Source organism: Arachis hypogaea, chromosome 20 (assembly GCF_003086295.3).
Source record: "Arachis hypogaea cultivar Tifrunner chromosome 20, arahy.Tifrunner.gnm2.J5K5, whole genome shotgun sequence".
NCBI lineage: Eukaryota > Viridiplantae > Streptophyta > Magnoliopsida > Fabales > Fabaceae > Arachis > Arachis hypogaea.
Genome location: NC_092055.1, coordinates 41,183,689 through 41,254,891, shown reverse-complemented (window position 1 = coordinate 41,254,891; position 71,203 = coordinate 41,183,689). Strand labels below are relative to the sequence as shown.

The window sequence follows — 71,203 nt, the reverse complement described above, 5'->3', positions numbered from 1 at the left end:
TTGGCCCAACTCAGGCCTAACTCTCTGGAGAATGGCCTGGGAGTCGCGCCACTAGATTTGCGCGCACACGGCAAGTACGCGTCCGCGTGCATTGAAGGGAATGGAGAACCACGCGTGAGCGTACAGTGCGCGCTAACGTGGGGTGGCATATTAGGCAGGGGCGCGTGCGCATACCTTATGCGCACGCGTACATGAGATTGGGCCTGAGGCTTAGAATGGGCTTGAGGCACGCCCAACTCTCTGGTCCATGGCCTAGTTTGGTGGCACCACGCAAGGATGCGCGCGCGGCAAGTGCGCGTCCGCGTACATTGACGAGTTGTGAAATGGCGCGCTGGCGCGATGCATACGCTCGCGCAGATCGGGTTGGGCCTGGGGCCTAGAGCTAGCCCAGAAATGGCTTAACTCTCTGGGGTTTGGCTCAATCAATTGCAGCAAAAAAAATCGGCGCGGACGCGGCAGGTGCGCGTCCGCGTGGGTCAATGTTGGGCTCAAGGCACAATGTTTGCCCAAGGGAGGCCCAACTCTCTGGAGTGTGGCTCGTGGTGGTCAATGTTGTGTTTTTTTTTTTTTTTTTTTCAGAAGAAAAAAACTTGCTGGGTGCTCCCCTTAGTGTTCACAACTCTTATTCACTCAACCATCATACAATTCACAAAAATGCAATTTTTGACATTATTCATCTACTACTAAACGCAACATGCATGTGACTAAGCTAACAAATTATGTGAAATATCTACCTACAATGGTAACTCAAATCACTTATTAGGCAAATTCAAAAGAGAATGGAAAGAGTTTACCATGGTGGGGTGTCTCCCACCTAGCACTTTTAGTTTAAGTCCTTAAGTTGGACATTTTGAGATGCTTATTGTCATGGTGGCTTATGTTTGTACTCATCCTTGAATCTCCAAGGATCTTTGCTCCTCAATTGGTTGACAGAATTTCCAACCCTTTTCATCAAGCTTGGGCAAAGTTCTACCCAGGATATGAGTCCCCATAGTTGGTCTTCACGTAGCGAACCGGGATCCCATATCTTGTCTTCACACCCATCCGTTAGTTGAATTTCATGGTTTTGTCGGATGAGCGGTTGACATAAAGGTGATTGACACAGAGAATTCTCTTTACTCCACCAATGCTTCCTCCTAGATCCATATAAAGCAATCCTTGTCCCAACATCATCCCTATACCTTGAGGCCTTGGCCTTGATAAGCTTAACACCTATTTTCCAACCACTACACAACTCGTTTTTACGTTTAATTCCACAAAGAGTTCTAAGTTGACCATTATTTTCAAGCAAACCATATTCAAGCGAGAAAGTAAAGCCTATGGATAAGAATTTTACCCACTTGAAAGTTGTATTGGATGGTAATTTGGGGAGAGAGGCTTCCCCACACTTAGACCATGCAAGGTCTACTTCCTTGTGCTCTTCTTTGTGTATTTCCACCTCTTTGCGAGCTTCCTTGATTCCAACCTTTTCCCTTTTATCACATAGCTTGGTGTTGTCTTCAAGAACTTTGATTTCTTGCCTAATGGGAGGTGATTCAATTTTGGATAGGAACTCATTGATGAATAAATCCATTTCTTGGTCAACCTCTTCATATTCTTCAATTTCGATATACACCATGCTAATGGTATCCTCTTGGTAGCTCTCTTTCTCATTGCTCACCAAGGGTATGGGAGGTTGTGCACACTCTTTTATACTTTCAACTCCATGTCCAATGGGAGAGGATTCCATTGTAGAGATCAATTCATCTATGATTGAATCCATTTCTTGATAAACCCCTTCCAAGTCTCCAACGATGATATGTCTTGGAGATTGTGCACCTTCTTCAACTTCAATATCAAGCTCCTTGGAAGAGTGCTCCATGAGACTACATTCCCTTGGACTTTCAACATCTCCTAAATCTTCAACCACCTCTTCCTTTTCTTCAATGATCATAGGCTCTTCCAATTGTTCCAACACAAAATTTGACTTCTCCTTTTTCACCAAATTTTCCAATCTCTCCTTCATGCTTTGCTCTTCTTTTGACTTTTCCCATGTGGTCGCGGAAGTACCTTGAATATTCAAGCATTGGTGGGCTAAAGTGTGCACCACCTTGGTCAAATTGGTCACGAATTCAAGTGTATCCCGTTTCATGGCCTCTTGTTCTTGAAGTAACAAAGTGAGAGAATCGTCTATTGGGGCTTGTGGTGGGTAGGAAGGTTCGTTGTTTTGGAGAGAGAGTTCATAATAGGAAGGTGGTTCTTTTTGGTAAGGTTGTGGAGATTGTGTGTATTGAGGTGGTTCTTGGTAGTGATCTTGATATGGTTGTGGTGATTTTAGAGGTTCTTGCTCATAATGGCCATAAAAATATGGTATGGATGATTGGTTATATGATGGATATGGATCATAGGGTGGTGCTTGGTGATGAGAGGCTTGTGAGAATGGTTGAGGGTCATGTTGAGGATGAGATTCATAGGCATATGGTGGCGGTGCTTGGAAGTCGCAAGATGATTCACCATAGCCATTGGATTGGTATGCATCATAGAATGGCTCTTCTTCATAGTGCATTGGTGGAGGTTGTTGCCAAGAGGATTGATCATAAGCATATGGCTCCTCCCACCTTTGGTTATCCCATCCTTGACACACATCTTCATTGTAGCTCCCCTCACCTACAACATAGTTGTAATCACACTCATAGCCAAAATGAGAATTCATGGTGAAAAGATAAAATAAAAACAAAAGCTAATAGAAAACAAAAGAAACAAAATTCTACAACTAGCAAATAAAGCAAAAAGCAAGATATTCACACTATTCACATATGTACAATAACCAATAACATAACACCATTGCACTCCCCGGCAACGGCGCCATTTTGATGATCGGATTTTTGACGGTTTAAAATTTCACAAATGAATTCTCGTTGTAAAGTATAGTTTCTAAACCAAGCACTAATCCTTTCATACAAAAAGTTGTTTGTCACTAGTACAAACCCCTAAAATTTATAAACCGAAGTATTGGACCTCGGATCGTTCTCCCTAGGAATTACAATAAAGTGTCTTGTTATTGGTTATGAGTTATTTTGGGGTTTTGGATAAGAAGCATGAAAAGTAAATGGCAATGAAAATAAACTAACAACTATAAAAGGCTTTTGGCAAGATGTGAGAACTAGAAGTCCTATCCTAGTTATCCTTCTCAATTGTGATGAGAATTGTTCATTGCTACCACTTAGTTAACCCTTACTAATTAAAGGAAAGTCAAGTGGATGAATTGACTTGAGCCACAAGTCATAGCCAACTCCCAAGGAAAGACTAGCTTTAGTGCACTCCAAACCAATTAGCAATCTCTCCAATTATCAATCAACAAAGGAATTAGATAACTCAAGTGTCACTAATTACTCTACCTAGGCCAAGAGGAACAAAATCTACACTAAAACTAAAAGAGGCATTTCAACAAATACATAGAGTGCAATAGAAGTAAACATTATTAACTGTAAGGATTAAAGGAATCTACAACTACAAAGGTAAGAGATCAACAATAGAAAAGCAAAGAAGAACAATTATTATGAATTACCTCTTATTGAATTGAAAGAAAATGGAATGAACAATACTAGATCTACAACAAAGTATAAGAACAACATAAAGGAAATTACAATCAAAGGAATAGAAGAAGATTGAAGGTAACTACAAGGAATTGAGATGTAGAAGTGGAAGAAAGCAAAGATTAAAAACCTAGATTCAAGAACTAAACCTAATCCTAATCCCAATTCTAGAGAGAAGTGAGAGCTTCTCTCTCTAAAACTCTAAACTAAAAGTGATTAGTTAGTTGGGAATGATGATGATTATTCTCCTTATGCCTTCCCCTTAATCCTTCATCCTTTTATTCCTTTCCCTTAGCAATTTGGCGCCAAAAATGGGTTCAGAAAACCTCTCAAATCGCCAGGCACGTGTTGCATTAATGAGGTCATGTGCCATCATCGGCGCGTGCGCGCATAGTACGCGTGCGCGTCCCTGGTCGCTTCTGCCATGTGCGCGCGAGCGCCTTGTGCGCGTGCGCGTGCATGGCTGACTTTGCTTCTTTGACTTTTTATGCTTCTCTCCACTTGTATGCTTCCTTCCTTGCTTCCTTTGATCCATGCCTAGCCTATTTCAATCCTGGAATTACTAGCAAACACCTCAAGGCATCTTATGGAATCAAAGAAGAACTAGAATTCATCAAAATAAGGCTTAAAAAGCATGTTTTTACACTTAAGCACAAATATGGGAGAGATAACAAAATCATGCTAATTCCTAGGCTAAATGTGACAAAAGTTATCAAAATACTCTAAATTCAATGCAAAACAAACCGTCAAGGAAGAGTACAAGTTAATGGATCTTGAAATTGAAGAAGCTTGCAAAGAGGTAGAAGTTATCAAGGAAGAGTACAAGTTAATGGATCTTGAAATCACCTTGCCAAAGTTGTTGGAGACCTCTCCCCAAAGCCATTACTATCCAATACAACATTCAAGTGGGTAAAATTCTTATCCTTGACCTTTACATTCCCATTTGAATATGGTTTACTTGAGACAGATGGTCAACTTAGAGCTCTTTGTGGTATTAAGAGTAAAAGGGAGATGGGTAGTGGTTGGCAACACCATCCTAGGTTCGTTATGGTTGGAAGCTCAAGGCTTGATTGCAAGGGTTGGCATAATTCTCAATTAATTGGGTCTAGGAGGATGCTTGGGTGCCTAAATGAGAATTCTAAGGCTGAACCACCCAGATGGAATCATCATGATCCACTTGAAGACGGGTGTAGAAACAAGATTTGGGATCCGGGAATATATGAGGATCAAATTTGGGAGCACAAAGCTTGTGAAGAACTCCATCAAAGCTTGAGAAATTTACTTGGTATTGATAGAGCTTATTGGAAGTCCAAGCATTGGTGGAAGTTTCAAGACGAGTTCAAGCACAAGCCACCATGACAAGGAGCTCACCAAATGTCCAACTTATGGACTTTAACTAAAAGTGCTAGGTGGGAGACAACCCACCATGATATGATCGTTCTTTCTTTTCTCTCCTTAGTTTTATTTTAGTGACTCTTCTCATTAGTATTGCATATAGTCTGCATTTTCATCTGCATAAAAAAAATGAACAGAAAGTTGCGTGGGAACAGTGTAGAAAGTGTGCCAATCGCACAAGTATCACCACACGTACGCGTCCCTCACGCGTACGCGTCATCTGAGAATTTGGCACTTCACGTGTACGCGTCAATGATGCACACACGTGACCTTGCGAATTTGACGTAAAAGGTGTATTGGCCGAAAGTTATGCTGGCTTGGTGCTGGAATTGTGCTAGAAGCACAAACCCACCCACGCGTATGCATCGTTAACGTGTGCGCGTCATTTTCCACTTTTGCACTTCCACGCGTGCGCGTGCTTGACGCGCACGCGTCATATGACATTTTGGGACATATCCCAAAATGAACAGAGGGTTGTGCAAGTGCCACAATGCCCTCGCACGAATAGCACAAACATGGTCACGCGTACGCGTGAACCTTCCAATGTTAGATTTGATTTTATATTTAATGCAACTTGAGGTATTTCAGATTTATGATTTTAATTTAGCTTTTTACATTCTTAGCTTGAATTGATTAATTGGTGACGCTTGAGTTATCAAACTCTTTTGTTGATTGACAATTGGAATTTGCTGGTTGATTTGGATCCCTCTAAAGCTAGTCTTTCCTTAGGAGTTGACTAGGACTTGAGGAATCAAATTAATTAGTCCACTTGACTTTCCTTTATTTAGTAAGGGTTAACTAAGTGAGAGTAATGAACAATTCTAATCACAATTGATAAGGGTAACTAGGATAGGATTTCCAGTTTTCATACCCTGCTAAGAATTTTATTAGTTATTATTTAAATTTCTTGCAATTTACTTTTCTTGTTAATTATTCAAAAATCCCAAAAAAGATAATCTTCCATAACCAATAATAAATCACACCTCCCTGCAATTTCTTGAGAGACGACCCGAGGTTTGAATACTTCGGTTATCAATTTTATTAGGGGTTTGTTACTTGTGACAACCAAATTTTTGTACGAAAGGATTCTTTGCTGGTTTAGAAACTATACTTGCAACGAGATCTTATTTGTGAATTTCTTTACTAGAAGAAAATCCGTTCGTCAGTATGCGTAAGGCACGCGTACACGTCGCCGCTCAAGCTCCAAAGCTCCATTTTTTCCATGCTCCTTCAATTTATGCATGCTTCCTTCCTCTCTTCTAAGCCATCCTTGCCCTATAACTCCGAAATCACTTAGCAAATAGATCACGGCATCGAATGGTAATAGAAGAGGATTAAAATGTGGCATATTTAGTGTAAAAGAAGCATGTTTTCAACTATGAAGTAAAATTGGGAAAGAAACACAAAACCATGAATTATGCATGAATAAGTGTGAAAGAATATTGATAAAACCCCCCAAAATCCATACAAGATAAACCCTAAAAATGGGGTTTATCTCTCATTTTAAATTGAATAGAACAAACTAAGTGCTTTTTATGATACATGAAAATAAGACAAATTTACTGCATCACATAACAAGTTAATAAAAAGGTCACTAATTTAATACAATGGCAAAAGTCTTATACTTGAGACACAAACACCAAATGCTTCTTCACAATTTCAGCTATTTCATCACCATTGACTATTTTAAAATGTAGCATATCAGTATCATCAATAACCCAAAGAATGTCATCATCTTCAGCCCAAGCTCCCACACTAAATGTACCAATGCAACGACCTAACAACCCAAATCCATATCTGAAGAAAGTTTTTAAAGACAACAGACAAGTAATCAGGTATAAGTTAATTTCTACCATTATTTATCCAGAGGAATTTATTTATTAAAAAATAAATAAACATATCTAGAAATGCTATCAAAACTCTATAAGACAATCATGGCATTACAAAAGGTACAAATATCAAATTTTGGGTGTTAATTACTATAGAAGCCTCAACATTCCAATGCAAAACTTAATCATTGTTAATTACTATATAAGCCTCAATATTCTATCACTTATTAGTTTTTTTTAAATACATAAAGCTCACATACATCTACAACAAAAGTCTTATACTTGAGAGACACACACCACAAAACTGCCCCTAAACACAAGCTAAAATAAAGGTTCAATATACCCACACAATAACTAATTCAAGTCAACTTAATTAAAGATTCCTTCATAGTACATATATATACCAAATTTTCAGAGAAAGGCATTATTAAGTAACTAAAGAAAGACATTGTTACATGGTCACACCTAATGGTGAATTACCTCTGGGAATTGAGCTTTAAGCAATCGAACCTACATCAAAGTAGTCGTCACTTTCTTCTTCTACAACCATATTTTCATAAGCAGGAACTACCTTAGAATCCTCCATGTTCTCCTCCAATTGTAATTTAGGACACTTTCGTGCATTATGCACAGCCTTTTCGCACTTCTGGCACCTCTTAACATAGCGGAACTTACCCCTTGTCGTGACAACTCTACGGCTGCATCCTTTGTATCTTGCTCGTAATGGATCTCGAACAAAAAGCCTACTTCTTTCTTCAACATTGCCTAACCTTTGGCGATATTTCTCCCTCAGGGATAGCCGCTCCTTGGCTAATATTTTTTTCATGTCGAAGTAATCCTCAAAGAACCGGCAAGACAAGTTCACCAATTCCCTGCAATCATCCAACATTGTCGCATGCATACTCATGTATGCTGCGTCAGGAATCTCCCCAACACGGATGTCATCGTTGCTCACACCTGCTTATTTTTCCCTCTTTGTCTAGCGATCAAGAATGAGACTTCTGGGGATAATAGTCATGTTCAAATATACCAACACCCCTACGTTGTGTACACAAGGAAGCCCAAACGGCTACATACGCTGACAAGAGAAACTGAATTCTTCGTCTTCCTCAGCCCATGCCACAACCCATGCTCTCTGCTTGTAGTACATCGCAACCTCAAACAATGTACAAGCACCAATCTTCTTGCTGGACACAAATCTGACATTGCTAGCTAGCATTAGTATTTCCAAAAACAATTTAAAAACCTCTTTCATATAAACTACCCTTGTGAACTGCTTAATGGCTTCAGTTTTTGTTTTTACTACAGGATCCCCATATGTAGACTTATAATCTGCCACCATTTGTCTTCTTATTATGAACTCAAGATAGTGTTGAAAGTGCTCCACAAATTCTCTCAAATTGTAACGCCTCGCACCTCGACATTGTCTTCAGTCTTGCAAAGAATTCCCCTGATATGCATATTAGACTACGAATGTTTTCTTGCATGCATGTCAGCTACCCATGGATGGTGCTCTAACCCAAACTTTGCCACACTATCCTTCCATATTCTCTCAAATTCATCAACCTCAAGATCTCCCATCAAGCATAAATAGAATTTTCAAATAAAATCAGACCGTCCAACCTTAGCAGTGTCATTCCTTAACGAATGCCAGCTGCATAACCTATGATGTACGCCAGGAAAAGTTGTACTAATTGCACTCTTCATTGCAAGATCCCCGTCCTTCATAACAGACTTCAGTGCTTTTCTTTTCAGTGCCTCAAGAAATGACCATAATAACCACACATAGCTATCTTCGCTTTCATTGTTCAAAATCGTGTAACCGAACACCATGGTCCTCGTATGATGATCCACCCCTGAGAATATTACCAACGGGCATCTAAATTTATGTTGCATCAAACCCCAGACATCCCCGAAGACACTGTAGTCATAATGACTTGCGCCGTCGCACCAAAAAAGATTTTGAAGCCTTTTCTCACTATCGAGCGAGTACTTCTAAAACATTCCATAATTATTACTCCTTAAACCAAACAAAACCTTCAATGTGTCCTTAGCATTTATCGCACCAGCCCGCTTTTGCTTCTCTATTGCATTATAGATATCTTTTATTTCAATCCCAACCGTCTCAAAACCGCCTGACTGATTGGCAAAAGCGCGGAATATTGTTGGCACTCACAACCCAACTTTCCTTATCGAGTTGATTTGGCTCAAATCACCTTTCTTGACTGATCCGTTTGACCACATCAGTCCCCAAAACCTCGCATCCATCATGGTATGATTGTGGTTATCACAAAATTTTTCAACATACCATTACCAACTAGTATCATTGATGAAACCATATTTGATGATGATTTTTGGTTGAAATTGAATGAATTTCATCATATAAACTTGCACTTATTCTATTAAATAGCATGCTTTTGAGCTTTCTTCCTAATTTGTGCTTGATTATGAAAACATGCTCTTTTGTGCCTAATTTGATTAATTTTATACGATTTTCCTTCCATGATGCCTTGATGTTGTTTGTGAGTGATTTCAGATGTATAAGGTACGAATGGCTAGGAGGAAATGGAATAGGAGCATGCAAAGAGGAGGAAGCATGAAGAATCAAAGGAGAAGAGCACAACGATGTGTGTGTACGCACAGACCTACGTGCGTACGCACAGACCTACATGCGTATGCACAGGAATCAAAGTAGAGCGAGGCGTGCGCGTGAGCTGCATCGTACGCGTCGCGCGACCATTCAGAGCATCGCCTAGTGTGCGTGCGCACAGCTACTTGTGCATACGCACAGATAGAGATTTTGGCAGAGTGTGCATGCACACATGTCTGTGCGTACGCATAGGTACCCGCACATGCCTTCATTAAAATTGCACGTGACTCGCGATTTTGGTGGATTGGAGGCCCATTTCTGAAGCCAATAGCTCATAATGAAGGGAAAAATAAAGACCATACCATAGCATAACATGAGGGTAGCTTAGGAGTAGTAGTAGGAAGCTTTAGAGTAGTTTTTCTCTAAGTTTTTCATCATCTCCATTAGGGTTTATATTAGAGTTTTACATTCAAGTGCCATTTTCATTTTTGATCTTGGATTTTGCTAGCTTCCATTGTAAGTATCTCTTTGTTACTACTCTTTATAGCTACATTGTTCACACTCTTTCTTGTAATTGAAGTCATAGTTCATATATACATTTACTTTTTGCAATTTCAATTTCTTGTTGATGAATTTGATGATTGATGATTGCTATATGCTTAATTGAGTTATTATTGTTGATTGAGCTCATTTATTGCATTTAGTCTCAAGCATTTTCTCATTTTTCCTATGTCTAGTGTTTTTGCCCACCAAGTATTTGACAAAATGTCAATTATGGTTATGGGCTAATTTTCTACATCTTGGCTTGGGAAAAATGAGCAATTGGGTTTCTAGAGTTGGAATGTCCAACATTTAGTGGCAATTCTTGGATTGTTAATTGTTCTTGTTTCCACTAACGTTAATTTGTTGCTAAGGTAATTAGCAAACAATTTAGGATTTATGGGTTAAGAACACTTATGCTCATTTGACTTACTCTCCAATGTGAGGGTTAATCAAGTGAGATTAATCCATTCTAATTGTCATAGTTGTGGTTTCAACAAGGAAAGGACCCTTAGCTCATTCCAAGCTAAGATCCCATTTATGCTTTGAATCTTTCACACACATTTACATTAATCTGTTTCATACCTTACTTGTCTATATTACATAGTTAGTTTCTTTAATTCCTTCATTAGTTCATTTATTATAATTTTGAATGTTCTTTTATTTCTTTATATGTTCATCTCTTCATTGAAAACCCCTTGAGCATCACAACCGGAATTGTACACTCATTGGTCTCAAGTGTCCTTGGGAGACGACCCAGGAACTAAACACTCTCGGAATTGAATTGGTTTTGAATAGTGATATCTTTGAATTCAAACTTTGATGTTGGTTGATTATGGGTTTGGGACTATCCTTGAAACGCCAATTCTATTTTGAGGAAAATTTCTAACCCATTTTCGGTCATCGTCAAGTTTTTGGCGCCGTTGCCGGGGAATCACTTTAAGTGCAATGAGTGCTATAATTTTGGTTGTTGTAAATATGTGAATAATGTGAATACTTGATTTTCGTTTGTTACTTGGCACTAATTGTAGATAGCGCTTCTATCTAGCTAGTCTTAGTAGTTATTAATTATTAAGTTGGTTTTCGTTTATTTGCCTATTCTTGTTTTTCTTTTCTGTAATTGCATGCTTTCATTGCTTCTTCAGTTGAATGACACGGTTGCTTCCAGACCCGAGCTTGTTCCCTTTTGATCTAGAAATAGAAAGAACTTTAACTCATATTAGGCAAGCTTGGCGCCAGCTAGCATTTGTGAATAGTGAATCGGGCTCTCTTGAAGAGCACACCAATTCACTATCACTATCAACCCGTGACCATCATTCTTCAAATAATGAGGAAACCTTATATTCATCTGTGGGGAGTGCTGAAATCTCTTTGAGTGAATCAGGTGACAGCATCATGGCGGAGCCACCACATAGAATCATCTTAAGGGAAGCCGGAGCTCCTGATATCAACTTAAAACCGATACAAATTTGGTATCCGGATTTGGATCCAAACTTTGAGCTCAAGACTGGCATGATAAACTTACTCACCAAGTACAATGGACTACCTGGAGAAGACCCTCTTAAGCATCTAAAGGACTTTCAAGTTGTATGCTTCACTGCCAGGAGACATGGGTCGGATGAAGTAGCGGTAATGGTTTTCACTTTTTCTTTCTCTTTGGAGGGAAAAGCGAAAGAATGGTTTTATACTCAACCAGAAGATGTGATTTTCAATTGGGACTTGATGCGTAAGGAATTTCTGGAAAAGTTCTATCCACCTCAGAAAACAGATCGGATGCGAAAGGAAATCTCTTGCATTATGCAAAGAGATGGGGAGACTCTTTATGAGTACTGGGAGAGATTCAAAAAGTTGTTGGAAGCTTGCCCCCACCACCATATTGACAAGTTGGTGTTTATCAGTTACTTTTGTCAAGGGATGAACCCCCAAGACAAGCTTCTTTTAGATGCCTCAAGTGGAGGATCCCTCACCAAAAACAAGACCGCTGAGGAAGCTTGGAAAGTCATAGCGGACTTGGCAGAATCAACTCAATACTCAAGGGAAAGAAATCCACAACCAAAAGCTATAAGCGAAGTTTCTCCTTCCGGAGATGCCATTTTGACCAAGACCCTCGGTGAGATGACAATTTTGTTGAGACAAATCACCCAAGGACAGCAAATTCTCCAAGCTTTGCTATCTCCTCCACCTCAACCTCCAAGAATCGAAGGACCACCAAGATCATGTGGTATTTGTGCGTGTAACGGCCATTACACTGATGAGTGCCCTCAACTTCAAGAGGACACAACATTGTCAGTAGCCAATCCATACCCACAAAGGTCCAACTACAATCAAGGGGCTCCTCAACATGGAGGAAATCAAAACCAAGGATGGAGGGATAATTCTAATCAAAGGTAGAACCAAGCCTCTCAAGCTCAACCATACCCAAACGCGCAAGCCTACTATCATCAACATCCCCAAGGTCAACCACAATACCAACAACTCTACCAACAACCACCACACTCTCAACCTCAAGGGAGGTATCAACACCCGAATAGTAGATCTAACCCTCCTCAAGGCAATCAAGCCCCTTCTCCAAATCAACCTTACATGAATGACACACTTCAAGCCTTTATGCAAGAGCAACGGGAGTTTCACAAGAAGCAAGAAACATATATGGCTACTATTGCCGAAACTCTCTCCCGTTTGACTCTTTCTCCTCTGACTATACGAAATGCCCAGCAAGCCTCAACTTCTAGTGGTCTAACTTTTCAACCCTAACTAAATCCAAAGGGGAGCATCAATGCTATCACCCTTAGGAGTGGCACCAAGTTGGATGAAATTGGTGTTGTGCCTACAAATTTGAGCGAGGAAACCCAGAATGAAGAGATAGAGGATGATGTGGAAGTGATGAAAGATGAGGAGAAAAATATTGCAAGAGGTGAAGAGGAACCACTCAAGGTCAAGGAGCTAAAAAGGAAGAATCCTCTTGAAGAGCCTATGCCAATTCCCTTTCCAACTTTAGCTAAGAAGGCTAATAAGCAAGAAGAACTTGACCCCAACATGGTGAAAATTTTTAAGAATGTGGAAGTCACCGTCCCTCTCTTTCAAGCTATTCAACAAGTACCCAAGTATGCCAAGTTTCTCAAAGAAGTTTTCACACATAAGGACAAAATTGGCAAACTCAACAAAAGGCCGGTGGATGATTCTATCTCCTCTCTAATCTCGAAAAAGTACAATGATCCCGGTCCATATTTGGTTACTTGTGTGATGGGTGGGATGAAGTTCATGGATTGTATGTGCGACTTGGGGGCGTGCGTAAGCATTATGCCACTCCCCATTTATGAGAGATTGAGCTTGTCACCACTAAAGAGATCCGGGGCGAGATTTGTGTTGGCAGATAAGAGCATTGTATGAGTTGTAGGGATTGTGGAAAATGTCCTAGTTGACATCCGATGATTACTCTTCCCGATAGATTTTCACATCCTGGAGACCCCTCCCATTGACTCAGACAAGCCATCATCTATTCTCCTTGGATGGCCATTTTTGAAGACATCCCGGTTCAAGCTGGATGCATATTCGGGAGTCTACTCTTTTGAATCCGATGGCAAGGTGGTAAAATTTACTTTGGAGGAATCCAAGAAGCCCGTTCGCGAAGCCTATTCCATCTTTGGGTGCGATATAATTGAAGATCAAGTGATTAAGGTTAGCAAGGAGCAAGAAGAAGAGAATGTTGCCAAGAAGTCTAGTTCAATGGATCACACTCAATCCAAAATAGCCAAGGAGTTGGAGATTTTCCTCCTTGGAGAGGTTTCAAATTGATCATGAAGTCATGCAAGTCCAACTTAGACTCTAAACCAAAGTGCTTGGTGGGAGATACCCCACTGTGGTAACATTGTTCCAACTTTCCCTTTTGTTTATAGCTTTTTGATTTAGTTACTTTCTTTTGATATAATGATTAGCTTAGGATTGGTTTGATGTTTTGAGTTAGATAAGTTGAATTGCTTGTGGATCATGAATTTATGAATGTTTGTATGATTTGGGGTTGATGTGCTAAGGTTTGGTACCTTAGTTTGAAAAGAAATTTTTTTTGTGGAACAGGGCATCTATGCATACGCACGTTGCTGTGCGTGCGCACACAACGGCGATTTTCACTATCTGTGCACGCGCACAAGCCTATGCGCCCGCACACGCCTTATAGTGCCCTCTGCTCGCAGCGCCAGCACGGTCTGTGCGTGGGCGCTGCCCTATTTTCCATGATCTGTACGCGCGCACCACCTTGTGCGCACGCACGCTTACCTCTTATCGCGCTCTTTGTGCGGTCGCACAAGCCTGTGCGTCCGCACACCAATATGCAGCCCCTTTTGTGGGAGCGTTGGCATGGCTTGTGCGCGTGAATACACCTTGTCTTTGCTTCTGTGCGTGCGCACGGACCTGTGTGCGCATGCACACATGATTTTCTTCCTCAAGCAATTTCTTTTCGTAAAAAAAAAGGAGAGAGAACCCATCTGCGTGAGCGCATGACCTTGTGCGTCCGCACACTCTGATGCAGTCCCTCTGTTGGGAGCAATCGCACGCTTTGTGCGCTCGCATCCCTCTCTTTTTCGCGTCTTGTGGGTGCGCACCCGCTTGTGCGTATGCACAAACCCCTCTTTCTAGCGACCCCTGTGCGCGCGCTCACATCTATGCTCCCGCACACCCCTTTTCACACCCTCTGTTTGCAGCGATCGGATGCTGTGTGCGTTCGCACCCCTCTATTTTTCGCCTTCTGTTGCATCCGCACAGATCTTTGTGCGTATGCACGCGACTCGATTTGGGCGTTAACAGGGCAAATTCCCCTGTTGAGATAGCAGCTTCTTCACTTCTTCTCTCCATTGTTGCTACTCACTTCCCAGCTCCCTCAAGCGACTCTACCGCCACCATCAGCCACCACATTCACTCTCTCTCTCTCTCTCTCTCTCTCTCTCTCTCTCTCTCTCTCTCTCTCTCTCTCTCTCTCTCACATACTCTCTTTTACTTATCTTTTCTTTCATTCTTTCTTTTCTTTCTCTTTCTTTCTTCACCACCAGTGAATTTTCCTACTCCGGTGCATCTCCGGCGAAGCTAATCGCCGCAAGCTCGCAGTGGCTATAAGAAGTGCCATTGTTTCCCCCCCAATTGTTGCTTTTCTTCAACCTTCAATTTTCAGGTTCTTACTTTATTTTTATGTTGATTTTTGAAGTTGTTCTTATTTTCTTTTCATGTTGCTTAGATTAAGTTTATTGCTTTCTTTGTTTCTCTTTGTATTGCAAGTATTGATACTTGATTATTGGGTTGATTATGATTAAATATGAGCTTCATTGTGATAAGTTTGCACATTGCATACCATATGTTTGATAAAATGCCTCAATGAACATTTTGTTTGATTCATATGACATGGCCATCATATGCGTTCAACTTATCTCTTGTTAGGCATATTATATGAATTGTGCAACTTTAATTATGACTTTTGATGATAATCAAGTTGAATTTACCAATACATTTCCTTGTTCGTATGCTTTAAGTTCCAAACACCCACATCTTTCATGACTTGTGTATTTTGTTGATGGGTGATTTTGGTTGCAAATGCATTGTGCTTGGTGGAATTCAAATTTCATTGTTCATCTTGGAATTTGATTAAGTAATCACTTTACAAATGTTCAATCTTTGATGATGTCTTGATCAAACATCTTTTGGATTTAAATCAAGAACATTGTACATGTGATTACAACTTCTTGAGGATGAACAATTGACATTTCACTTTGAGTGAATGGTTATTGTTGTTGTACGACCTTTTCACTAATGACTTTCACACCGACAACCTCAGTGACCATTCCATTCAAAGAATTCATATGAATCATTTGGTGCTTGCTTGAAGTTGCTTTCATATCCATGCTTTAGATTTGCAACTTAAGCACTTAATTGTGAAGCATTGAGCTTTGATTGGTTAAGAGTGTGATTGCTGTTGTATCCGACCGGTGTGTGTATTCTAACTGCGCGCACCCTTGGAATATACACACTGTCTTTCTTGTAAATCACACTATTTTAAAAGCTTCTAATTAAGAATTTTTTTTTTAAAATTTTCTTGACTTTATTTGTGCTTCCTCGTTACTTTTATTTTATTGTTGCCCTATGATCTCGAAAATCTTTTGTTCTCATTTTTTTTAGGATGCGAAAGAAAGGTAAAGCCCCGGTCACTCCACCGGTTCTGCAACCTACAATCCGCCCACCTAGACCTTACTTCATGGATCGCCCGAGTGAAAGACCAAATGTCTTGGTTAACCAAAGAGCCGACTTTCGATATGAAAAATTTGAGACGAGGTCAATCCATTGGGAGAGGACGCTAAAGGTTCCAAGCAAATACAAGGCGGTCATCCATGAACGGATTGCCTCGCTTCATTGGGAATTTCCTGAGCAAGACCCAATTGAAGTTAATGAATCCATGGTGCGGAAATTCTATGCCAACTACCAAGCTTGGGAAGCGGAGTCAGTATTCTTCCGGGGAAAAAGGTTGGACACTTCCAACCGAGCTCTAGAAGCTATTCTGAAGATCCCCCACATTCTGCCTGAGAAAAATGATTATCTAAGAATCAAAGCGAATGTGTTCAAGGGGAGGATGCCTTTGGCTCCTATTCTTGAGAAAATTGGCCGTCCCGGTGCGTCTTAAGAGTTTAGCAAAGGGAGAAAATATGTTCCCACTAGTATTGCTTACTCCAATTTAAATGTCGAGGCTCGTACTTGGCATCAAATTATGGTGGACTACGTCATTCCTAGCACCCATGCTACCCATGTCAGATTCAAAACTGCTTTGCTACTTTGGGCTATTATGGAAGGAAAGAACATAGCCATTGTGCTTTTGATACGCACATCGATTTTGAAACTCGTTGAGAAGAAGAAGATCAACATTCCTTTTCCATCGATGGTGATGCGTTTAGCAATAGCAGTGGGGGTAGAGAGGCAACCGACGAACATTATGTTCGAGATTCTAAGAAGCAACAAGTTCATTCCGAGGGAAGAATTGGAAGGATCAACAAAGACAACACCCTCCAAGAGGAAGGCACCCACAGCATCACCATCAAGTCTACCAACTTCATCAACTCCTTTACCATTTCTCTGGTCTCTTCCGAATTTATTCCAAGATATCTTGCACGATATCCACCACATGGAGCAACTGGAGCACAAGCGTTTCGAGTGGATAGCGGCAAAGCTAGAAGGAAGAGACCCCGGCCCAACTCTTAAGGCTTCATCCAAGCTAGTTGGGAAGGAGCATGATGAAGGTGACCAACCCACGTCCGAGACCACCGGCTAAAGGTGGACCCCTGAAGTTATCTTTCTCCCAGATTATAAGCATGCACGGAGGACCGTGCAGAACTAAGTGTGGGGGAGGATCGACGACTTCGAGGGGGTAAAAAACTCTTTTATCAAAACACTTTGTAATACCTTTTTAGTTCTTTTCTTTATTTTTAGTAGCTTTATTTCTATTGCACCTTGTCTAGTTTGTTTGTATATATCTCTTTATTGTTTATAGTTATATGGTAGTTAATGTTTGCATGTTGCATGATAGAGTGAATAAGTTTGGTGAAACACCAAGAAATTTCCATGAAATCTTCTTAGGGCGAGCCATTGATTGAATTGAAGAAAAATTTTGTATTTTTCAACTTGCTTGGAGTATTCTGTTTATAGAGCATAGAAAAAAGAGCTAGAACAACATACCTTGTGAGATTTGAGCTCTAATGGATGGTTGCATTTTTCAACCATAATGTTTGTTCTTGTATGATTATACTCCTTTTTTATTGTGATCTTGGATTTGCATGATTCTTTATGTCCTGTATTTGTTGTTTGGATGCATTTAGCGTGATTGAGGCCATCTTTGATGTTTAACTCACCAACCTATATGGCCAACCCTTGCATTCACCTTTGTGAACCCCTTTTGAGCCTGTAATCCCCTTTTGTTCTGATGTTAAGTACATTATTCTCCCTTAAGCGAAAAACCATTGATGTCCCTGAATTACTCTTTGATTAGCTTGGGTGAATTAGTGTGTATATTCTAAGTGTGGGAGAAATTGTTGGGAAGCATTGGTCATAAAGGCATGGAACTCATTGTGAAAAATGGGCAATTGGATAATGTTCATGCATTCATTGTTTAAGTCATATGCATCTCTTGTGCTAACAAAGACAAGAAATAAAAAAAAACTTGTGCATAATAGAATATGAAATAAAAAAAAAGTTAAATAAGGATGCATATGCTTGTATTTTAGAAGGAAAATGCATGAGTAAGGTGAGATAGGAGAAAAAATGGGTAGATAGGTTGTATTGTTATGTGTGTATAGGTGATATAGGATTAGGTGGACACTTAAGCTAATCAAAGAACTAATTCTTTAAGTCCACTTAACCATATTTATCCTACATAAACCTTAGCCCCATTACAACCCTCCAAAGACCTCATGATATTTGTTCTTCATGCATCAAATACTAGTTGATTGTTAGATGACTTGCAAATCTTTGAAAAGCATGATTAAAGGAGAATTGAGTGATTAAGTCTTAAACACTGATCGAATTGAGTGAATACACATCCGGTGAGGGGTTCGATCGCTCAATTCTATGTTCTTAAATCTCATATTGTATCTTCTTGCAAGTTGTTTGATTGGATAGTTTTGAAAATTTCAATTCAACTCTTTGAACATTGATCTTAGTGCATGTACTCTTTGCATTGGCCCTAAAGCTTTCTTGTGATAGATTGGAACTTCATGGTTTGTTTTACCAACTTTCAGCATAGTACATATTAGTAAGTAGCCTCTAGGATAGTTGCATGTATTTAGGTAGTACATAGAATAAATTGTTGTCCCTTTCATCTATCTCCTTTGAGTGTGATTAGCATGAGGACATGCTAGTGTTTAAGTGTGGGGGAATTGATGAAACCATATTTGATGATGATTTTTGGTTGAAATTGAATGGATTTCATCATATAAACTTGCACTTATTCCCTTAAATAGCATGCTTTTGAGCTTTTCTCCTAATTTGTGCTTGATTATGAAAACATGCTCTTTTGTGCCTAATTTGATCAATTTTATCCCATTTGCCTTCCATTCGATGCCTTGATGTTGTTTGTGAGTGATTTCAGATGTATAAGGTAGAAATGGCTAGGAGGGAATGGAAAAAGAGCATGCAAAGAGGAGGAAGCATGAAAAATCAAAGGAGAAGAGCACAGCGATGTGTGCGTACGCACAGACCTGCGTGCGTACGCACAGGAATCAAAGCAGAGTGAGGCGTGCGCGTGAGCTGCATCGTATGTGTCACGCGACCATTCAAAGCATCGCCTAGTGTGCGTGCACACAGCTACTTGTGCGTACGCACAGATAGAGATTTTGGCAGAGTGTGCGTGCGCACACGTCTATGCGTACGCACAGGTACCCGCACATGCCTTCATTAAAATTACACGTGACTCACAATTTTGGTGGATTAGAGGCCCATTTCTGAAGCCAATAGATCATAATGAAGGGGAAAATGAAGACCATACCATAGCATAACATGAGGGTAGCTTAGGAGTAGTAGTAGGAAGCTTTAGAGTAGTTTTTCTCTAAGTTTTTCATCATCTCCATTAGGGTTTATATTAGGGTTTTACATTCAAGTGCCATTTCCATTTTTGATCTTGGATTTTGCTAGCTTCCATTGTGAGTATCTCTTTGTTACTACTCTTTATAGCTACATTGTTCACACTCTTTCTTGTAATTGAAGTCATAGTTCATATATACATTTACTTTTTGCAATTTCAATTTCTTGTTGATGAATTTGATGATTGATGATTTCTATATGCTTGATTGAGTTATTATTGTTGATTGAGATCATTTATTGCTTATAGTCTCAAGCATTTCTCATTTTTCCTATGTCTAGTGTTTTTGCCCACCAAGTGTTTGACAAAATGTCAATTATAGTTATGGGCTAATTTTCTACCTCTTGGCTTGGAAAAATGAGCAAGTGGGTTCCTATAGTTGGAATGTCCAACATTTAGTGTCAATTCTTGGATTGTTAATTGTTCTTGTTTCCACTAACGCTAATTTGTTGCTAAGGTAATTAGCAAGCAATTTAGGATTTGTGGGTTAAGAACACTTATGCTCATTTAACTTACTCTCCGATGTGAGGGTTAATCAAGTGAGATTAATCCATTCTAATTGTCATAGTTGTGGTTTCAACAAGGAAAAGAACCTTAGCTCATTCCAAGCTAAGATCCCATTTATGCTTTGAATCTTTCACACACATTTACATTAATCCTTTTCATACCTTACATGTCTATATTACATAGTTAGTTTCTTTAATTCCTTCATTAGTTCATTTATTACAATTTTGAATGTTCTTTTATTTCTTTAGATGTTCATCTCTTCATTGAAAATCCCTTGAGCATCACAACCGGAATTGTACACTTGTTGGTCTCAAATGTCCTTGGGAGATGACTCGGGATTTAAACACTCACGGAATTGAATTGGTTTTGAATAGTGACATCTTTGAATTCAAACTTTGATGTTGGTTGATTGTGGGTTTGGGACTATGCATGCAACGCCAATTCTATTTTAAGGAAAATTTCTAACCCATTTTCGGTCACGGATGAAAAATCAATTGCATCGAACAACCCAATTCCGTCAACAATCATCGCTGATTCTTCTACTTCTATCTCTACAGCTCCTTCTGACAACTTCATCGCTTTTGTTTCCTCCATAGGAATGGTATCACCACTCATCCCATCTTTTCCAACCTAACACACAACATTGGCCATGAGTTATACCAAGCTATGGACCAACACATTGTCACAACAACATACTTTGGACAATAACATATACTTGCGGTGCATGGACTCGGCAAAAATTAGAGGACACCTTATAGCTTTGTTCTACAAAGCCATTTGCATGAAAATGTTTAGATATAACAATAAATGAAACTTGGCATTATCAATCAATCACAATCAAAACCTAGCATTATTGCACTAATGATCCAAAAAATAATACCCAATGAAGCCTAACTCAAAACCCCCGTGATGGACAACAAATGAAACTTGTCATTGATCTTTTCTGCTTCCACAATGATATCACGCACATAAGTAAAGACCTCGTATATATAGCAGATCCATCTCCAGTTCATAAATAAAAACACAGCAATTTGAATACATCTTTTAATAATTTTAAATTCGTGTGTATAAGACATGGGGCAACAATAACAACATATGATGGAAGCTTAAGAAAGTTAAAACCTTAGTCATCATAATCATATAAATTAGAGACAGCGTACTGTGTGGAGAAGTAAAGAAAAATGAAGACAAATGTATTCGTTATTTAATTGATTAATTGATATGAGAGAAAAGTTTCAAAGCTAAACACATTTTATTAATTTTCTGTCAATTTCTCTTTTTTGTTTTTAATATTAATCTCAACAAATTAAAAATAGCAATTACATTACATACATAACAAATCAGACATTTAAACCCCAAAGCTTCCTACCTACAACGCACACCATAAACATTGCAACATAAAAATTGTCGTCCCTGCAGAACCACTGTCAAGGCACGATTCCCCCCTCCCAATTGAAACCATTTTTGGGAGTATACCTTCACCGTGGTTCCGGACACATTAGTGCTAATGTGACCCTAAACAACTAAAGATGATCGACACAATATACTTACGACGCTAGTTGCCCCATGTCATCCATTGTCTCCCTTGTAGTGAACCTCAACACGAATGGTGCACGAAATTGTGATTATCAACAATGGCGCCAAAGGTCTTGGAGCTCTTAAACGTGAATCACACTTTGTCACAATTTCGCACAACTAACCAGCAAGTGCACTGGGTCGTCCAAGTAATACCTTACGTGAGTAAGGGTCGATCCCACAGAGACTGTCGGCTTGAAGCAAGCTATGGTCACCTTGTAAATCTCAGTCAGGCGAATTCAGATGGTGATGGAGAATTGATAATTAAAAGATAAATAAAACATAAAATAAAGATAGAGATACTTATGTAATTCTTTGGTTGAAATTTCAGATAAGCGTATGAAGATGCTTTGTTCCCCCTGAACCTCTGCTTTCCTATTGCCTTCTTCCAATCATTTATACTCCTATCCATGGCAAGCTTTATGTTGGGCATCACCGTTGTCAATGGCTACTTCCCGTCCTCTCAGTGAAAACGTTCCAAATGCGCTGTCACCGCACGGCTAATCATCTGTCGGTTCTCGATCATGTCGGAATAGGATCCATTGATCCTTTTGCGTCTGTCACACGCCCCACAATCGCGAGTTTGAAGCTCGTCACAGTCATCCCTTCCCAGGTCCTACTCAGAATACCACAGACAATGTTTAGACGTTCCGGATCTCAGGGATGGCCGCCAATAATTCTAGCCTATACCACGAAGGTTCCAATCTTAAATTAGAAATCCAAGAGATACGCATTCAAGCCATTGCTAGTAGAACAGAGGTGGTTGTCAGGCACATGTTCATAGGTGAGAATGATGATGAGTGTCACAGATCATCACATTCATCAAGTTGAAGAACGAATGAATATCTTGGAGAAGAAATAGACTTGAGTTGAATAGAAAAATAATAGTACTTTGTATTAATTCATGAAGAACAGCAGAGCTCCACACCTTAATCTATGGTGTGTAGAAACTCCACCGTTGAAAATACATAAGAACAAGGTCTAGGCATGGCCGAATGGCCAGCCTCCAAACGTGTCTAAGATAGCATAAGACTTATCAAAGATCCCCCAAGTACAATAGTATAAGGTTCTATTTATAGAGAACTAGTAGCCTAGGGTTTACAGAAATCAGTAATTAATGCAGAAATCTTCTTCCGGGCCCACTTGGTGTGTGCTTAGACTGAGCATTGAAGCTTCCATATATAGAGACTTTTCTTGGAGTTAAACGCCAGCTTTTGTGCCAGTTTGGGCGTTTAACTCCAGCTTTTGTGCCAGTTTTGGAGTTAAACGCCAAAATTCTTGAGCTGACTTGGAACACCTATTTGGGCCATCAAATCTTGGGCAAAGTATGGACTATTATATATTTCTGGAAAGCCCAGGATGTCTAATTTCCAACGCAATTAAGAGCGTGCCAATTGGACTTTTGTAGCTCTAGAAAATCCACTTTGAGTGCAGGGAGGTCAGAATCCAATAGCATCTGCAGTCCTTTTTCAGCCTCTGAATCAGATTTTTGCTCAGGTCCCTCAATTTCAGCCAGAAAATACCTGAAATCACAGAAAAATACACAAACTCATAGTAAAGTCCAGAAGAGTGATTTTTATTTAAAAACTAATAAAAATATAATAAAAACTAATTAAAATATACTAAAAACATACTAAAAACAATGCCAAAAAGCGTATAAATTATCCGCTCATCACAACACCAAACTTAAATTGTTGCTTGTCCCCAAGAAACTGAAAATCAAATAGGATCAAAAGAAGAGAATATACAATGAATTCCAAAAACATCTATGAAGATCAGTATTAATTAGATGAGCGGGGCTTTTAGCTTTTTGCTTCTGAACAGTTTTGGCATCTCACTTTATTCCTTGAAGTTTAGAATGATTGGCGTCTATAGGAACTCAGAATCCAGATAGTGTTATTGATTCTCCTAGTTAAGTATGTTGATTCTTGAATACAACTACTTTATGAGTCTTAGTCGTGGCCCTAAGCACTTTGTTTTCCAGTATTACCACCGGATACATAAATGCCACAGACACATAACTGGGTGAACCTTTTCAGATTGTGACTCAGCTTTGCTAGAGTCCCCAATTAGAGGTGTCCAGGGTTCTTAAGCACACTCTTCTTTTTGCTTTGGACCTCGACTTTAACCGCTCAATCTCAAGTTTTCACTTGACACCTTCACGCCACAAGCACATGGTTAGGGACAGCTTGGTTTAGCCGCTTAGGCCAGGATTTTATTCCTGTGGGCCCTCCTATCCACTGATGCTCAAAGCCTTGGATCCTTTTTATCACCCTTGCCTTTTGGTTTAAAGGGGTATTGGCTTTTTCTGCTTGCTTTTCTTTTTTCTTTCTTTTTCTTTTCTTCTCTTTTTTTTCGCATATATCCTTTTTCTGCAAGCTTTTCACTGCTTTTTCTTGCTTCAAGAATCAATTTTATGATTTTTCAGATCATCAGATAACATTTCTCCTTTTCCCATCATTCTTTCAAGAGCCAACAATTTTAACATTCTTTAAACAACAAATTCAAAAAAATATGCACTGTTCAAGCATTCATTCAGAAAAACAATAGTATTGCCACTACATCAAAATAATTAAACTGTTTTAAAATTTGAAATTCATGCACTTCTTTTTCTTTTTCAATTAAAAACATTTTTCATTTAAGAAGGTTGATAGATTCGTTTTCATAGCTTTAAGGCATAGACACTAAGACACTAATGATCATGACAAAAACATGAATAAACATAAAGCATAAAAATTCGAAAAACAGAAAATAAAGAACAAGGAAGTTAAAGAACCGGTCCACCTTAGAGATGGCGGCTTGTTCTTCCTCTTGAAGATCTTATGGAGTGCTTGAGCTCCTCAATGTCTCTTCCTTGCCTTTGTTGCTCCTCTCTCATGGTTATTTGGTCTTCTCTAATTTCATGGAGGAGGATGGAATGCTCTTGGTGCTCCACCCTTAGTTGTCCCATGTTGGAACTTAATTCTCCTAGGGAAGTGTTGATTTGCTCCCAATAGTTTTGTGGAGGAAAATGCATCCCTTGAGGCATCTCAGGGATTTCATGATGAGGAGTTTCCTCATGCTCTTGGTGAGGTTCTCTCATTTGCTCCATCCTTTTCTTAGTGATGGGCTTGTCCTCATCAATGAGGATGTCTTCCTCTATGTCAATTCCAGCTGAATTGCAGAGGTGACAAATGAGATGATGGAAGGCTAACCTTGCCACAGTGGAGGACTTGTCCGCCACCTTGTAGAGTTCTTGGGATATAACCTCATGAACTTCTACTTCCTCTCTAATCATGATGCTATGAATCATGATAGCCCGGTCTATAGTAACTTCAGACCGGTTGCTAGTAGGAATGATTGAGCGTTGGATGAACTCCAACCATCCCCTAGCCACGGGCTTGAGGTCATGCCTTCTCAGTTGAACCGGCTTCCCTCTTGAATCTCTCTTCCATTGAGAGCCCTCTTCACAGATGTTTATGAGGACTTGGTCCAACCTTTGATCAAAGTTGACCCTTCTAGTGTATGGGTGTGCATCTCCTTGCATCATAGGCAAATTGAATGCCAACCTTACATTTTCCGGACTAAAGTCCAAGTATTTCCCTCGGACCATTGTAAGCCAATTCTTAGGGTCTGGGTTCACACTTTGATCATGGTTCTTGGTGATCCATGCATTGGCATAGAACTCTTGAACCATTAAGATTCCGACTTGTTGAATGGGGTTGATGAGAACTTCCCAACCTCTTCTTCGGATTTCATGTCGGATCTCCAGATATTCTCCCTTCTTGAGCTTAAAAGGGACCTCGGGGATCACCTTCTTCTTGGCCACAACTTCATAGAAGTGGTCTTGATGCACCCTTGAGAGGAATCTCTCCATCTCCCATGACTCGGAGGTGGAAGCTTTTGCCTTCCCTTTCCTCTTTCTAGAGGTTTCTCCGGCCTTTGGTGCATAAATGGTTATGGAAAAACAAAAAAGCTTTAGCTTTTACCACACCAAACTTAGAAGGTTGCTCGTCCTCGAGCAAAAGAAGAAAGAAGAGAGTAGAAGAAGAAGAAGTAGAGGAGATGGAGGGGGCTATGTGTGTCGGCCAAGGGGGATGGGTGGTGTGTATGTTGTGTGAAAATGAAGGAGTGAAGATGGGTTTATATAGGAAAGGAAAGGGGGTTTGGGTTCGGCCATATAGGGTGGGTTTGGGAGGGAAAGTGGTTTGAATTTGAATGGTGAGGTAGGTGGGGTTTTATGAAGGATGGATGTGAGTGGTGAAGAGAATGGTGGGATTTGATAGGTGAGGGTTTTTTGGGGAAGAGGTATTGAGGTGATTGGTGAATGGGTGAAGAAGAGAGAGAGAGAGAGGTGGGGTAGGTGGGGATCCTGTGGGGTCTACAGATCCTGAGGTGTCAAGGATTTCTCATCCCTGCATCATGTGGCATGTAAAACGCCCCTTTATGCCAATCCTGGCATTAAACGCCAGGCTGCTGTCCATTTCTGGCGTTTGACGCCAGCTTCTTGCCCATTCCTGGCGTTAAACGCCAGTCTGGTGCCCATTTCTGGCGTTAAACGCCCAGAATGGTGCCAGACTGGGCGTTTAACGCCCATTCTGCTACTCTTACTGGCGTTTAAACGCCAGTAAGTTTCTCCTCCAGGGTGTTCTGTTTTTCATTCTATTTTTCCTTCTGTTTTTGCTTTTTCAATTGTTTTTGTGACTTCACATGATCATCAACCTATAGAAAACATAAAATAACAAAAGAAAAGAGAAATTTAGCATAGATAAGTAAAAATTGGGTTGCCTCCCAACAAGCGCTTCTTTAATGTCAATAGCTTGACAGTAGGCTCTCATGGAGCCTCACAAATGTTTAGAGCAATGTTGGAACCTCCCAACACCAAACTTAAAGTTTGGTTGTGGCCTCCCAACACCAAACTTAGAGTTTGACTGTGGGGGCTCTGTTTGACTCTGTATTGAGAGAAGCTCTTCATGCTTCCTCTCCATGGTGACAGAGGGATATCCTTGAGCTTTAAACACAAGGGAGTCTTCATTCACTTGAATGATTAATTCTCTCTGTCAACATCAATCACAGCTTTTGCTGTGACTAGGAAGGGTCTGCCCAAGATGATGGATTCATCCATACACTTCCCAGTCTCTAGGATTATGAAGTCAGTAGGGATGTAGTGGCCTTCAACCTTTACCAAGACATCCTCTACAAGTCCATAAGCCTGTTTCTTTGAATTGTCTGCCATCTCCAGTGAGATTCTTGCAGCTTGTACCTCAATGATCCCTAGCTTCTCCATTACAGAGAGAGGCATAAGGTTTATACTTGATCCCAGGTCACACAGAGCCTTCTCAAAGGTCATGGTGCCTATGGTACAAGGTATTGAGAACTTTTCAGGATCTTGTCTCTTCAGAGGTAATCTCTGCCTAGTCAAGTCATCCAGTTCTTTGGTGAGCAATGGAGGTTCATCCTCCCAAGTCTCATTACCAAACAACTTGGCATTTAGCTTCATGATTGCTCCAAGGTACTTAGCAACTTGCTCTTCAGTAACATCTTCACCCTCTTCAGGGGAAGAATACTCATCAGAGCTCATGAATGGCAGAAGTAAATTCACTGGAATCTCTATGGTCTCAGTGTGAGCCTCAGATTCCCATGGTTCCTCTTTAGGGAACTCCATGGAGGTCAGTGGACGTCCATTGAGGTCTTCCTCAGTGGAGATCACTGCCTCTTCCTCCTCTCCAGGTTCGGCCGTGTGGGTTGTGGTTATGGCCTTGCACTCTCTTTTTGGATTCTCTTCTGTGTTGCTTGGGAGAGTGCTAGGAGGGAGTTCAGTAATTTTCTTACTCAGTTGACCCACTTTTGCCTCCAAATTTCTAATGGAGGACCTTGTTTCAGTCATGAAACTTTGAGTGGTTTTGATTAGATCAGAGACAATGGTTGCTAAGTCAGAGTGGCTCTGCTTAGAATTCTCTATTTGTTGCTGAGAAGATGATGGAAAAGGCTTGCTATTGCTAAACCTGTTTCTTCCACCATTATTGTTGTTGAAACCTTGTTGAGGCCTCTGTTGATCCTTCCATGAGAGATTTGGATGATTTCTCCATGAAGGGTTATAGGTGTTTCCATAGGGTTCTCCCCTGTAATTCACCTCTTCCATTGCTAGGTTCTCAGGATCATAAGCTTCTTCTTCAAAGGAAGCTTCCTTAGTACTGCCTGGTGCAGCTTGCATTCCAGACAGACTCTAAAAAATCATATTGACTTGTTGGGTCAATATTTTATTCTGAGCCAATATGGCATTCAGAGTATCAATCTCAAGAACTCCTTTCTTCTGAGCTATCCCATTATTCACAGGATTCCTTTCAGAGGTGTACATGAATTGGTTATTTGCAACTATTTCAATGAGTTCCTGAGCTTCTGCAAGCGTCTTCTTCAGATGAAGAGATCCTCCAGCAGAGCTATCCAATGACATCTTGGATAGTTCAGATAGACCATCATAGAAAATACCTATGATGCTCCATTCTGAAAGCATGTCAAAAGGGCATCTTCTGATTAATTGCTTGTATCTTTCCCAAGCTTCATAGAGGGATTCTCCTTCCTTCTGTCTGAAGATTTGGACTTCCACTCTAAGCTTGCTCAATTTTTGAGGTGGAAAGAACTTTGCCAAGAAGGCATTAACTAGCTTTTCCCAAGAGTTCAGGCTTTTTTTAGGTTGTGAATCCAACCATGTCCTAGCTCTGTCTCTTACAGCAAAAGGAAAAAGCCTAAGTCTGTAGACTTCAGGGTCAACCCCATTGGTTTTGACAGTGTCACAGATTTGCAAGAATTCAGCTAAGAACTGATGAGGATCTTCCTATGGAAGTCCATGAAACTTCCTATTCTGTTGCATTAGAGAAACTAATTGAGGCTTAAGCTCAAAGTTGTTTGCTCCAATGGCAGGGATTGAGATGCTTCTCCCATAGAAATCGGGAGTAGGTGCAGTAAAGTCACCAAGCACCTTCCTTGCATTGTTGGCATTGTTGTTTTTGGCTTCCATGGTTTCTTCTTCCTTGAAAAGCTCTGTTAGGCCCTCTAAAGAGAATTGTTCTTTAGCTTCTCTTAGCTTTCTCTTCAAGGTCCTTTCAGGTTCAGGATCAACTTGAACAAGTATGCCTTTATCTTTGTTCCTGCTCATATGAAAGAGAAGAGAACAAGAAAGTAGGGAATCCTCTATGTCACAGTATAGAGATTCCTGGAGGTGTCAGAGGAAAAGAAGAATAGAAGGAAGAGGTGGATAGAAGAGAATTCGAACATACAAAGAAGGAGGGAGTTCGAATTGTACCTTGAAGAGGAGTGTTAGTCCTTTAAATAGAAGGATGTGAGAAGAGGGGAAGAATTTTCGAAAATTAAAGTAAAATATTTTGAAATAATTAAAAGAAAATTTTGAAAATTTGATTGATGATTTTCGAAAACTAAGATTGGGAAAGAAATTAAGTGATTTTTGAAAAAGATTTTGAAATTAGAAATCAAAAAGATATGATTGAGAGTTAATTTTGAAAAAGATGTGATTGAGAAGATATGATTGAGAAGATATGATTGAAAATCAATTTAAAAAGAGAAAGTTTTAAAAGTAAAGTTGATTACTTGACTAACAAGAAATTAAAAGATATGATTCTTAAAATTTAAAATCTGATCATTTCTTAATAGGCAAGTAACAACTTGAAAATTTTGAAGTAAATCATTAATTTTTTAGCAAGGATTTCCGAAAATAGTAATAAATAAAAAAATGGAAAGAAATTGATTTTGAAGAGATATGATTGAAAAGATATAATTTGAAAAAGATTTGTTGAAAAATTATGAAGATTTGAAAAAAATCTAAATTAAAAACAAAATCTTCCCTCTAGTGTCATCCTGGCGTTAAACGCCCAGAATGGCATCCATTCTGGCGTTTAACGCCCACAATCCTACCTTTTTGGGCGTTAAATGCCCAGCCAGGTACCCTGGCTGGCGTTTAAACGCCAGTTTTCCTTCTTCACTGGGCGTTTTGAACGCCCAGCTTTTTCTGTTTGATTCCTCTGCTGACTGTTCTGAATCTTCAATTCTCTATATTATTGACTTGAAAAGACACAATTTTGAAAATATTTTTGGATTTTTAATGATGAGAAACAATAAAAATTTTAACTATAAACAATGCATGCAAGACACCAAACTTAAATATTTTCATATAAGAGACATTAACAGATTGAGAATGCATATGAGAAACAATAAAACACACAAAACAAGAGAATTTAAAGATCAGAGCAATGAAATCATCAAGAACAACTTGAAGATTAATGAAGAACATATTGCATGTTTTCGAAAAATGCAAGAAGAATGCAATTGACACCAAACTTAAAAATTGATACTAGACTCAAACAAGAAACATAAAATATTTTTTGGTTTTTTTTATGGTTTTATAAAATTTTTTTGTGATTTTCGAAACTTATATGGAAAAGAAAATAAAGAGATTCAAAACTTTTAATGAGAATTCCAGGAATCATGCAATGTTAGTCTAAAGCTTCAGTCTAAAAAGATTAGACATGTTTGGCCAAGCTTCAGCAGGACATTACATTCAGCAGCTAAATTGATGAGAATCAATCAGCTTTTGTGATGATAAGAACATCACCTTGAAACTCTAAATCCATTCTTAAAAATTCTGAAAAGTACCTAATCTAAGCAACAAGATGAACCGCCAGTTGTCCAAACTTGAACAATCCCCGGCAACGGCGCCAAAAACTTGGTGCACGAAATTGTGATTATCAACAATGGCGCCAAAAGACTTGGAGCTCTTAAACGTGAATCACACTTTGTCACAATTCCACACAACTAACCAGCAAGTGCACTGGGTCATCCAAGTAATACCTTACGTGAGTAAGGGTCGATCCCACGGAGACTGTCGGCTTGAAGCAAGCTATGGTCACCTTGTAAATCTCAGTCAGGCGAATTCAGATGGTGATGGAGAATTGATAATTAAAAGATAAATAAAACATAAAATAAAGATAGAGATACTTATGTAATTCTTTGGTTGGAATTTCAGATAAGCGTATGAAGATGCTTTGTTCCCCCTGAACCTCTGCTTTCATATTGCCTTCTTCCAATCATTCATACTCCTTTCCATAGCAAGCTTTATGTTGGGCATCACCGTTGTCAATGGCTACTTCCCGTCCTCTCAATGAAAACGTTCCAAATGCGCTGTCACCGCATGGCTAATCATCTGTCGGTTCTCGATCATGTCGGAATAGGATCCATTGATCCTTTTGCGTCTGTCACACGCCCCACAATCGTGAGTTTGAAGCTCGTCACAGTCATCCCTTCCCAGGTCCTACTCAGAATACCACAGACAAGGTTTAGACGTTCCGGATCTCAGGGATGGCCGCCAATAATTCTAGCCTATACCACGAAGGTTCCAATCTTAAATTAGAAACCCAAAAGATACGCATTCAAGCCATTGCTAGTAGAACAGAGGTGATTGTCAGGCACATGTTCATAGGTGAGAATGATGATGAATGTCACGGATCATCACATTCATCAAGTTGAAGAACGAATGAATATCTTGGAGAAGAAATAGACTTGAGTTGAATAGAAAAACAATAGTACTTTGTATTAATTCATGAAGAACAGCAGAGCTCCACACCTTAATCTATGTTGTGTAGAAACTCTACCGTTGAAAATACATAAGAACAAGGTCTAGGCATGGCCGAATGGCCAGCCTCCAAACGTGTCTAAGATAGCATAAGACTTATCAAAGATCCCCCAAGTACAATAGTATAAGGTTCTATTTATAGAGAACTAGTAGCCTAGGGTTTACAGAAATCAGTAATTAATGCAGAAATCTTCTTCCAGGTCCACTTGGTCTGTGCTTGGGCTGAGCATTGAAGCTTCCATGTGTAGAGACTTTTCTTGGAGTTAAACACCAGCTTTTGTGCTAGTTTGGGCGTTTAACTCCGGCTTTTGTGCCAGTTTTGGAGTTAAACGCCAGAATTCTTGAGCTGACTTGAAACGCCTGTTTGGGCCATCAAATCTTGGACGAAGTATAGACTATTATATATTGCTGAAAAGCCCAAGATGTCTACTTTCCAACGCAATTGAGAGCGCGCCAATTTGGCTTCTATAGCTCCAGAAAATCCACTTTGAGCGCAGGGAGGTCAGAATCCAATAGCATATGCAGTCCTTTTTCAGCCTCTGAATCAGATTTTTGGTCAGGTCCCTCAATTTCAGCCAGAAAATACCTGAAATCACAGAAAAACACACAAACTCATAGTAAAGTCCAGAAGAGTGATTTTTATTTAAAAACTAATAAAAATATAATAAAAACTAATTAAAATATACTAAAAACATACTAAAAATAATGCCAAAAAGCGTATAAATTATCCGCTCATCAACGAACAAGGCTCGATTTACACCTCTACTTCGGCGGCTTTCAACCCCTCGCTTTCCTTCGTTGTGCAACACCGTCTGCTTCTCAATGGTCCAAACGAAGCTTCCCCCTCCCCCAACCTAAGTTAACCCTACCTATTAATGAGCTTCTATTTAGAATGTTGATCCAATGAAATTGAGTTCATTAACTGTAAAAATTTTTGACTGATAAATAACTTAGTATTTTTATATCCAAATTGTCCAAATTGCTACAATTCCTTATTTGTGAATTGAACCCGGTGTTTCTGATTATTTTTATTTACTACTTGGTCCTTCAAGGTCCAAATTATACTTTTTTCTTTATCGAAAAAAACTCCTTCTAACAATAGCACAATACTACTATTACTAAATATACTACTACTACTACTAATCTGCTATTACAGTACTACTACTGCTGCTAATAATAGTAACACAGTTGCTAACAATATAAACAAAATTAAGGATTATAAATACTCAATAATAATAATAATAATAATAATAATTTAAAGACCAACAAAATTTATTTAGTATTTTTAGTCATAAATCCAATTATTTTAGTCTAATAATCTCTAACAATATATTTTTAATTCATATTTTTAAACATTGAGCTAACTGCTGCCTAAAAATAATAAATCCTCTTGGTTTTCTAGTATTTCTCTAATAATAATAAGAATTTTTTATAAACAAATAAAATAAATATAAAAAATGACATATTTAAAAGATAAGAATTAATATAATTTATTACGATTTGAATTATGTTACTTTATTTTTAATCTACAGTTTAATTTAGTCTCATTAAAAAATTAAAATTTTATTGTATTAATTTGAATTTATTTTTTAAGTTGACGTGAGTTGATACAACGTTAATCAATAAAATTTAATATTTAAATTTTCTCACAATTTCTACATTACCTAAAGCCACAATTTCTATTTATCAACACTACAATCTTATTAATTAGCACTACAATCTCTATCCTCTTCTTAAAAAATTTAAAATTTAAATGATAAGTACTCTTTTAGTCTCTAAAATTTGGGTCAAAATCAAAATCATTCCTAACCTTTTTTTATTCAAAATAGTCCTTAACATTAAATTATTTTTGAAATCATCCTGTTCCGGCCCAGCCTGCTAAGAACTTGGGTTCGATCACGAGCCACCAACCTGACGGTTCCTCTGACCCGAACCAAGAGGAGACCCGCGCGTCACCTCCTTTTCCCCCAGGAACTTGGACAGTTGGCCGAAGCTTCTAAGCGAGTGGGCTTGCTCACAAGGGCCCTACCCAAGTACAAAGTATAAAAGGGAGGGGACCTACCCCTTCCAGAGGTACGTCATTATTCCTACCTTAATTAATTGTCTTTGTACGGACACTGATTTAAACTTCGGAGTGTCCTTACAGGTGGCTCCCACCCCCCATCCAGTCGACGTCCTAACCAGACTCCATCGTCCAAGCTCGCGCTCAGGTCCCAACTCTAACTCACACCTGCTCCGCAACTGCTTTAACATGATTCGTGAAGAACCCGAGCAGACGAACATTGATGCCGTCTGTGGGAACTGAGGAGCGAGGATGGACGACTTTCTCCTTGGTGAAGGAGGAGGGGAGGAAGGGGGACCCCGCCTGAGAAGCAGGATAGGCTCCGCAGCCTCCTCTCATGAACCATCAGAACCGCGTTCCCGTCGAACCCCCCTCCAAATCTATCGAGAGACACCCATTCGGCGGAATTGGAGATAGCAACGCAAGGATCATGCAAGAACTCTGCCACCGAGTACAACATTTGGAAAGAGAGCTAGCGGCAAGGGACCGTTACCACCCTGAACACAGTAAGGACCCTCGCCCCAGCCTGTCCCGCACCCGATCCCCCTCCAGGAGATCGGAAGACCGAGGAGAAGTCCCAGGAGGGACAATAAGAGAAAGCGAACCGACGCTCGGTCTCGTTCTACCCGTAACAAGTCGAAAGGCCACGGGGAGACCAGGAGAGATAGACCGAGGAGATGACGTGACCCCATCATCATGGGTGCCACCCCTTTTCATCCCTCGATCCTCAAGGTCCAGCTGTCAAAGAACTTTGACAAGCCCACGAACATGAGGTATAATAGGACGAAGGACCCCTAGGAACATCTGACGGCCTTCGAAGCCAGGTTGTACTTGAAGGGAGTTGGCGATGCAGTCAGGTGCCGAGCTTTCCTGGTAACTCTGGAAGGCCCTGCGATACGTTTGTTCAATGCGCTCCCGCAGGAGTCCATCACCACCTTCGTGGATATCTCTCACAGCTTTTTGGCACAGTTCACTACCTGCATACCCAAGGCTAAGCACCCAATCAATCTGTTGGGGATTATCCAGTAGGCCGACGAGTTGACGAGAAAATTTCTCGACCGATTCAATGATGAATGTCTAGAGGTCGACGGCCTGACGAACTCTGTGGCGAGCCTGTGCCTGACGAACGGCCTATTGAACGAATACTTCAGGAAACACCTCACTACCAAGCCCATTTGGACCATGTAGGAAATCCAAAATGTAGCAAGAGAATACATCGATGAGGAGGGAGTCAAGAGGTGGCAGCCAATAAGCGGCAGCCACCCAACCCGCCTACACGTCAGCCCAGATCCACCGGGAGACCAAAGGAGACTCCCAAGGAAGGGACCTCGGGGAAACAGTTCAAGCTGTTTCCCCAGGTAGGCAAGTTCACTAACTATACCCCCCTCACAGCACCCATAGTAGGAGTCTACCAACAGATCGCGGACAAAGGCATCCTATCGAAGCCTTGTCAATTGAAAGACAGGGAAGGCAGAAATAAAAGCCTCTACTGTGATTATTACAAGGGCTTTAGCCACAAAACTCAGAACTGTTTGGACCTGAAGGATGCTCTTGAACAAGCCATTCGTGAGGGCAAGCTAACTGAGTTCTCATAGTTTATATGATAACCAAGGAGGAGAGAGCGAAAGTGATCTGATGAAGACCGTAGCTGAACAGTGAAGCTGAGGCAGGGCGCCCCCGAAGGCGCCGACAACGCTCCCACCGTAGTCATTAATGTCGTGATAGGGTGAGACACCCCCCAAATCAAAGTCGGCAGCAAAGCAGGACGCTAAAGTCCTTGTCGTTTCATCAGGAAACCCTAAAGCTCAGTCCAAAGAACCCCCCAAGATATCGTTTGGCCCAGAGGATCAATGGTGCCACGATCTCCCTGAAAACCCACCCATGGTGATTACAGCAATGATTAGGACTGGCCTAGTCAAATGGATTCTCGTTGATACCGGAGTTGATTCCAATATCATATTTAGAAACGTGTTTGACACCTTGGGGCTCAGAGAAACCGACCTCAAAACCCACCAACACGGGGATGTTGGTCTTAGTGATAACTACATAAAACCCAACGAATTAATCATACTACCAATCTGTGTGGGAACCGGGGAGAGCAAGAGGTCAGAAATGGCCGAGTTTGTTGTTTTAAGGGATTCCATGGCCTACAAGGTTATCCTGGGGAGGAAGATCATCAATGAATTCTTAGCTATCGTACACACAAAGTACCTGACAATGAAGTTTGTGTCAGACGACGAAACCGTTGGTACCATTAGAGGATATTTAGAAATGGAAGTCACTTGCGACAATGCCAGTCTCTCATTAAAGAAGAGGTCGAAAGAGGCATCCGGAGTGTTTCTGGCTGACTTAGACGCAAGGATAGATGACAAGCCGAGGCCAAAACCTCAGAGGGACCTAGAGAAGTTCAGAATAGGAAACACGGAGGATAAGTTCACCTTCGTGGACCAAAATCTCCCCCATGAGTTAAAGGAACCCCTCATGGAGGCCGTCAAAGCAAACAACAACTTGTTCGCCAGCCAGTACCTACTATTACATGGTTATGCCGTTCGGATTAAAGAATGCAGGAGCCACATATCAAAGGCTAATGAGTAATGTCTTCAAAGATCTTATCGGCAAGTTGGTGGAGGTCTACGTTGATGATGTGTTAGTAAAGATAGCCGAGCCACGCAACCTAGTTGCGGACCTAGAGGCTGTCTTCGGGTCGCTCTAGAAGCACAACATGAGGCTCAACCCGCTCAAGTGCGCATTTGCCATAGAAGCTGGGAAGTTCTTAGGATTCATGATCACGTAAAGAGTGGAAGCCAACTCAGATAAATGCGAGGCCGTCATGTGGATGACGAGCCCTGGTGGTGTTAAAGATATGCAAAGGTTGGCCGAAAGACTCACGGTTTTGTCTCACTTCCTCGGAGCTTCAGCTATAAAGGCCCTTCTTTATTTTAACTTAATGAAAAAAGGAATTGCTTTCGAATGGACTCTGGCTTGCGAGGAGGCTTTTAACCATTTCAAGAGGATTCTATCAAAATCCCCAGTCCTCAGGAAACCAAAAGAAGGGGAGACCTTATACCTCTATCTGTCCGTAACGGAGGAAGCCATGGCAGCCGTCCTCATTCGGGAAGAGGATAAGGCCCAACAACCGGTGTATTTCATTAGCAAGATTTTCGAAGGTGCGGAGCTAAGGTGCACCAAGTTGGAGAAAATGGCCTACGCTTTGTTAGTCTCATCTCGGAGATTAAGGCAGTACTTCCAGTGGCACCCGATCACTTTAAGAACCAACCAAGCGATCCTCCAAATCCTGCAAAAACCTGACTTGGCAGGATGCATGATGACCTAGGTGATAGAGTTATCTCAGTACGACATACAATACGAGCCCAAACATGTAATCAAGTCCCAGGCAATGGCGGACTTCCTGGTAGAAGTAACAGGGGACTCCTTTGAAAACTTGAAAATATGATGGAAGCTCCATGTGGATGAATCCTCCAACCAAGTGTTTGGGGGAGCAAGTATAATCCTTGAGAGCTCAGAGGATATAACATATGAGCAGTCAATAAAGTTCAAGTTTCCGATTTTTAACAACCAGGAAGAGTATGAAGCTTTGATAAGGGGCTTAACCTTAGCTAAAGAGGTCAGAGCATTGTAAATTTGAATCTAATATAATCTTAAAGAAAAAATAATAATCTAATACAAATTTGAATTAGACTGAATTAAAAAATAAATTTAAATTGATAACGTACGAATTATATTTTTTTTAATAAAATTAAAGTGATACGATCCAAACTAAATTTTAAAAAAATCAAAATCAAAACAATACCATCTAAATTGTAACATTATATCAATTTTTTATTTTTTAAATCGATTCAAACTGTACCGTAGAATATAAACTTATTGTTAGCACCGAAAACAAGATAATTATGAAAGTATCTCATTTACCTACCAACAAAATATGTTTAAAAAAAATTAGAGCCATTATTATTATTATTTATCCTTAAAGTTTGTCAAAAGTTTAAAAATACCCCAAAATTTTATTGTCTAAAAAATTTTCGATTTGTATCAAATATACCTCTAACAACTAAATTTTCAAAAGAATTAGGACTTCCAGCAATAATACATTACAACTATCTCTAATTTGCTTGTGTTGGGTTATTCTTATAAAATTGTTGCTAAATTGGTCCTAAATTTTTTGAAAAAATTAGCCGTTAAGGGATATATTTAATGCAAATCGAAAATTTATAGGACAAATTTGAAAGAAAATAAATCTTAGGAATATTTTTAGAACTTTTAGCAAATTTCAAAACAAAAAATATACTTTACCCTTATTATTATTAAGTAGTAATAGTAGTAGTATATTTTTTTTTAATCCATGGTATCCCCCAACCTAATAGACTAGAGACTAATCTGTCGCACATCTGAGCTCCATTTACGAGTATGCCGCTGGCTAATGAGTTGCTGCATGCACAGGGCAGAATTTAAACTCCCGGCACTTGTTTAAGCGGACGAGTAAGCTGACCACTCAACCAATCCAAATTAATTATAGTAGTAGTATATTTAGTAGTAGCATTGTTTATAAACACTGCACTAAAAATGCACCTGATATGGCCATTTCGTGGGCATTTGGCTTGAGACAAAATTTAAATTCATTTTGTGGAAGGAGACTGCGAAATGAAATTGTACAAATTTAAAAATCTTTTCAGCCGAACGTATTCTGATAATAAATCATTTTTTGTTATTTATTAAAAAAAGGAGAATAAATTGTCGAGTTCGTAGAACCCTAATACTACAACCTTATTACAAACAAGAACACAACAGAACCCTGATTTACCATACGAAGTAAGAACATAACCTTGTTAAAAAGACACTACTGTCTAGGAATTGCATTGAAAAGTCAAAAATGAGAACCCTGATACTACAAATACAGCAAAAATTTACAAGACAGAAAAAGTAAGGGGAAGTTTGAGGGGAAAAAAAGGTTTATGCACATATGGTGAATTCCAAAGGTATACTAACAATGGTATCCGAAAAATCATCTGTTTGTTCTTCAAGAGAGTAATATGCAAGAACATGAACTGGATGCTTCATGCTTCATTACTAGAAGGAATCAACTCAACAGCCAAAAGACCGCATCTAGAAGAAGAGACACCATGACCTTGCACCCAAAAGTACCTAAGCCAGGAACATCGCAGCAATGGCTAGGGCGCGCTCGGTAAAAGAGAAACTTTATTAAAGAAGCATTGTTATAAGTTAAACTCCGATCCAAAGGAACATACTAACATAATATTAGAGCTGATCGAATGTGTTGATCATTTATTTCTTCACTACACGAATTTTGTGCCCTGTAGTTTCATTAAGGGTACTGGTTAGTATAGGCCATGTAACTATGAGTGGCTAATATGGCATTTAATTATATAACAATATGTTAAGTATCTAAGGAAAGTGGGAAATCACACCTTAAAAGCTAGCTGATAAGGGAAAAGAATCACTCTCCTTGTATACAACATCAAACATCCCATACTACCCATGTGGGACTTTGAGCACTCCATAATACCCAAGTCCCTAACACAATATGATAGAATATGAGGTTTGAGTTTCAGAATTGAAACTGATGCATTAGTGTATTACTTACTCAACATTGGAACCATCTCGTAGTTGATTAGACCCATTGCAGGAGTTAAATGCCTGAAACACTTGGTAGGGGAGATCAAGAATCTAGATTTGTCAGTGAATTAAGGCATTGGTACTGCAGATGAACATTGAGGAGTTAAGGTTCAATAATGCTCAGGTCATCATCGGGTGTTGCATCTTCATCTCTGATAAAGTTATCGACAAATTATCCTTTCATTTTTCCTTTACCACTGCAAGAGGCAAAGGAAATATTCCCATATAGAACATGTTAGTAATTTACTTCAAGTATCTATGCAATGTAACAAAGTACAGGATGTTACCCTCTTGGCATATTCTGAAAAATTTGACACCGTAAAGGATGTTACAGGAAACCAATAACCAAATGGCTCATACATGAATAACAATATTCTCATAAATTGCATGATGTATGGTCACTATCAACTATAAAATATGAAAAATAATGAAGAATAAAGTTCTATATCAATAATGTCTAACAGCAACTGTAATTGAGCTACCTCGAAAGAAAAAAGCAGCAAAATTAACTTGATCTTTCACACTATGCTTTTGGTGTATCCATGAACATAATTCAAATTTACCTTAAGAGGCAAGCAATTAACACTGCCACAAGATTGAGTTACATGTAGACACAGTACATGTCACAAGGAACCTCTAGTCTGAATCGAGCAGGTTCTACATGTGACAAAGACCTCTAGTCTGGATCAAGTTATGGGGATTTGATAGTTTTCTTGACTCTCTTTCTTCAAGGTCCATTCTTGATTAATGGATTCAAAGAGTATACTTGCTTCCTAGCCCAACACATTGTGTCATCCCAAGAAATTTTCTAAAGGCATTCCCGTGCTATACAGCTGCTCCAATCTATTGAGTCCACGTTTACATATAGATTTAATTTTCCCTTCTATTGCCAGCACCATTCCTTTTCAAAACAATTAAAAATGCACAGGATATCATTATCTGGATTAAGACTTTACCAATGGTCCTTGCAAGAGCACTTCCCACCAAAGAAATGATGGAATTTGTTTGAATCTCTCAGAATGATTGTCCTTCCAATATGGACTGATGCAAATTTCATAAACACATGGCAGTCATCACAGACACGTATATTTTTTATGATCCTGATAGGTGCAATTCCATTGGGCTTTCTGATTAAAGCAAAAGCAAGAGCAAGTTTCTCACTGTGGTATGAGATGGATTTAAATTTTTCCTCCTGTCCCACATTATGCAGAACAATGTTTGTATCTGGATTATACCCAATTCGTTGCAATATTGAAATCAATCTATTCAATTCATCATAGATTTTTTCCACTGCTGGATGAGTACGATCTTCTGAAACAAATTTGTGGACTTCACTCTCAACCTCAACCAAACTATAAGCAGCAAACTTTTTTGCATTGTTTTTATTCATGAGAGATCGTACATCACCTACTTCTTCCCATCTCCCGCAAGCAGCGTATAAGTTGGAAAGCATGATATAAGGTCCTGCATTACGTGGATCCAACTTGAAGAGATGACCAGCTGCCAATTCTGCATTCTTGATATCACCCTTCTTTGCACAAATAGAGAGTAGAGTGGACCAAATCAGGTAATCTGGTTCATGAGGCATGCATTTGATCAAATCCACAGCTTTATCAACACTACTAGAGCGACCAATGAGAGTGACCATACATGCATAGTGATCCAATGTTGGTGTCATCCCATGTTCACTTATTGAATTAAAATATTCCTGTCCCTTTGCGACCATGTCAGCACTGATACAAGCAGATAATACGCCCACAAAACTAATGCTATCAGGTTTGATATTTTCCTGAAGCATCCTTTCATAAAGAGCCAGTGCTTCATGTGGTTGACCATTTTGTGCATAACCATGGATCATAGAATTCCAAGTAATCACATTCCGAATAGGCATTATCCAAAAAATGCTCCAAGCATCCAAAGTAACTCCACACTTGCAGTACATATCAACAAGAGCACTTGACACAAGCATGCTATGATCAACACCCATTACTATTACTTTTCCATGGACAACCTGACCATGACACAAAGAAGCTAGCTTGGCGCAGGAGCTGACCACACTTGAAATGGTGTAACTGTCAGGTCTAACGTCTCCACGCAGCATGTCGCCAAACAACATCAATGCATCCTCTTCTCTTCCATTATGTGCATAACCAACTATCATTGTTGTCCAACAAATCTCATCCTTTCTAGGTATTTCACTGAACATCCTCCTTGCATCATCCACATGTCCACACTGAAAGTAAGCATTGATAACAATTGATGCTGTAACTTGGTCAGGTTTCAAACCCAATAACTTCATCTTATTAAACAATCGAATGCACTCATCATGATGCCCCAATTTGACATATCCATAGATCATAAGATTCCAGGAAACAACATTCTTATGTGTCATTCGATCAAAGAACCACCGTGCCCTGTGAATATCACCACACTTTGCATAGACACCAGTGATAGCATTCCATACAAAAGTGTTATCCCCACAACCACTAATAACAACTCTCCCGTGAATCTGCTTACCAAGCTTCAAATCCAAGAGCGTAGAACATGCTTGCAATGCATTCACATAGGAGTACTGGGTGGGCTGAAACCCATCTTCTTGCATCCTCACTAAAATCTTCAATGCCTTGCCTGAATGCCCAGTAGTTGCAAAACACGCAATCAAGGTGTTATAAGAAACGGAATCACGAGAAGGCATTTGATCAAAGACAGTGCACAAATCCTCAACCAAACCCAACTTAGCATAAGCAGAAAGCAACGCATTCCAAGAATAAACATCTCTGTGGGTCATATTATCAAACAGGTCTTGTGCATTGGAGAGTTTGCCGCATTTGGCATACAAATGGAGGAGCTGGTTGTGGATGAAGGAGTCTTTGGGTTGGAAAAGGTGAAGTTGCATGTGAGACTGCAATCTCTTGGCTTGAACAAAGTCATTTGCTCGAACGCAGTGAAGGACATGGCGCGTATAGGAATCAGCAGTAGCAAGGCCCCGAGAATACAAAAAATCAATGGCTTGCCTAAGATTTTGTTTAGCCATTGAAGAAGAAAGTGCAATGCCCAACCTTTCAAAATGCGACTAGCTTCAAGATGCTGATGTCATTTTGGGGGTTGACTCCTTGAATGGCTTCCCAGTGCATGCTCCTATTGCTCCTGCATCAATGCCCTTCTTGCTGAAAAGTTTGAAAAAAAATCCAAAACGAATTCAAAGAGCAGTAGGTGCAATGATATCTGTCATGCTCAAAATTAACATGTTCTGGCTTTTGTTTGGACATATATGTGACATGTTATGTTCTCCAATCAAATACATGGCTGCCAATTGGCAATGAAAGCTATAGCATCTTAATAGGTTGCAATGCAGCAGCATTGGTTCATGTTGAAGGTATGTACAGTATTTTACAATGCATCAAGTATTTTACAATGCTAGCTTTATACTGCTGTTTATAAAAGACTAATAAAAAAATGGCTTCATTGTTTACTTTTACAGAAAGTAGTTCACACCTATGGTTGCATTACATTATAATTATATTACCTGCCACTTGCCAACATATCTCACCGACAAAACAAACCAACTTCAAAATTTGAAAACTCGAAACTAATAATTTATATGTTCATAATCATTATACTGACATGACTTAATTACTCAACAACTTTTAACTTTTAAAAACAAAATCAAACATGTATGTTTGCTTTAGGGAAAAAATGGCTTCACCCCCTTCATTTACTCTATCTCATTCTCCTTCATTGTGAACCCAAGGCCAGCTCCATTGGCTGTGACATCTTAGCTTCAGACTTGGCAACCTCCACAAGTACGTCGAAAGAAGCACATTGCCACCAAATGGCTCATTGGCTCGGCATCATCACTGGCTTTGAGGAGAAGAGGGAAAAGATGATGTAGAAACACGAAAGCTGGCCAGGTGAGCTTACCTGTGTTTCAAAGCAAAACCCCATTGAATGTTATGAACGTAAAGATTATCTCATATCTCTCTATCTATCCATATCCACATAAGGATTATCTATCTACCTTCGATCTTCTTTCTTTCTATCTAATATGTATCTATCTATCTAATTATCTATGCAAGGTAATGTTTACTTCCGCCGCAGGAAGAACAATTAGAGATAAAGTGTATGGCATCACGAAATGGTAGCCTAATTCCTTGCAATTCTTCACCAATAGACTACACTACCAACACTAAAAGTAAGCCTCACTTGGACTCTAATTTATTACAATTTTTATATTTATAGTATGTACATTTTTCAGTTCAAAACAAGGTGTTATACTTTAAGCCCTTTTGGTTCAGTTATTTATTCATAACAGTATAATGTTATGATCCTTTCAACTCCAAATTTATTTGTGGCATAGCAGTATTTTACTTTTCTATTTCACTTTAAATATAATACTCAAGAAAACTGTATATACATCAAAACAAAAATGTCTTCAACAAGTTCTAAGATGAGATGCATGAAAGAAACTAAATTGTGTAAGATAATAACATAAAGAATAGGACATCTGTGAACTCAACATTATTAAAGCAAGGAGAGTAATCCATCAACTAGAAAATAAAATAACAAAATGACGAAATTTAATTTTTATTAAATTTTAATATTGTATCATTTGAATAAGTTTTTTTTTGGATTAAAGTTTAATAAAAATAGATCCATATCGCACACTCTTTAAGAATTGTTTTCATTTTATACGTACAAATTATAAACATTTCAATTTTCCAAGAAATAACTAGCCAAAAAAGTATGTAAAGGAGAAGGGTGTTCATGGAATATAGAGGAATTTTATGACAATTACTAGAAAGAAACAAAAGCAATATTGCATGAAATATACAAAGGGGCATCAAAAAACCCTCCCCTTCCCTGCAACGGGTAAGGGGGACCCTGCATCCGAGGATCGTTAAAAAATTAAAGAAAAAATCGAAAAAAAAAAAAAAGATTAAAAAAAGATAATCCTCAAGGTAATATATGTTCTTTAATATTAAATCCAATCTTGCTGATTAAATTGTATTAAGAATCAGGGTAATATATGTTCTCTTTATCAATTATAACAACATTAGTACTGGTCTTTTTTAAAAGAACCAATTTAAAAAAGAAAATATAACACTTAAAATAAAGATATTAAAATAAGTCAAGGGAACACCAAAATCATATGAATTGCTGCAAGTTCTTCTTTAATATCTACATTGCATATACAAAACACACCTACACACATACGTATGTCACGAGAGGCACAAGTTAGTTGTTTACACAGCAGCTCACTAATTTTGTAATTTAAATTCAACAATGGCACAAGAGGTGCACACACTGAGCAATTTTATTTAATCATCCTTAACTCTATTTGAAAACAACAAACACAAGTAATAGTGCTTCTTCAGCAACAACACCCACAATCATCTCATCATCATCATCATCATCAATCACTAAAACTAATTAGCACCCTCAACAACATTCTCGCTATAATAATGGTTCCAATCTTCTTCATCAGCATTCCTTTGTCTTCAATTACCACACTCCATCAAGTTCAGAAGACACACACAAGAGGCACACACACATTGAATAAGATCACAGAAGACTTACCGGACGGAAGAGCGGCGAATGGCGAAGAGGCTGACGGACAAGCTGCGACTAAGACCGGCCAAGATGATGCTGCAGCGGCGATGAAGACCGGCCAAGATCTTGCTGGAGGCGGCGACGGAGACCGGACTAGAAGCGGCGACTAAGACCGGGCTGGAGGCGGCGACGAGAGAAAGCGACGACGATTCTGCCTCAGCCCTCAGACGCGGGAAGACGACGATTTTGCAGTGAGACCGTGAGAGTGAGAGACGGTGGCGGTAAGAGGGGAGGATTGTGGCGGTGGAGGGTGGCGGACGGCGGTGAGAGTAGAGCCGGAGAGGTGAGAATTTCTGAAATTGTGAGAGGATTTGAATTTTGGAACTGGAGAGAGTACAGGCAGGTGAGCTTCTCTATCTTTTTTTAGAGTTGTCTTTCTCAAGGTTCTGAAAACCGAACCGGTCATCGAACCGCTTTAATCACTGGTTCACTGGTTTAGTGATCCAACCGGTCTAACATGGTCCAACCAAAAAAATCGGTTTATATTAAAATAATAAATAAATTATAAATAAACACTTTAAAACATAATTATAGTCTAGTATAAACTTTAAAATATCTTCAACCACAATCTTAAGATCTTTAGATAGTACAAACTTAAATATTTTAATGAATTGAAGCTTTTGCTTTCAAAGTTTGCTAAGAAAAACCAAAATTCTTTCTTCATCCTATAAATGTTTGCTTTGATAACATTAATCAATAAAGCAATTACATCCAAAAAATATCAAACCATTTCCAACTCTGGTTTAAATTTGTCCAAGCAACAAAGAAAAATAATGAAGGTTTCGTCACCAAAAAGAAAAAGAATGAAGGTTCCTCGAAGTAGCAGCTGTACAATCCACATCATTTAACACAAACTAGAAGTTCAGAAATCCTGTTCTTCCATAGCTGCAGGCTCAAAGCTATCGCCACCTAAATCTAACCTGCCACCTAACATATCACAAATTTCTAATCAAGAGGAGACTCAAACTTGCAGGCTCACAATAAAATTGTATTCACTTGAGGAGACTCAAAACAAATCAGAAAAGCAAAAGGATTTCACAATAACCCAAAGCTAAACTTGACATTTTAATGCTCCTTCATTGTGTTACTCAATAAATCATCAAAACAGCCACAATCCAAGCACATGTAAATCACAAAACTTGACCCTACACTTGTCTACTTTGCCATTGAACAGAGCTGGAAACACAAAACAAAGTTACAGGTAAATTCTAGTTTCTAACCCTGCCAACCCAAATTCCAGCACCTCTAAATTCTATTAAAAGCTCAGTTACTAATATGCAAGGTCAATTATTAGAGCGTGATCCTCAAAATCTTAGTAAAACAACACATAATTTCGATTCAGCAACATTAAACTAAGATAATCCATATTGATCAGCATCATGCCATAATTCATCTTTACTGACTGAGGTATTATTATCAGCAACACATTGACACACAAAACAGCAGCATAGAAGAACCAAAGCTAATCAATAATCACAACACATTCAATAATCAATAATCAGTAAATTAAAATAATAAAATCACAACACACAAAACAGCGGCATAGCAGAACCAAACAGAGAATAAATTTAACACATCAGAAATTACCAAAACACACAAAGAAATTAAAAGAAGAAAGCTACAAACCCTAAGATGGAAGACGTGGCGTGACTGAGTGTCGCGGACGACAAGGACCGCAGCGAGTAGGACGGCTGAGAAGTAGACAGCGGCGCAGCTGAGAAGCGGATGATGGCTTGACCGAGAGTTGGAGGAAATGGCGGCGCTTGCGATGATTCTTCCTCTATGTGAGCGCAATGGCGGCGTAAGAGAGCACCTTCGAAGATAGAAGCTTTGAACAGAGCACGAAAGAGGGAGACACCGAGACAAGGAGCACCTTCGAACGGGACAGTGGCTGCGGTGGAACAGAGCTAGCGCCAGCAGAACCGTGGCTGCGCGAAAGGGAGGGACTGAGCTCGCCGGCGTTGAGAGAAACGGCTAGCTCGTGGGTGATGGCAGGGACGAGGCAGGGTGTGCTGCTGCGCCGTTGGAGAGTTGGAGTGAGTTAGGGTTGGTAACGTAGGAATTGCGTGTTCGCGGTGCGGTTTGGTTCGGTTTTTGAGAGAAAGGTCATCCGATCCGATCGTCTAATTAAACTGCGGTTCGGTTTGTTCGGTTTTTTCAATCAATTCAAAAAAATACTACCATACTTGTCTGGTCTGACACAGCTAGCACTGAATGTTTGTTTAAATTGAAGTAATCCCAAATACAAGCCTAACATAATTTTTAACCAGGAAAAGAAAAGAAAGACGAAAGGGGAAAGCATTATTGATTACAGATGAGGGAAAAAGAAAGCAAAACATAACTACATAAGAAAAAAATATAAAAATAAATAAATAAGCACCTTTTTTTGTTCTACTCCTTTGATTTTGCACACCAATTCATATAGTTCCCTTATGTTCGCCTAAAATATATTAGAGAAACAGAAAAGCAATAATCAGAACTACGTTGGTCTAACATTTCAATTATCACATTATGCCAAGTTAGAACCAAAGTAGATGGCCTTGGAAAATATGCTAATAAGAAAGAATAGAAGAACTTTACATATAATAGCAAATCATGTTCTTTACTTGCAATAGGCTATCAAGTAATGTCAGAGTTCCAATGTCTTCCTCACATAAAAATACTCAACAGTATTTTTTCTTTTTGGATAAAAGATGAATATCATTGACATAGTAATGCCAATGTGTATTACATATGCTTTTAAAATTGAATAGGTGTCATACTTTAACGGATTCGATACTCATCTATACTTAGTGCAACATAACCGCAAAACCAACAAGACAACCCCATATGAAATCAATTGGTACCTTTTTGCTTAATTTTACAGTTAACACACTGTTATCTCTGGCATCAGTCAACTTCAAAATGAGTGGGTGAACCTCAACACTATTGCTTCTGTGCAGCACCCTGCGAGATCAACTTCCTCGGTAATGCTGGTCCACCTTTTAGACCTAGACCATGGTAAACAGAAATCTGTTACATATTCTACAAATCATGAAATATAACCTTAACTGCTCAAGTTCCAAGACTTCTCCATTCATATGTTACCTTCATGATGTCAATACTAAACCTATTAAAAGATAGCAGATACAATGACGGAGGTAATCTAATACTTCAAATCTGCTTCCATTTTCTCATTATTCAAATTTATCTTATCATACTGATTTCAATCTCTTCCTATCAGGATCCAGAACCTCCAAGACTTGATAAATCATACTAAATCACTTCAAAAGTAAATTTTTATTTTATATTATTTTTCCAGAAAAACTAATAATAATAATAATAAACCAGAAGCAGTTCCAGATAAAGTTTTCAGATATTATCACTTTATCATATAACAGATATTCAACAATACTAACAATACAAAGTACAAACCAAAGCATTTTCAGTAATTCAACAGAACAGCAATTGAAAATTAACAACAAACAGAACAGCAATTTCAGTCAAATTACATACCTGACTCAGTGGCTCGGGCTCCATCTCTGACCTGAATCGGTGACTGGGTGGGAGGTGTTGTGTTGTGGGTGGCCAGAAACGCTGCTGGGTGGTGGCGTGGTGCTCTGTCCGCTGGGTGGTCCTGGGTGAGTGGGTGGTGCTGTGCTACTGCTGGCCTGCTGGGTGCGACTGCACGAGGGTGGTGCTGGGCTGCTGGGCGCTGGCGGTGGCTGGGGCTTCGTGGTGCTCTCTCTGTCCGCGAGGAGGTCCTGGGAGCAGTGGGAGGAAAGATTCGGTGGCGCTGGGAGGAAGGCTTCGCGGCGCTGCGAGGTGGTGGGAGGAACGGTCTCGCCGGCGCTGAGGGTGTAGAGAGCGAGACTGTGAGAACTGAGAAGAGAGGGGCTTGGTTTCGTTTGGGGGTGGGGCGTGGGGGTTACTGGGTTAGAAGAAGTTAGGTCACGTTCATTTGGGGGTGGGGTGGGGGGCTTGGTTTTTTTACGTTTTTTACTTTACCAGTTCGGTTCAGTTCGGTTCCGTTGAAGTTTTTATTGTCAGAACTCAGAACCAAAAATCGAATCGAACCGCAATAAAAACAACAAAATATATTTTTTCAGTTTTTTTGGTTTCCATTTATTTGGTTTTCGATTTTTTCGATTCGGTTGATCGATTTAGTTCGGTCCGAATCGGTTTTAACACCTCTATTATAAATTATAATTTTTAAAAATAATGTTATTTTATTATTTAATATTTTTATTTTAATTATTAAAAATTTATCAAACATATTAAAAAATAAAAAATATTAAATTTTTTTTAATAATTTAGTGACACCAAAATAAACTCTATAAAAATAACGGCATTGCAAAAAAGGGTGATAGAATTAGAGTTTTCCTTTTTCAAAACTAATATATATATATAGAGAAGGGTGAATAGTCAAATTCATCTTTAAAAGATTACTTATTTTTTAAATTAGTTTTCAAATGATTTTTTAGTCATATTAGTCCTTGAAAGATTAAATGTAAGTTAAATTGGTCCTTCTGTTCGTTAGATGATGATGTGTCACATTAAGTGTCACGGGTCATGATTACGTGGTAGGTTAATACCATGTGTCAGCTGATCATTAGTTGACGTGTCAAGTCAGTGACACCTAGCACAGCACGTGTCATTTGACATATAGAGAATAAAAATAAAATGACTGAGAGTACTTAAAGAGAATACTAAAAAAAAATTATTGATTTATTCATATATTATTTTTATTTTTAATATAAAGTATATTTTTTCAATTTTTATATGTTATTTTTAATTTAATAAATAAATATTAATTTTTATTATAATAGTAAAAAATTATAACATTCTAAAATAAAATGCTAAAAAAATATTATATAAAAAATATAGTAAAAAGTATAAAAAGAATTAAATATACTTAAAAAGATAACATTATAATTTAATATCATGTTTTTTTAGTAATTATATATATAAAAATAATTTTAACTAATATTACCCAAACAACATTCATTTTATCAAAATCAATTTTGGTATAAAATTGCCAAACATAAATTATGTTGGCATAAACTCACTTCTACCCAAAGAACTTGTTTAAAATGCTAGGAATTAAAATTCAGTCAAGAGTTGAATTCTTTTTCTTACTTTGAAATAACTAAAAATGAATGATTTGAATTCTTTTAAGAATTTCAATTCTCTTTTTTCTTTCATTTGTAAATCAGATTAAAAGAGATCTAATTTCCAAATCTACTCACATTCTTCAAAATTGAATTCTACTCTATTAATGTATTAATATATCATACACACCTCATAGTTGAAAATTTTCCACCCAACAAAACCACCTATTTACAAACAAATTCAACATCGAACTTAGAGCCATCTAACCATCTAACAAATTTAAAGACAAAATCAGAAGTTCACATTCTAACAAATTAGTCAAAATCAGAATAAATTCAAACAGATATATTAATTCAATATCAAGTTCTTTAACATAAGAACAATCAACTAACAAATATATCAAACTAACAATTAACCAACCGCAACAAAATTTCATGATAAAAAATAAATGTCATTACAGAGATTTTATATTAAAAATTATTAATCTTATGAGCTCGAATAAAGAATGTTAATAAAAAATATCAAATCTGGCTGTGGTATATATTTACTGCATAGCATCAATTCAGAACCAAAATAAAGTTATTCAAAGCACATGATGACAACTCCGTACTCTGTACAATTTTGAAAATCGAAGATGAGCGCTGGAGTGAGCGGGGAAGAGACTTTGAGGGTGAAACACGGTGAGGCAGCCGATAATGCCGGCGGAAGAGATAAGGGGGAGAGTGGGGGAGGGATTGCATCAGGGAAAAAGGAGGATCATATTTCGGGAGGGGTTTCTAAGCCTTTGAAGGTTTCTTTCAGGGACAAAGTTGTGGGTTCCAAGATTGCTAAAGCTTTTTCACTTGTTGAAACTTTATCGGGAGATAACATTGCGGTAGTTTCTGGGAAGCAAGGAGATCTCTTGCCACCGAGTGTCACGTTTACCCAAGAAGCTAAGAATTGCTTGGCAGAACCTTATAAGGATGCTATAGTAATTAAGGTGCTAGGTAAACATTATAGCTACACTGCATTGTCTCATAAACTCCGAACGGTATGGAGGATTAAGGGAGGTTTTGGTTTATTGGACGTGGGATTTGACTACTTTCTTGTGAAGTTTGATGTAGCTGAGGAGCGAGAAAAAGTTCTCTTAGGAGGTCCATGGATGATCGAGGGAAATTATGTGGCTGTGAAGCCTTGGGATCAAGAGTTTAGATCAAGTGAAAACTGTTTTGGAGCAACTTTAGTGTGGATTAGAATTTCTGGATTACCAATCTGGTGCTACCAAGAAGATGCAATGCTCCGTGTTGCGGCTGCAGTTGGCATTCCCGTTAAGGTTGATTTGGCAACAAAATTAGCTGAAAGAGGACGATATGCTCGAGCATGTGTTCAGATAGATTTAGGATTGCCAGTGACTAAGAAGATTCTTGTTGAAGGTGTTGAATATGAGGTTGAATATGAAAGTCTTCACCTTATTTGTGGCTCCTGTCTCAAGTTTGGTCATGATATGAAGGTGTGCAAGACTGACAGCAATGCAGGAGGAGGAACTAATGCCAAGGTGATCAGCGATGTAGCAAAGCAGCCAGAAAGCTCAAATTCAAAAAATCCAGTACATGTAGAAAAGGCAAGTTTTTATTTTGGCAAGAATCTTGGAGATGAGACCCTAAAAGTTACTGTCCCGGATTTGGTGGAGAGTGATTTGCATGCTGTTCATGTAGACCATGCACAACATGAGGATTTGGAAGGTTGGACTCAAGTGATTAGGAAAGGAAAGTATAAAATGGGTCAAAAGCCTTCTCTTAGCACCCATCAGGTCCAACCAAAAGTAAAGAAGACTCCTAACAAGGCTACCAATACTTGGACAAGGCCTAATCACCAACGTACAACACATGCTACTGGATCCAAAGCAAAATTAAGCAGGGGCATCAATATTGGAAAACCGGTTAGTGTGGCTTCTTCGGGGACCCGGCACAATGTTCATCATCAGCAGCAAGGTGAGACAACAAATGGCACTGTGCGAAAGCGTCCTCGCCCAAACTCTTTGCAGAATTCACCAGTAGATAAGGATGGAGCATCGACGGCGGGTATGGTGCAAGTTTCGACGGAGAAAATTGGGCTGCAACTTGAGAGTCCATTAAAGGCAGGATCGTCGAAGACAGGGACATCATGTTGAGTCTCGGGTTTGTTATTGGAGCTCCCTTTTTGCTATGTTATGGATAGTTTCAATATCATAGCCTGGAATGTGAGGGGTGCGTCTAACAAGATGGCCCGTGTGCATTGCAAAAATTTGGTGAGAATATATAAACCATCTTTTTTCTTTCTCTTTGAGACTCATACCATGTTTAATAATTTGAAGAATTTTTGGGATAAGTTGGGTTTTCATTGTGTTGGTATTGAGGAAGCAGTAGGACACAGGGGTGGCATTTGGTTTCTATCTTCTATTGCTAATGCTTCTTGTGTGGTTATTGATCAAATTGACCAATGTATCACAGTGAAAGTGAGTGTGGGTAACTTAGTTTGGCTTTGTAGTGCAGTATATGGGAGTCCTCAATTCGAAAAAAGATGTATGCTTTGGGATCATTTGCGTTCTATTAATTCAGGCCATAATAGACCATGGATGGCAGTTGGTGATTTTAATGAGATTGTGGCACCAGATGAGAGTACAGGTGCTTATTTTTCTTCTCACAGAGCTAGTCTATTAGCTACTACTCTAGATGACTGTGAGCTCTTTGATCTTAAAGTGACTGGTAGGAGATATACTTGGTATAGAGCAGTTCAGGCTGGCAGGGACTTGGCTAAAAGGTTGGATAGAGCTATAGTTAATGAGGCGTGGATGACAATGTTTCCTGAGGGTTATTCTGAAATTCTTAGCAGGCTTCATTCTGATCATTGTCCTATTTTAGTTCGTTGTCATGGTAGCCCCAGAGTGAAAGGTTCACGTCCTTTTAGGTTCCAAGCTGCGTGGGCAACACATCCTTCTTATAAACATGTTATTAGTAAGGCTTGGAATCAAGAGTTTGGAGGCGTTACCGAAAGGCTTAAGATGGTTCAACAGGCTTCTTTGGACTTCAACTCAAAGATTTTTGGAAATATTTTTGTGCGAAAAAATAAGCTGGAATATCAGATTGATCAGATTCAACGGCGTTTAGAGGTTACCGATGTGTTATCTCTGAGAATTAAAGAAGCTGAACTGAGGGAAGATTACAATAGGCTTTTGTTGCAAGAGGAACTTTTTTGGTACCAAAAATCTAGAGAGCAGTGGGTCAAGTATGGGGATAGAAACACTAAATTCTTTCATCTTCAGACTTTGGTGCGTAGAAACCATAATAGAGTACATGGATTATATGTTAAAGATGGGTCTTGGTCTACTGATCCAGATATTCTCCAAGATGAAGCCCTCTCTTTTTACAAGAATCTCTTTGGTACAACGGAAGAGGTTGAGGTTGATTGTTTAGGGGATGTTCCTATGCCCACTCTAAGCACTGAGGCTTGTGCTAGGTTAATTGACCCTGTCTCTTTTGCGGAAGTCAAGTCAGCAGTATTCAGTATGAGCCCTTTTAAGGCTCCTGGTCCAGATGGCTTTCAAGCTTATTTTTTTAAAGAATATTGGGAGATAGTAGGCACTGAGATTTGGAATATTGTCCGGAGCGCTTTTTAGGGAGAGTTCTTAAATCCTAGCATCATGGAAACTCTGATTGTGCTTATTCCTAAAATTGATAACCCTACCTTTATGAAGGATTTCAGGCCTATTAGCTTGTGTAATGTTGTTTATAAAATTATCACCAAAGTATTGACTAACCGACTTCGGCCTTTTCTTCCAGATATTGTTAGTCCTTTACAAGGAGGTTTTATTCCAGGTCGTGGTGCTCCTGATAATATTATTGTGGCCCAAGAAATTCTGAATTTCATGAAGCACACAAAATCCAAGAAAGGTACTCTTGCTTTTAAAATTGATCTTGAAAAAGCTTATGATAGGGTGGATTGGAGGTTTTTGGAGAGTACTCTCATTGCTTTTGGTTTTCCTATCATCACTGTTAATTTGATTATGACTTGTGTCCGTGCATCATCTCTTTCTATTATGTGGAATGGGAATAGATTGGATAGTTTTGCTCCTAGAAGGGGGCTTAGACAGGGCGATCCAATGTCTCCTTACTTATTTGTGCTTTGTATGGAAAGACTTGCTTGCTATATATCTCATAAGGTGGTTGAGGGTGTGTGGAAACCAGTTTCTATCACTAGGGGTGGCCCAAAATTTTCTCATTTGATGTTTGCAGATGATCTCTTACTCTTCTGTCAGGCTACAAAGAGTCAGGTCCAAATGGTCATGCATTCTCTTAACATTTTTTGCAAGGCATCTGGCATGAAAGTGAATCTTGAAAAGTCTAAAGCTTTTTGTTCTAAAAATGTGACTGCTCGTAGAAGAGATATTTTTACTAATGTTTCTTCAATACGTTTTGCTTTGGACTTAGGAAGATATCTTGGAGTTAACCTTAATCATTCCCGTACCAGTAGGGCTTCTTTTCATTCGGTGATTGAAAAGGTGAGGGGAAGATTAGCTAATTGGAAAGGAAGGCTTCTAAATAAAGCAGGGAGACTTTGCTTGATCAATTCTGTTGCAGCATCCATTCCTGTTTATCATATGCAGGTATCTTTTTTTCCAAATTGGGTTTGCGATAAATTATCTTCTATGATGAGACAGTTCCTTTGGAAGGGTCAAGTTGATGGTAAAGGTCTTTCTCTTGTTAATTGGAGGACCGTGATCACTCCAAAAAAATTTGGTGGCCTGGGTGTTAGAGATCCTGCGTGTGTTAATATATCTTTACTTGGTAAATTGGTGTGGCAACTTTTTCATTGTCAGGACGAGCCTTGGGTTGCTCTATTGAGGGCGAAGTATCTGAGGAATGAGGGAGTTTTAGATGGCCCTGTCCCTTGCAATGCTTCTCATGTTTGGAAGAGTATCTCAAAGGCTTTTGGTGCTCTTAAGGATGCCTTCTCTTGGTGCGTTGGGTCACTTGATCAATCTTTTTGGTTTGACAATTGGAGTATTGAGGGCCCAATTGCTCAAGATGTCCCTTTTGTACATATATCTGACTCTGATTTAACTATTAGAGACGTTTGGAAAGATGGTCAATGGAATCTCCATGATATTTTCTCTACCATTCCAGAAGATGTCAAACAGCGTTTGAATGCTTATAATCCGGATTTGAATGCTGGAGAGAGTTCGGGTTGGTCGTGGGGTGTGGCATCTTCTAGACTTTACTCAGCTAGGAGTGGGTACAGTTGGCTAGCCAAAAGAAAGTTTGACTGGAATGAGCATGATAATTGGTTGTGGGTATGGCGACTGCATATTCCTGAGAAGTACAAGTTCTTGATTTGGCTCAGTCTTCATAATGCTATTCCTACGGCAGAGTTTCGTTTGGGTCGTGGTTTAGCTTTATCTAGCACCTGTCATCGGTGTCAGAATGGTTCTGAATCAATTCTTCATTGTCTTCGGGAGTGCCCTAGTGCCAAGGAGGTCTGGAACCTTTTAGGCCTGTATTCAAATAACTCGAATTTACATGATTGACTCTACAGAGGTGCAAGGAGTGAAAATGTTTTTCTTTTCTTTTCGACCATCTGGTGGATTTGGAGAAGCAGGAATCAGGACTTATTTAATATAGATGATTCATGGAGTGCTAGTAAAGTGGTGAGTTTGATTCGTAGTTCAGTAAGGGAGTTTCACACTATTTTTGCTATGCATCAATCTCTGTCTCCTCCTTCACTTTGTTTGCATTGGGTTCCACCTCCAGTTTATTCTGTTAAATTGAATTGTGATGCTAGTTGGTTTGCTCCTTCTGGCTATGCTGGTTTTGGTTGTATCATTCGCAATCCTGATGGATGTTGGTTGAAAGGTTGCACTGGGAAAGTCGAAGTGTGCAGTGTTCTTTTTGCTGAATTGTATGCAATTTGGAGAGGTTTACTTCTTGCTTGGGAGAGTGGATTTCGTGAGGTTATTTGTGAAACAGACTGTTTAGAAGCTCTTTTCTTGGTAAACCAAAGAATGCTTGGTAAGGATATTCCGGAATGGGATTTGGCAAAGCATATACAGGAGGTTATGAATTGGAATTGGAGAGTCTCTATTCTTTTAATTCAGAGGACTGCAAATAGTGTTGCAGATTGTATGGCTAAAGCAGCTGCTTCTGTCGCGGACATTCACTCGAATTGGAGCCAACCATGGAGTGAGCTTCAACATCTAATAGATTTAGATATGACCCTAGCCAATTAATTTGGTTTTGTATCTTTTTTTTTTCTTTCTTTTATATTTAGTCACCAAAAAAAAAAAGCACATGATGACAAGATTTTCATTTGGAGAGGTGGACGGTGATCCATTTAACAGAGTTTTGAACTCATGGAGATGCATGACATAAAGTTTCAGTAACTAGGATTGAACCTTTTCTTGAAGAACAAGATCAGTACTTGGAGATTATATAATCATCAGTACAAGAAAGAGCCAAAGGGCCTGTGGTTACTAAGGTATTGGAGGCTGCTTTTGAAGGGCCATTGTTAATTTCGTTAATGTTTCTGCTATGATAGAGGAAGACTTAAAAAATTTCTGGTTCAATGGTTCGGCAAGTCTCAGCTTCAAGCATTTCCCTCAACCTGTTCAAGATCTGGTCAATGGAATCAGTATAACCATTCAAGCTATTACGAGTTTTGCCGATGACACTTCGAAGTTCCTTAAAAGAATTAGAATTTGCCAACCAAAATCTAACTAGTCATAAATTAAACATGTAATAATTGTCTGCATATATGATATAATACTAGTATGCTGAATGGATACTACAGAAAACAAATATTTACTTGCTATGGATAATTTTCAATGAATCTGAAGACGATCATTAAATTACATCCTCCTGTTTATAAGGTGAGGTAGCTCGACATAACATTAACACAGCAAAAGAAAACGTTACTCAAAAAATTGTCTGCTACATAAACATGATAAAACAAAAGTGTTCCGCAAAACAAGAAACATATAACAAGCATATTCATTTTACTAGTAAGTAGTAAACAATGGTAATCCCACATAAACTTGTCCTATGACTGTTACGCATATGCTCTTCAGGTGGACACAGCCAAATCATCAATCTTTCAAACCAGGATCTGCATGCATGACAGAAAGGCATCAAAGATATCAACAAAATCTGCAATCTAAAAGGCAGCTATTAACCATTCATAGAATATATAAAACTTACAAATGAATGTGAAGCGACAAAGTTTAAATGCTACCAATTTCTGAAAAAGCTTAAAGCCAAGAAACTTCTAAGAGAATATTTCAGAATCAATTTGTTGGATGTTGGGGAAGATCTCCCTCAGGATGGCAGTATAGTTGGGTGTCTTAGCCTGCATGACAACGGAAGGATTAGTTCTTACATAAATAGTGATATACTTCATTTAACTGCGAAGGGGAAAAAAGGATAAATAGTGATAATAAGGAAAGCATTACTCAGAATCTACAATTGAGCTGGGGATGTGTGTATGTGCGTGTGGAAAAAGTAAAGAGATGATACATTATATTGGGAAAGGAAAAACCATATTCACATAGAACCTATGAAACACGGACACTGACAAGTGATATGGATATGCCATAGACATACGAATATATGACAATGTTTAGACTATGCGACATGTAGGGCTAGAAATGATCCGAGCTGAGTCAAGTCAAACCAAGCCAAGCTCGGCTGATGAAAATTAAGCTTGGCTAACGACTCGACTCATTCATAATCAATCAATTATATATATTGTATATCTATCAATTATAATTTATGTGCTCTATCAAAATCATATATAAAAGATGAATAACAAATTTGTTAGCAAAACACTAATATATAAATATGTTGCTTTCTTTTATCATAAATAATTTAATTAGACCTGTTATCCATTCGACCTACAATAAAATAAATAAAGATATTACAATTTAGATATGACATACATTAAAAACAATACACCTTCATATATTTAACAAACATGAATGTTATAGTTGTACGTGTGAAATTATATATTATCATTATAAATTAAAAGTATAAAATACATAATATATGTATTAATATAAATAATTATAACAAGTAATATATAGTTATAACTTTATATGCATATATAATCGAGCCAGTGAGTTGAGCTTACCCAAGCTCAAATTCGGCTCATTTAATATGAGCTCAAATTCAAGCTCAAACTCGGCCCACAAGCTCAGCTTCTTGAGCTGTTAACGAGTCGAATTCGAGCTAGCTTGACTCACTTTCAGTTCTAGCGACATGATATGCTATAATACAATATATGTAATTAATATAAATTTAAGAGAAAAACATAATTCTTAAACGAGAGGAGCAATGATAAAACTACCTAGGGCCAGTTTGGGTAAACAACTTAATTAAGTGCTTGTTTGGGCGCCATTATTTTGATAAAAAAAGATCTTTTTTCAATGAAAAAATATCTTTTTTTATTTTTTGGTGTGTTTGGCAAATTTCTAGTAGTAAAAGTAAAAACACTAGAAAAATCAGAAAAACATCTTTTTTGAGAAGTTGTAATTTACATCTTTTTTTAAAAGATCTTTTTTCCGTAAAAAAAAGATGTTTTTCATGTAATAAATAAACAAAAAAGTACTTTTATATTGTTATACCCAAACATAATAATTGATAAATAAAAAGATCTTTTTGTATGAGATACCCAAAACTAAAATTACTTTTACTTTTCTATAAGATCATTTAAAAAAAAAATAACTCGAAAAAAGATCTTTTCTTAGAAACTCACCCAAACAAACCCTAAGTTCTTTTGGAAAAAGAACTTAAAACATAAGGACTTATATTAAAAACAGCTTATAAATAAGTTATTTTGTATTGAGACCTGCTACACATACAAGTCTTTTTGACATACAAGTTTATACAAGTTAACCCTAATTCAATAAAATTCACTTTTATAATGCAAGGAAGAAGAGGAAGAGTTTTGAATTATATAGAACTTATCAATACACATACATAAAAAATTCTTAAACAATACAATATAAATGACTTGTATGGACTTGTATGCGTAAATGACTTGTATGTAGAGAATAATCCTTTTGTATTTGAAAAGTTATCATAGAAGTATTTATTTTAAAGATATGTAATAAATAGGAGTGATAAAATAGCTTTTGAGAATGAGAGAAGTTAAATTTTTTGACTTCTTCAAAAGCTCTTAAACAACTTTTCGAGAAGTTAAAAGTATATCTAAAAAACTGTACCAAACACCATTAATGTGACTTTTAATAAGTCAAAAGCCCAAAAAAAGTAGCTTATGTCATGAAGCTTTCCAAATGGACCCTAAATCTCAGTTATTCACTTGAATTTATATTTATATACGAGTAAGTATAACTATATAAAAATTCTAAAAATATAAATTTTAAAACATAATTCGAAGTTGTTGAAAGTATAGATAAGACAACTGTGACAAAAAAAAAAGGCAGACCCAATTTCCACCAAAACTTGTAAGGCTGAAATACTAAAACATACACATGGGTTATTTTCTAGGTAGAGAGTGGTAAGCTTTTCTTTTGAACCAGCAACAGCCCCAGCAATCCCTTCAAGCGAATCTATTTGGTTGTCATTCAGCCACAAATCTTCTAATCTGTATAGTAGATTAAATGGAGCAATAAAATTAAGAACATAAGGCTAGCAACTACCAAGGATTATATTGTGTAAAAAATGAAGGTGTATATACATACTTTGTGAGGTTCTGAATGTCATCCACAGAGGTTAGCTTATTTGATGATACATCTAAAACCCGAAGGTTGACCAGAGAAGACAAGCCTTCCATTTTAGTGATACCATTATGGCTCAGGTATAGTTCTTCTAACGCTACGCAACCCTAAATCCAAAACACGATCCAAAGATATTAACTTCAAATTAAAACAATGAGGAAAAGAAAACGTGTCATAAACAAGTTTCAGTTTGAGTAATGACTCTTCGCTAAACTAAACAATTTTGCTTGATGCAATACCTCGAATCCTGCCATCGAAGTGAGGCGATTGCTTTGCAAACTAAGCTTCTTGATGGATTTGAGACCACACAGGTTTACAACTTTGATCCGATTCCGGCCAAGCCACAGCTCCTGCAAATTCGTCAAGTTCTGCAGATTCTCCATCACCTGAACCAAAAATCGAAATCAAAATCAATCAATCAATCACAGCACAGTTCAAGTACATTCCACGAACCAACTAAGTAACTAACTAACCCGCAACTTGTTGGAACCGAGTTCAAGAATCTGCAAGTCAAGGAAGTGATCAATCTCTTCAATCTTAGGAACTTCATTTTTCGAGACATAGAGCTCCTTGAGGGTGTTGGAGACAGCGGACAAGCCATGAAGAGAGTTGATTTCGTTGAAGGAAACATCGAAAACCAAAAGGCTCTTAAATATCTTCATATCAGGAATCTTCCTCAATTGATTATCCCGCAGCACAAGCTCCTACGTATTGCACCACACCCGATTATTCCAATTCCACGTAAATTTACACGCCAAACTCAATTAGGTTAAGTTGACGCCCAATTTTACCCTAAATGGAGAGAGAGAGAGAGAGAGAGAGAGAGAGAGAGAGAGAGAGTACCTGGAGATCGGAGAGAGCGTTCCAGGAAGAAAGGGGCAAAACGGCGTCGTCTGTGATGAGATTCTGACGAAAAGAGAGCTTCTTGAGATGAGAGAGGTTCCCAATGCGAGGGTCCAACGAAGACAAACGATTCGCGGTGAGGTCCAACTCGGTCAGGTTAGGGGGTAACTCGACCGAGTCGAGGTCGTGCATCTGGCAGCTCGTGAGATCCAGCACCGTCGCTGAAGGCTCCCCTTCCTCCCCATCCCTTCCGGCCGATGATGCTTCCACCTCCGACGATGTTTCCTCCGCCATTCTTTTCTCGGCCACGAATATTTTCAGCCCTCTTACTGCAGCTTACGATCAACTAAAACATTGTTTTTTTATTTATTTTTTTTGTCAAGAACATGGTTTTGTTTTTAATTGATGAACAGAAAAGAGGAAGTCAGCGTATTCGGCCGTTATGTCCAGCCCAATAATATTTTTTCCCAAGCCCTGAAACTGGCCTTTCGATAGTAAGCATACCTTTTACACAAACTGATTGGTAGAGCAATCAAAACAAACTGACTCGTCACTTGTAAAAATGGGCAGAGTATAAAATCACAACTCATTTAAAAGTTGATTAATTAAACTTAGTTTGTATAACTTGCGATTTAAACAAAAATAGATGAGCTTGTCTAATCCTTTTTTTTAGACATTTGCTACACATTCAAATTTTTTTCACAAGCAAGTCCAATTAAATTGATATAAATTTAATAAAAATCAGTTTTATTAGTGAAGTGTGAATACATATTCTAACTGACTAAATCCCAAAATGGTCCCTTAGATTGGGTTTCTGTACCAATTTTATTTCTAAATTTTCAATTACACTATTTTAGTCTTTAAGATTGAACTCCGGGCACCATAAAAGTCCCCAGGCCTATTTCCAACCTAAGTAAGCAAATCGGAGTGCTAATTTGGCAAGTAGCTACCACGGTGGATGTGGAAACGGCTATATGAAGTGGACATTTGGTGAATTTGCTCCAATATAGTCCCTACTCCCATTTATAAACCCTAAACTCAATGTGAACCCTATCTTCTTCATCTTCTTCTTCCACTTCTGTCTTCTTTCTTCTTCTTCTTCTTGTGACAAATGATGGGTGGTGCTAGTTACGCAGTAGGGAGTTCGAGCCGCTCCTCTTCAACCAGGAACTGGACAATAACATCAAGTGCAAAGTCTTTTTCCCAAATCAACATGGTTTGTAGGATGACCATGCATTTTGAATTTCTCATAACCATTATCACCAGCCCAAATTGGATGTCAGTTTTTAGACTCCTTCCTAACCTTCTCAAGCCTACTTTTGATAACTGGTGGTAGTATTCCCACATGATTTTCCAACTTCACCTTATTCTTAGGGTTTGTGCGCATTACAAACATTCTGATTTTCTCGAGCAGTGTGATGATTGTCTTTCCTCGTGCTTCCTTTATCTTTGAGTTAAATACTTCACATGCGTTATTGCAAATAAAGTCCAATTTCAGCTTGTGACTGAACTTTAACCTTGTCCATGAATCCCTTGACCATTTTTCTAGATATGTCCAGACATCCTCATTAAGCCTCTTAATCTTATCCATTAACTCCTTGAACTCCTGGTACGTAGTGGCCCGTGCACAATCCCACAACAATCTCCTTAGCTCCAAGTCTTTCCATTGTTTGTTGAAATTACACCACAAATGCCACACACAAAAACGGTGATGCACATTAGGCATTACCTCCCTCACGGCTGGAATCAGACCCTGCAACAGAAATTGAGATAACATAGCCATGTTGAGTGAGAACACATAATGATTCACCATAACAGTCCCTAACTTTTACCTCGTGCACCATAATAGACCCTGACTTTTAAAAAAATGCACCATAACAGTTCCTAACTTTCACACTGATTCACCATAATAGAACTTAACATTTATATCGTGCAAACAACATGGTCCCATTCCAATTTTACAGAATCAGTTCATACTCAACCCAAATAAAATTCACCAAATTGATTTCAAGAACAACTCATAAACGGTTGCTTATGCTATTATGCAGACTTCCTGATTTCAAGAATCAATAATCAATATATCATCATCATTAACCAATGTTAGTCACACACATACAAAATCAAATAAATAATCATTATTTCAATAATCATTAAGCTTTTTGGTGAACAAGCCACCAACATTCCTTCATCTTGTCATACCCAAGCTCTTTATGGTAATTCCTAATATAGAAAATATCTAATGTATCTTCATCAATATCAGCCAAATAACTTTTTTTATTAGGAGAATAAACCATCCTTCCTTCTTTATTTTTTACAAAGCTACCCCCATGATGGAACATAATGTCAATTAGATTTTTCATCTGCATCAGAAATAAAAATTGTACACATTAACTCAATGACCATGGTCATAACCCAAAAATCAACAGATTGCATTTCATGGATGGTAAAAAAAAAAAAACTTTCCCTTGTTTCATTAGGTAAAAACAGAGCATGTTTAAAACCCATATCCTAACAGAACAATATATGAAACCTTAAACCTTTATCAACGATGAAAACACCCCACCACAAACAAACAGAAAGCCAACTAAACCCTTGAAAGTCAAACTATGATTATCGAAAAAGAAAAAATAAGGGCACTATGTACTCACCTCAATAACAACAACAATGGTGTTTCCTCAATAACGGCACTGTGAACTCCACGACGACACTAGCAGTCCCGCAAAACTGTTGAACTCGCAAACCCTAAACCACTACACTAAGCCTTCACCATTGTCAGAGGAAGAGGGAGTCTAAGTGTTTTGGTGTTGGAGAAAGGAAGGAGAAGATTGTGAGTGATCAAAACCCATATGGCTCTAACGTTTTGTTTTCTTCATTCATGTAAAACGGTGACGTTTTACTCTCCTTAGGCGCCAAAACCCTAAACGACACCGTATGGAACATCCACCGTGGCAGTCACTTGCCAGATCAGCATTCCGATTTGCTGACTCAGGCCGGAAATAGGTTTCGGGACTTTTATGGTGCCCGGAGTTCAATCTCGATGACCAAAATGGTACAATTGGAAACTCAGGGGTGAAATTGGTGCAGGGGCCCAATCTGAGGGACCATTTTGGGGATTTAGTCCACTCCAACTACATAAAATTTTTCGCGTTTCTCTCCTCCTCCTCTTTCTTCTACTACTTCTTCATGTTTCTTCTCTTTTTTCTTTGAATTCCTCTTTCTTTTTTGCGTTTTTTTTTTTTGAAAAGAAAGCTCAACACAAACAGTGGAGCGGAAAGAAGCTAACAAACAAGTAGCCTGTAAAAACATAGAAACAGAAACTTGTCCCTAGTGTTATCTCCAGCATTGCCATCAACAATAAAAGGGGTCCAAACTACACCATTCTCTATAACATACTACCGATTTATGGAACATCTCATCTGCACCTCCTTTCGCATTTCTTTTTCTTGGTTTTATTCTTCTCAAGAGAGTAAATCAAGAAAAAATTTGAGAAAATAAAATAAGAAAGAGAAGATGAAGAAAAAAAGATAAAAAAGAAGAAGAAAATGAAGCGAAAAATGAGGAGGAGAAATTCAAGTAAAACGAAACTAAATGAACCTAAATTAAAATAAGAAATGAACCGAAATTTCTTAAAGAATAAAAAATTTGGTCAATACTTAACCGCAACATCAAGTGAACCTCAGTTAATTCATAAATGAACCGAAATTAGTTTAGATTTGAACAAAAACTAACTAAACAACCACACATGAACAAGTTCAGCAAATTCAAGCGAAATGAAAACCAAATGAACTTAAATTAAACTAAAAAATGCACCGAAATTCTTTAAGGAATAAAAATTTGGTCAATACTTAACAGAAGCAGCAAATAAATCTCAATTAATTTACAAATGAACTGAAATTAGTTTAGATTTGAACAAAAATTAACTAAACAACTACACATAAACAAATTTAGCAAATTCAAGCGAAACAAAACCAAATGAACTTAAAGTAAACTAAGAAATGAATCAAAAATTTTGAAAGAATAAAAAATTTGGTCAATACTTAACAGCAGCATCAAGTAAACCTTAGTTAATTTATAAATGAACCGAAATTAGTTCAGATTCGAACAAAAACTAACTAAACAAATACATATGAACAAGCTCAGTAAATTCAAGCGAAACGAAACCAAATGAACCTAAATTAAACTAAGAAATGAACTTAAATTTCTTAAGGAATAAAAAATTTGGTCAATAGTTAACAGTAGTATCAAGTGAACTTCAATTAATTCACAAATGAACAAAAATTAGTTCTGTTCTTGTATGGATACCTGGAGGGACAGCTCGGTCTCTGGAAATTGACGCCGAGTTGTTATCTTCGGTGCCGACCTTTGAGATTTGTGGTAATCCGAGCTTTACTCCAAGAGGATGTCCAATCGCGTAGAGCTTTGAGCAAGAAACAGGGGGGGGGAGTGTACATGCAAAGGCACTCCGAAGCTTAAGTCAGTATTGAGAATTCAATGTATCCTTTGAAGATAAAATATCATACCTTTATAGATGAGATAAAATAGTCGGTTACGTTTCTATTGATCATCTGAATTGAAGAGCAATTAATAGGTTTTAATAAGTGATAATGTCTGGTCGGACATTTTTATTCCAGGATGTAGTCCGTTGAGTCTGATTGTAACGTATAACGCCGAGTTATAACGTAAAGTGCCGAGTTATAGTGCATAATGCCGAGTTATTGTATATAATGCCGAATTATGACATCGGATTTGTAACGGCCGTATCAAGTTCAAATTTGAACAAAATAGTAAAAAAACTCAATCATCAATAAAAATATATTGGATTTATTTTTAGATTCAAATGAACCTTAAATAAACTGAGAAATAAACTGAAATTATTTAATAATGGCACTAAAAAAAATCGGAACCAATAAAGATCTTAGCAAAAAATATTGATGTTGTTGGTAATAACAATAACGAAAGAGAACGATAACGAAAAAGAAAAAGAAGAAGAAGAACTGACGTGCGTGAATTTAAAAGAAGAAGAAAAAGACGACGTAGTATCAAGAAAAAGAAGAAAAAGAAGAAGTGACAGCAATAAAATATACATGTGTAAATTTAAAATAATATGTTGAACTTGATTAGGATTATGACTTGAATGTAAGATTTTATTCTTTTTATATATATATATATAAATTCTCTCTTGATATATAAAATTATCTTCTGTTAATTATTTTTTTGATTCTAAATAATTATTCTAAAATTATATAAATATATGATATTTTTATTTATATGAGTATCAAATAAAAAGAGAATTTTTCACTAAAATAAAATAAAAAATAATTATTTTTTAAAATTTTATTTTTTAATTTTAATCTTTTAAATACGATTTTTTTTAGTTAGGGCGAGTTTATCACACTCCCAGCAAACTCTATATTTTTTATAATATTCGCTTAATCCCGACGAACTTGTTTTAAATAAAAAAAAATCGTATTAAAAAATTAAAGTTGAAAAATGAAATTTTGAAAAATAATTATTTATTTTATTTTATTTTAGTAAAAAATCCAATAAAAAGATTGTTAAAACCTTAAAATTATATAGTAATTTATTTTAAAACAAAATAAAAAAGTTTTAAAATATGGACCTAACTTATTTTTCTTATTTTGTGGTTGCGACAAGGCCGCTGTAACTAGACCGCCATTCATTTGACCCTTCTACTACTGGAAGCAGCTTTGGAACTGTGTAAGAATCCTGCGGTTTGTGCACCTTTGTGCACCACAGTTTAAAGAGGAAAAACAAAACTATACAAAACTACATATCTTATGATTTGGATTCAAACTTGGCTAATGCGGTAATGCCAAGGTTGTTCCATCTCAAAGGTTCCATTTTTGCTGTCATTTCTCGTTGTTTTTCTGCAACAACAAAAAACGAAAACAATGTTGTAGCATTGGTAGCTACCCAGCTATCTAATTGTAGTGGGATACGTCAACTGAACCAACTATATGCCCATGTATTAACAACCCACTTTCTCGAATCAAATCCTGCACCTTTTAATTGGAACAATATCATCAGGGCCTATGTTAGATTAGATGCTCCACGCAAGGCACTTCACATCCATGTTGCAATGCTTCGAGAAGGGGTTTTGCCCGATCATTATACCATGCCCATTGTTCTTAAGGCTGTGTGTCAGTGTTTCGCTGTTGAGCTTGGAAAGCAGCTGCATTCTGTTGCCGTGAAGCTTGGTTTGCAATCCAATGAGTATTGTGAAACAGGGTTCTTGGGTTTGTATTGTAAAGCTGGTGAATTTGGAAGTGCACGTAAGGTGTTTGATGAAAATCCTCAACCGAAGCTTGGTTCTTGGAATGCCATAATAGGTGGCCTTTCGCAGGCTGGGCTTGCCCAGGATGCAATAGACATGTTTATCAATATGAGGAGACATGGGTTTGTGCCGGACGGTGTCACCATGGTTAGCTTGACATCAGCTTGTGGGAGCATTGGTGACTTGAATTTGGCAATCCAGCTGCACAAATGTGTTTTCCAGGCTAAGAATTTGGAGAAGACGGATATTTTGTTGTTGAATTCGCTGATTGACATGTATGGAAAGTGTGGCCGGATGGACTTGGCATATAGAGTTTTTGCATCAATGGAGGATCGAAATGTTTCGTCATGGACATCCATGATTGTAGGATATGGGATGCATGGACATGTTAAGGAAGCACTAGATTGCTTCTGGTGTATGATAAAGGCAGGAGTAAATCCCAATTATGTGACTTTTATTGGACTACTCAGTGCTTGCGTGCATGGTGGGACAGTTCAAGAGGGAAGATACTATTTTGATATGATGAAGAATGTTTATGGAATAACACCCCAAATGCAACACTATGGATGCATGGTAGACCTGTTGGGTCGAGCAGGATTGCTTGATGAGGCTAGAAAAATGGTGGAGGAGATGCCTATGAAGCCAAATTCTATAGTATGGGGGTGTTTGATGGGTGCATGTGAAAAACATGGGAATGTGGATATGGCAGAATGGGTAACTAAGCATTTGCAAGAATTGGAACCTTGGAATGATGGTGCTTATGTGGTATTGTGCAATATCTATGCAAATCACGGATTGTGGAAGGAGGTGGAGAGAATAAGATCTTTCATGAAAGAAGGAAAGGTTGCTAAGGTTCCTGGTTATAGCCTCACAACAAATTCAAATTGAGGAGTCAACAATAAATTAATTTGGCATTGGGAATTTTTCAGTCACTTCAACTTTTGTTTTGTATGGTTCATGACTTGAAATTTTGCCCTTTCTTCTTATGATTATTTTTTTTTTTTAATTTCTGGCAATATGCTCGAAACCAAAGATAGTACCATAGCATTGACAAGTATTTGTTGTGTTAGGAGCTTAAGGCCAGGCGAAGAATGAATTTAGGATGGATAGCTTATTTAGGAAGGAGGGAAACTTTGTTATGTAATTTGTCTGTCGTTCATTACAGAATTGATAAGCTTTTTATTTTAAGAAGTCAGAAATTAAATTTTGGATTTGTAACTGAGGATTGAGAAAGATAGTGATTTGCCCAATCTGTAATGTGTGAAGAAAAAATACATTCACTTTATTATGGATAAAAAGAAAGGGAAAAGAGACTTTATTATGCAAGAAGCCAAGCTACCCAATAGCAGTGCTCACGAAGAATAAGAAATATCAAAGGTTGCTGATGATAAATTGAGAACCAACTGATGTTTGGATTTTAGGGTAAAAAATGGTCACTAGTCCGATTATCAATTTATCATCGATATGTAAGTGTAAAGATGAGAGTTTTGATGAAGAGTAAAGATTACTTTTTTTTTTTAAGTAAAAAAATACACATTCTTCTTTAAATTTAATAAATATCTTCATTCTTCACTTGATTCTATTCCACCAAAGAAAATTATGAAATACCCCACAAACGAAAAATGCAGAAATTATTTTTAATATGGTGATAAAGATGGTATTTTAGTTGAATGCTGATATTTAAAGTGTATTACAATACTGTAGAAATGCAAAAAAAATGTCCAACACCGTGTTGCCAGAATGATAACACGTGTCCAACACGCATCCTGTATATTGCAACACGCATCTTGTATGTTGACTCTCTACCTACAAAATCCACCCACATGTAATTACATCAAATAATTCTATTTTCAACAAAAACACCAATATTTTTTTCATATAAAAAAATTAACATCTATAAAAAAATACATTTCAAAAATTAAAAGCTCATGAGATTTGATTTCATCATTTTTTCTTGTGTGTTTTATAAGTCAAAAGTATTCAAAGAATTTAAACTCACTATCGTAGCCCTTTGTTGAGTACTTTAATTTCTATTTTATTTGTTTGTTTCCTTAGTATTCTATTATAATAAGATTTACGTTTAAGTTTAATGTGTTGAGTTTTTTTTTTTCAAAAGAAAACTTCTCATAGTTTAAATTAAAAAATTAGCTATTTTAATTAGAATATATTCTCTGACCCAAAAATAAAAAAGTAAAATATGATTTGAACTATGATTTGAATTTATTATAGACGTGATGTAAAAATAAGTGTCCTATGAGTGGTCTCTTTTCATTAGAAAATATTAACGTATTCAAAATTTCAATGATTTGAACTATGATTTGAATTTATTATAGACGTGATGTAAAAACTTCGTCGTTATATAATTGTTTCAATTGCCAAATTTCCGTAGAATTCTAGCTTTTTGTCTCATTTTTATTGGCCGGAATATTCTGTGTATCCAATCAAAATCCAAGATAGTCAACCAAATCATACATTGGTAACATACTAACATCTTGTATCCTATTTACTTCGGTACGACGATAAATTTATACGTACAGTACAATAAAAATATAGACAAATTAAAATACGACATATAAATTATGTTTTTCACGTCAATAATTAATTTTTTTTAAATACATATCATATCAATGATTTTATTAAATCACCCTTATACTTTAATAAAAATAAAAAGAAATTTTATTTAATTTTTATAAAAAAACTTAAATATTCTTTTTTTGTATTGGACAAAAACAACCCTAATTCTTTAATTTAATCAAAATTCAATTAACTTTAGTTTTATAATTTTAAATCTGAATCAATTTAAAAATCAAAACTAAAATACATTTCATTATTTATATACACTCAAAAATTACTTTGTTGATCATGAACCCTAATTTAATCTCTCCTACCCCTTAGTACCAAAAAGAAAAATATATCTAAAAAATTTTTGGTTTGTGTTGCACATCGCTCGTTTCGTTCATTCATTAATATTAATGTTTGTTATTCAGCGCGTCGCCTGCTTGTTGAGAAAAGTTTCCAGGAGCTTTAGCGCTGCATGTCAGCCCAAGCAAAACATTCAAGAACTGCATGCCAAATACACTTATTACTACTTTGACTTGTTTTTCTTTCTGCATTGATTTCATCATATCACTTTGTTTCCCTGTCCTATGCCATCAGCAAAGCAATCTTTTCAAGGTTAGTGAAGAAAAGTATCAATCCAGAATTAGAGCACTTGAGGCAAAAAAACACTTGAATTAAAATGCTCACTATTAGAAGTAGAGGCTATGGAAGCTAAAGCAGAAATAGTGCAGAAAACTAAAGCAATTTTTTAGATATATATTTTTTTTTGGTATTAAGGGGTAAGAGAGATTAGATTAGGGTTCATGATCAACAAAGTAATTTTTGAATATATGAATAATGAAATGTATTTTGGTTTTGATTTTTAAATTGATTCAGATTTAAAATTATAAAACTAAAGTTAATTGAATTTTGATTAAATTAAAGAATTAGGGTTGTTTTTGTCCAATACAAAAAAAAAAATATTTAAGTCTTTTTATAAAAATTAAATAAAATTTATTTTTATTTTTATTAAAGTATAAGGGTGATTTAGTAAAATTATTGATATAATGTTTTTAAAAAAAGAAAAATTAATTATTGACGTGTAAAAATAATTCACATGTCGTGTTTTAATTTGTTCATGTGTTTTAATTTGTCCATATTTTTATTGTACTGATACGTATAAATTTATCGTCGAAGCAAACACCTTAGATTAAAGGTCTGATTAAGAGTTCAAATAGAAAAATTAGGTCTGATTAAGAGTTCAAATAGAAAAATTAACTCTCGCATCATCTTATTCACAAAATTGAGCATCATCAGCTAAGAGAGAACCGAATTACTGAGTTGGTAGAACAGTAGAACGGTAGAAGAGTTTCAAAATTACAAGTAAGAAGACAACCTTACTGTAAGACTATTGTCTAGGAACTGCAGTGAAAAAATGAAAACCCCTGATACTACAAATAGAGCAAGTTGTTACAAGCCAAACTTGGAAAGGGGAAAGATGAGTGAGAAAAGGTTTATGCACATACCGTGGATTCCAAAGGTACAACGCTATCCGGAAAATCATCTCTTTGCCCCGCAAGAGAGTAATATGCAAGAATGTGAGCCGGATGCTCAATGATTACTGGCATTTCCGGATTATTATTTACCGCCACGTGTCTAGAAGGAATCAACTCGATATTCCAAAAGGGGCGAGCCATAGCCAAAAGATCGCGTCCAGAAGGAGAGGCACCATAGCCTTGCACCCACAAGTACCTAAGAGAAGCCAGGCGCATTGCAGCAATGGCTAGTGCACGCTCACTAAAAAAGGAACAGCCTCTCATTTCGAGTTTCTGGAGATTCGGACAGCCCTTAGAGAATTCCAAAAGCCCTGCATCGGACTGTCCAACATAGCCAAGTAGCATCCATCTTACATTTTGGCTGTATTGCCCAATGTAGCCAAGACCCTGGTCAGTCAAGCCCCCGGGTCGGAGATAAAGAGCAAATCTTCTAAGCTTGTCACAACCCATAAGTAAAGTCCTTACTCCATTGTCAAGTGGCAAATCGGTTATTTCTGCTTCATGATCAAGCAGGACAAGGCGAAAATCACAAAGGTTTCTCAAGTGAGTTCCAATCTGTTCCAAACATGCATTTGTG

General features: G+C 37.9%; 5 protein-coding genes and 2 non-coding genes across 26 annotated transcripts in view; 3 read left to right on the top strand and 4 right to left on the bottom strand.

Annotated features, from left to right (window-relative positions):
* The first annotated feature begins 11,078 nt into the window (after positions 1-11,078).
* LOC140183042 (uncharacterized) lies at positions 11,079-13,724 on the top strand. The gene is made up of 4 exons (XM_072231043.1): positions 11,079-11,755; positions 11,828-12,218; positions 12,696-13,197; positions 13,378-13,724. The coding sequence occupies exons 1-4, from the start codon at positions 11,079-11,081 to the stop codon at positions 13,722-13,724; spliced, it is 1,917 nt and encodes a 638-aa protein (XP_072087144.1).
* On the bottom strand, positions 11,701-11,806 carry LOC112788261 (small nucleolar RNA R71). Its single transcript, XR_003195633.1, has one exon. It is a non-coding gene; the product is annotated as a small nucleolar RNA R71 (small nucleolar RNA).
* A 14,375-nt stretch (positions 13,725-28,099) lies between the features above and the next one.
* Positions 28,100-28,207, top strand: LOC112786957 (small nucleolar RNA R71). The gene has a single exon (XR_003194398.1). It is a non-coding gene; the product is annotated as a small nucleolar RNA R71 (small nucleolar RNA).
* A 2,959-nt stretch (positions 28,208-31,166) lies between these two features.
* LOC112782857 (pentatricopeptide repeat-containing protein At2g22070) lies at positions 31,167-48,551 on the bottom strand. Of its 14 annotated transcripts, XR_003193210.3 has the most exons (8): positions 48,054-48,551; positions 47,405-47,548; positions 46,939-46,998; positions 42,655-42,869; positions 39,512-42,115; positions 38,917-39,145; positions 38,741-38,846; positions 37,997-38,626 (listed from the first exon to the last, which is right to left on the bottom strand). XR_003193210.3 is itself a non-coding variant. In XM_025825491.3 (5 exons), the coding sequence occupies exon 5, from the start codon at positions 41,980-41,982 to the stop codon at positions 39,901-39,903; it is 2,082 nt and encodes a 693-aa protein (XP_025681276.1). In that variant the 5' UTR covers positions 41,983-42,115; positions 42,655-42,869; positions 46,939-46,998; positions 47,405-47,548; positions 48,054-48,551; the 3' UTR covers positions 39,248-39,900. The 14 variants fall into 14 exon arrangements, 2 of the variants coding, with proteins under 2 accessions (XP_025681276.1, XP_072085715.1); XR_003816254.2 differs by having other exon boundaries at positions 38,741-39,145; XR_003193211.3 differs by lacking the exon at positions 38,741-38,846.
* Positions 48,552-56,445: 7,894 nt separating this feature from the next.
* LOC112783647 (protein phosphatase 1 regulatory inhibitor subunit PPP1R7 homolog) lies at positions 56,446-60,850 on the bottom strand. 4 transcript variants are annotated; one of them, XR_003193503.3, is made up of 7 exons: positions 60,238-60,850; positions 59,868-60,098; positions 59,634-59,780; positions 59,359-59,501; positions 59,147-59,261; positions 56,858-57,005; positions 56,446-56,765 (listed from the first exon to the last, which is right to left on the bottom strand). XR_003193503.3 is itself a non-coding variant. In XM_025826680.3 (7 exons), exons 1-6 carry the CDS (start codon positions 60,529-60,531, stop codon positions 56,925-56,927), a joined length of 1,011 nt encoding a protein of 336 aa, XP_025682465.1. In that variant the 5' UTR covers positions 60,532-60,799; the 3' UTR covers positions 56,446-56,765; positions 56,892-56,924. The 4 variants fall into 4 exon arrangements, 3 of the variants coding, with proteins under 3 accessions (XP_025682465.1, XP_029152255.1, XP_072085470.1); XM_025826680.3 differs by having other exon boundaries at positions 56,892-57,005; positions 60,238-60,799; XM_029296422.2 differs by having other exon boundaries at positions 56,446-56,813; positions 56,892-57,005; positions 60,238-60,782.
* Positions 60,851-65,910: 5,060 nt separating this feature from the next.
* Positions 65,911-67,754, top strand: LOC112785280 (pentatricopeptide repeat-containing protein At1g77170, mitochondrial-like). The gene has a single exon (XM_025828737.3). The coding sequence runs from the start codon at positions 66,068-66,070 to the stop codon at positions 67,418-67,420; it is 1,353 nt and encodes a 450-aa protein (XP_025684522.1). The 5' UTR covers positions 65,911-66,067; the 3' UTR covers positions 67,421-67,754.
* A 396-nt stretch (positions 67,755-68,150) lies between these two features.
* LOC112785137 (coronatine-insensitive protein 1) overlaps positions 68,151-71,203 on the bottom strand; it is a 6,077-nt gene continuing 3,024 nt past the window's right edge. Inside the window, exons 3-4 of one of the 4 annotated variants that reach the window (XM_025828572.3) lie at positions 70,597-71,203; positions 68,151-68,338 (exon numbers count right to left, since the gene is read on the bottom strand). The exon at positions 70,597-71,203 is cut by the window's right edge and continues 197 nt beyond it. In XM_025828572.3, coding sequence (XP_025684357.1) covers positions 68,213-68,338; positions 70,597-71,203 — 733 coding nt within the window. In that variant the 3' untranslated portion in view covers positions 68,151-68,212. Of the gene's footprint in view, positions 68,339-69,330; positions 69,698-70,596 lie in introns of those variants that run through there. The other 3 variants (XM_025828574.3, XM_025828576.3, XM_025828577.3) reach the window with 3 other exon arrangements.

What these genes read in the sequence shown, in the direction of transcription:
- LOC140183042 (XM_072231043.1), top strand. Translation starts at nt 11,079, where the DNA reads ATGACACGGTTGCTTCCAGACCCGAGCTTGTTCCCTTTTGATCTAGAA. An exon ending in GATGGGGAGACTCTTTATGA is followed by an intron (nt 11,756 to 11,827) that starts GTACTGGGAGAG and finishes GGTGTTTATCAG; the next exon opens with TTACTTTTGTCAAGGGATGA. An exon ending in AAGAGGACACAACATTGTCA is followed by an intron (nt 12,219 to 12,695) that starts GTAGCCAATCCA and finishes CTAAATCCAAAG; the next exon opens with GGGAGCATCAATGCTATCAC.
- LOC112782857 (XM_025825491.3), bottom strand. Translation starts at nt 41,982, where the DNA reads ATGGCTAAACAAAATCTTAGGCAAGCCATTGATTTTTTGTATTCTCGG.
- LOC112783647 (XM_025826680.3), bottom strand. Translation starts at nt 60,531, where the DNA reads ATGGCGGAGGAAACATCGTCGGAGGTGGAAGCATCATCGGCCGGAAGG. An exon ending in ACGCTCTCTCCGATCTCCAG is followed by an intron (nt 60,099 to 60,237) that starts GTACTCTCTCTC and finishes TGCAATACGTAG; the next exon opens with GAGCTTGTGCTGCGGGATAA. An exon ending in TCGGTTCCAACAAGTTGCGG is followed by an intron (nt 59,781 to 59,867) that starts GTTAGTTAGTTA and finishes TTTTTGGTTCAG; the next exon opens with GTGATGGAGAATCTGCAGAA.
- LOC112785280 (XM_025828737.3), top strand. Translation starts at nt 66,068, where the DNA reads ATGCCAAGGTTGTTCCATCTCAAAGGTTCCATTTTTGCTGTCATTTCT.